This window comes from Helianthus annuus, chromosome 10 (genome assembly GCF_002127325.2).
Source record: "Helianthus annuus cultivar XRQ/B chromosome 10, HanXRQr2.0-SUNRISE, whole genome shotgun sequence".
NCBI classification, from domain to species: domain Eukaryota; kingdom Viridiplantae; phylum Streptophyta; class Magnoliopsida; order Asterales; family Asteraceae; genus Helianthus; species Helianthus annuus.
Window position 1 is genome coordinate 82,197,322 of NC_035442.2, and position 72,089 is coordinate 82,269,410.

The 72,089-nt window shown below is 43.1% G+C and overlaps 3 protein-coding genes and 1 non-coding gene across 4 annotated transcripts; 3 read left to right on the forward strand and 1 right to left on the reverse strand.

Moving 5' to 3' along the window:
• Positions 1-16,875: 16,875 nt before the first annotated feature.
• On the reverse strand, positions 16,876-17,472 carry LOC110881996. Its single transcript, XM_022130109.1, has one exon. The coding sequence runs from the start codon at positions 17,470-17,472 to the stop codon at positions 16,876-16,878; it is 597 nt and encodes a 198-aa protein (XP_021985801.1).
• An 8,067-nt stretch (positions 17,473-25,539) lies between these two features.
• Positions 25,540-26,232, forward strand: LOC110881993. Its single transcript, XM_022130108.1, has one exon. It carries the CDS (start codon positions 25,540-25,542, stop codon positions 26,230-26,232), a length of 693 nt encoding a protein of 230 aa, XP_021985800.1.
• A 4,664-nt stretch (positions 26,233-30,896) lies between these two features.
• LOC110881992 lies at positions 30,897-32,255 on the forward strand. Its single transcript, XM_035978218.1, has one exon. It carries the CDS (start codon positions 30,897-30,899, stop codon positions 32,253-32,255), a length of 1,359 nt encoding a protein of 452 aa, XP_035834111.1.
• Positions 32,256-41,199: 8,944 nt separating this feature from the next.
• On the forward strand, positions 41,200-41,274 carry TRNAF-GAA. Its single transcript has one exon. It is a non-coding gene; the product is annotated as a tRNA-Phe (tRNA).
• Positions 41,275-72,089: the final 30,815 nt, after the last annotated feature.

Sequence of the window (72,089 nt, forward strand, 5' to 3'; positions counted from 1 at the left end):
ATAAATTGCGGTTCGTGTATTGATTAGATGATGATTGCATGTTGAATGACTTCTGCATGATCGATGATGTAACGGCAGATTAGGGTTTCATGTGATTGCTGTGTAACTGTTGAAAGCGTAACTGATATGATTGACGTAACTGCTGTCTTGACGAATCAGACTTGACGAATGTGAATGTTTGACGAAATAGGATGTTGACGAATTAGAATGTTGATGCTTGACGAAAGAGAACTCTTGACGAAACAAGATTGTGTTTCGCCAAGAGTAATCGGCGAAATAGAAATTGTGTTCCGCCAATAGGGTAGTTGACGAAACATGTGTTCCGTCAAACCTGTGTTTCGCCAAAACATGTGTTTCGCCAATACCTGTGATTCGCCAATCTGTATACTTTACACAGTAACATGGTTTAACTCTGTCAAAGGATAACTGGATTATTTAACTGCTGTTAAATGATGTACATAACTTATGTGATAACGAATACATGCTGGTACTTGTATGATTGCTTATACGTGTACAACTTGGATATAAACTGATTGTGTATACGTGCATACCCTAGGACGTGATTGATTTACTTTGAGCACATACTTAGCATACCGAGCAAACCCAAGGTGAGTTCACACTCCTACTAAGGCATGGGATTCCCGGGTCGTGGGAATGGGATAAAGGTTACCATTGACTAAGAACGTACATATGCTTTTCCTAGACTATTACCTACCATGATCCTCGGATGTCAGGACGGTTCCGTAGGTTAGGATAACACCTATGTGGTCATATGCCAATTACTGCCTCGGATGTCAGGCACGCACGTAAAACCTACGTGTACGCATTACTTACTTCTATCCTCGGTACAAAGGATACGTACGTAAAACCTACGTACACCCCCGCGTCTCCTATCCTCGGTTGTGAAGGATACGTGCGTAAAACCCACGTACACCCCATACGCGCTACTGTTCTCGGAAGAAGAACAGGGATGATACGAGTAGTTGATACGAATAGTCTAGTGGTCACATAACATGGGAAGCCCCCACCTGTATAACTTACTATCGGCCCAGTAGAGCCACCCGTTACTTACTGTTACGCACTTACTTACTGTGAACTCGCTCAACTAGTTTGTTGATCATTGTGTTACATGCCTTGCAGGACCTTAGGTACTTATGGAGCTTGCACTGGAGAAGCGGGTCGTTGTGGGCAATGGATCATGAACACTATGTTTAACATTTCGAATATTTGAACTTATAGTTTACTTTGGGTTATTTACTTATGCTTCCGCTATTGATACTATGTTTGGTTTGGAACATCAATTGTATTGAATGAGGTTTTACGAACTATTTTATTTATATTATGCTATGTTCAATATGATTGATGGCTTGATCCTGGTCAGTCACGCTCCCAAGCGGTGATACTCCGCAGGTGGATTTTGGGGGTGTGACAAATTGGATGCAAACACTTACATTATATCATGTGCAATATATCCTAGGTCGTGTGTAACGGACTTAGACATTTGATAAACCCTAGAGCATAGCATACCGAGCAAACCAAGGTGAGTTCACACAGCCAAGGCATGGGGTTCCCAGGGTGGGAATGGGATTGGATTACTTTATTGTACATATTCAGTTGATAGAACCTAACGATAAGAATACGACTAGACTAGTAACACTTATTGAACTGATCTTTGCACACCTGCCAAGGGTTGGCCGCGATATTATGACTGACTTCGCACACCTGCCTTTGGAAGGCCGCGAACTGGAATTTACTAATCTTCGCACACCTGCCTTTGGAAGGCCGCGAACTGAAATTTACTAATCTTCGCACACCTGCCTGGTAGGCCGCGATACAGATAAACCTAGTCTAGAATACTCGGGATGAACATCCCCTAATATCTTCGCAAACCTGCCTGGGAGGCCGCGATGGAAACTAATATGATACATGACATAACGAACGAACATACTACTACTCACACTATACTATTACTGAACTGTTAACTGTGAACTCGCTCAACTAGTTGTTGATCCTCTATTACATGCCTTGCAGGTCGTTAGATACATGGAGCTTGCACAAGGAGGAGCAGGTCGTTGTGGAGCATGGATCGTGGATGCCATGTTAAAACATTTAAACATTTGAACTTATGTTACACATTGGGTTTTCATACTTATGCTTCCGCTATACTTTGAAACTATGATTATGTTTTGAACACCTATCGTATTGAATGATTGGTTTACATTTATTATACTTGATATTAATTACATGTTCAATATGATTGGTGGCTTGATCCTGGTCAGTCACGCTCCCAAGCGGTGATACTCCGCAGGTGGATTTTGGGGGTGTGACAGATTGGTATCAGAGCCATTGGTTATAGAGAACTTGGTTTTAATATGGGGAAAACGTTTTTATTAAAACCAGACTATAACCAGAACAGTGCTCTCAGCGATCCACAACGACGCTTCGCTCCACGTGCAAGACTCAACATCCTAGGTAATAAGGTTTATGATTATTGCCTACATGCTAGAATTGCATAGAACTTTGCTCGTAGTATGCTTACATCACTTTGCTCACTACTTGTTACTGCTTGAGAACACCTATATGCCTACACTTTTCTGTCATCGCACTACTCGCGAACCATTCATACTTACGCTACCTTTACTGTTCGATCATGTCTGGACGTGTTAACATGACTCAAGCCCAGTTGACGGCTCTCATTAACGAACAAGTTGCTGCGGCACTTGCAGCCGCACAAGCAGGAGGTATAACCTGCTATTCCGAACCTATCCTAGAATGTTAGATCCTATTCTCGTGACCCAACTCTCGCACTTAACCTTGAACTATTTTTCTCGCGCAACGGGTCAGAACGCACAGCAACCTGTCTGCACATTCAAGAACTTTATGGACTGTCATCCAAGCACATTCAGTGGCACAGAAAGAGCAGTGGGACTACTCCATTGGTTTGGGAAGCTCGAGTCAGTATCCAAGATGAGTGAATGCCCTGAGGCTCGCAGGGTCAAGTACGCCACTGGAAGGGATCGCGCTAACCTGGTGGGACGCGCTAATACAGATACTAGGGTTGGCAGCTGCTAACGCCACCCCCTGGAACGAATTCAAAGAACGCATTAAAAGGGAATACTGTACGCATGATGACATCCACAAGTGGGAAGTGGAGCTTTACCATTTGAAAATGACGGGGTCAGAAATTGAAGCTTATACGAAACGGTCAAACGAACTGGCCATCTTGTGTCCAACCATGGTGGACCCTCCAAGCAAGCGTATCGAATTGTACCTCAAGGGTCTAGCCTCAGAGATTCAGAGCCATGCTACATCAGCTAACCTCGACAATATCCAAGACATTCAGCGTCTTGCTCATCGCCTCACGGATCAGGCAGTGGAACAGAACAGGCTGCCTAGTTGTATCAGCACTATTACTACCGCTATCACTTCTGCTACTCCCGCTACTCCTAGTGACAACAAGCGGAAATGGGATGGGTATTCCAGCAAGGGTTCAGCTACCGTTCAGTCTCAAGCACAACAGCAGCGCAAGAATAGTGATCACCAGAGCCGAGTCAGCCAACTTCTGGTGGTCAGGGGCAGGGTGGATATCAGGGAATTCACCCAATGTGTAACTAATGCAACAGACACCACGGTGGTTAGTGCAACGAGAGACGTTGCCAGAGGTGTCTCAAGATGGGCCATGAAGCTAAGGATTCAGGAGCCCACGGCCTGCAAATCGGAATCGCCAGCAGCAACAGCAAGCAGAAATCCTATGCAAAGAAAAGATTGTTCGTATTCTCCGTTCTGGTCAGGAACCTCTCGAAGTTCAAGGCGACAAGAGTGGTGCTGTGATTGGCATCATCTCTTTCTTGAAGGCACAGAAATGTTTACGAAAGGGGCACACTGCTATTCTGGCATTAGTTACAGATGCATCGACGAAAGAGAAGAGAATAGGGGATATTCCAGTAGTACGCGAATTTCCTCAGGTGTTTCCTGAAGATTTACCCGGTGTACCGCCTCATCATCAAGTCGAATTTCAGATCGAGCTCGCTCCAGGAGCAGCACCTATAGCCCGCGCACCGTATCGTTTAGCTCCAACTGAATTGGAAGAACTTTCAAAGCAACTACAAGAGCTCTTGGATAAGGGCTTCATTCGTCCAAGCTCTTCGCCTTGGGGAGCTCCAGTACTATTTGTGAAAAAGAAGGATGGCACTTTCAGAATGTTCATAGATTACCGCGAACTGAACAAGGTCACAGTGAAGAACCGTTATCCTCTTCCTCGTATAGACGACTTATTCGACCAGTTGCATGGGTCGAGTTACTGTTCCAAGATTGATCTAAGGTCAGGGTACCATCAGCTGAGAGTCCGGGATGAGGACGTCTCCAAGACAACATTCAGAACTCGCTGCGACCACTACGAGTTTCTAGTCATGCCATTCGGGCTTACGAACGCGCCTACAGTTTTCATGGATCTTATGAACAGGGTGTGCAAACCTTATCTAGACAGGTTCGTCGTTGTCTTCATCGACGACATCCTGATCTACTCTGGGAGTCAGGAGGAACACGAGCAGCACTTGCGTCTTATCTTGGAACTTCTTCGAAAGGAACAATTGTACGCCAAGTTCTCAAAATGCGACTTCTGGCTTCGTGAAGTCCACATCTTAGGCCATGTGGTGAACAGGGATGGGATTCATGTCGATCCATCCAAGGTAGATTCGATCAGGAACTGGCCTGCACCGCGTACACCAACAGAGATACGCCAACTCTTGGGTTTGGCGGGGTATTACAGACGATTCATCAAAGACTTTGTGACAACTCGAATTTCCAAGATTCTATTTCGCATTTATTGCACGTTCTTGTATTATTTTGTTGATTGATTTCACAGTTAGTTGTTATGGAATTGTATATGTTTGGATACAATGAAGTGTGTCGTGTGATTTTGCATGGTTGTTTGTTAATTGTGATAGACTTGTCAAAAATGTGAACTTGGTGGTGAAACTGTGAAATTAATTGGGATGGTGTACCTTTGTAAAATAGAATAATTGAGGGTGTGAAGAGTTATTAGTGAAAACTTAATTATACTTAACCCTAATCCCCTCCTCACTAATCATTCTCTCAAAATCAAAGCACGTACTTGTAACTCCCTAATCCTTTAGTAAGCATCACCACCATCATCATTGGCACAAGATAATCATCACACTTGATTCCTCTTTCTCTAGAACTCATCAAGGTAATTGCTTAATCATTGTTGGTTGTTAGTAATTGATTGTTTGATTGTTACAAATTCATGATTCTTGTAATTCTTGAAAAACCCTAGATTATCATATGAAGGTTCTGCGTTTTAAATTGATATTGAATATTGTGATGATGATGTTGATTAGTGAATGATCATTTACATGATGTTAAGATTCAAGGAATGTTAGAATGATTGCCTGATGATAATTTGCCGTTTTGCGAAGTGTATGAATTAGGGTTTTGATAATATAGAACGTAACTGATTTGATATTCTTGATCCTGTGAAACGTACTGTTAATGTCTGAGTTTGTAACCTTTATGTGTATAATAGTCTGAGTTTTAATAATGCATTAAGGATCCGAGTTTCATATGCTTCATATACCCGAGTTTTTAACCATTCTCACCTGGTCCGAGTATGTTAATGTATGTAGATGGACCGAGTTTGTTTAATGAAGAAGGTCCGAGTTTCTTGAACATCACACTTGTCCGAGTTTAATAACCATGTGTGATGCCCGAGTTTAAACCCCCCCCCTCACCCTAGTCCGACTTTGATAAAGGAGATCAAAGTCCGACCTTAATTTCATTATATTGTCCGAGTTTAATGGAATGTGTATTGTCCGAGTTTGAGCAATACAAAAGTCTGAGTTAGTGGACTATCTATTGGACCGAGTTTAATACTTAGTGTGGTCCGAGTTTAACAAGCATATGGTCTGAGTTTATTGAGTTGTTGGGCCGAGTTTATATGATGTTCATTGGTCCGAGTTTGTTGTTATCAAGTCTGATCCGAGTTTAAGTAATAAGTGTGGCCCGAGTTTAAGCAATCAAGTCAGGTCCAAGTTTATATTATGTTCATTGGTCCGAGTTTATTGTATGCAATTGAGGTCCGAGTTTAATGATGACACATTGGACCGAGTTTAATGATGATACACTGGACCGAGTTTAATGATGATACATTGGACCGAGTTTAACATGATCATACATGTCCGAGTTTCAAACAGGGGAAACCCCCCCCCCCCCCACACTTGTCTGATGTGTAATTGTCTGATGTTGTGTGATTGTTTTTATGATCGAATACTGAATGATATATATACATATATATATACGGTTTCATGATATGCATGCAGTAAACGATTATAATAAACCGCTAATAATAAATAACGAATTTGATGATGATGAACACACGATTTGAATAATGTTGTTTGAACTCTATAAGTGACGTGTAACCTGAGTTTAGGACAAACAGTTAAAGCTTACTGCATGTACTATATGTGACTATATGCTATTGAATGGTACTACATGATCTTATATGTGCGAACAATTCTCATCATCTCATCCTGTACACAACCCTCACACAGATCACAACTGTTTAGACATAAGTAACATGTAAACCCTACTTGAATGTAACACTTACATTGAATCACGTGCAATGCATCCTAGGTCGTGTGTAGCGGACCTATACATTTAACTAACTCTAGAAGCAATAACATACCGAGCAAACCAAGGTGAGTTCACACAGCCAAGGCATGGGGTTCCCAGGGTGGGAATGGGATTTGATTATTTACTGGTACTTATCTATACGGGAACGTAGTGATGTGATCTGATGAACTATTGTACATACTCCACTGTTAGAACTACTACTAGACTAGTAACACTTATTGAACTGATCTTCGCACACCTGCCAAGGGTTGGCCGCGATATTATGACTGACTTCGCACACCTGCCTATGGAAGGCCGCGAACTGTAATTTACTGATCTTCGCACACCTGCCTGGTAGGCCGCGATACAAGTAAACCTAGTCTAGAATATACGGGATGAACATCCCCCTAATATCTTTGCATACCTGCCTGGGAGGCCGCGATGGAAACTATTACGATACACGACATAACGAACGAACATACTACTACTCACACTATAGTATTACTGAACTGTTAACTGTGAACTCGCTCAACTAGTTTGTTGATCCTCTGTTACATGCCTTGCAGGTCGTTAGATACATGGAGCTTGCACAGGGAGGAGCAGGTCGTTGTGGAGATTGGATCGTGGATGTTATGTTATACTTACAACACTTGAACTATTTACATACATTGGATATCATTATTACGCTTCCGCTACTTAAATTATGTTTTGTTGGAACATCAATCGTATTGAATAATTGGTTTACATTTATTATACTTGACATTAACTACATGTTCGATATGATTGGTGGCTTGATCCTGGTCAGTCACGCTCCCAAGCGGTGATACTCCGCAGGTGGATTTTGGGGGTGTGACAGATTGGTATCAGAGCCATTGGTTATAGAGAACTTGGTTTTAATATGGGAAAACGTTTTATTTAAAACCAGACTATAACCAGAACAGTGCTCTCAACGATCCACAACGACGCTTCGCCTCACGTGCAAGACTCGACATCCTAGGTAATAAGGTTTATGTTTATTACCTGCTTGCTAGAACTGCGTAGAACTTTGCTCGTAGTATGCTTACATTACTTTGCTCACTACTTGTTATTGCTTGAGAACACCTACGTGCTTACACTTTTCTGTCATCGCCCTACTCGCGAACCACTCTCACTTACATTACTTTTACTATGAAGATCATGTCTGGAAGAATTAGCATGACACAAGCCCAGCTAGAGGCTTTCGTTCAAGCTCAAGTTGCTGCGGCAGTTGCAGCAGCTCAAGCAGGTCAACACGCGCAGCAGCCTGTCTGCACTTTCAAGAACTTCATGGACTGTCGTCCAAATTCTTTCAGTGGCACCGAGGGGGCAGTGGGACTCCTCCATTGGTTTGAAAAGCTAGAGTCAGTATTCGAAATGTGCGAGTGCCCTGAGGCTCGCAAGGTCAAGTACGCCACTGGCACTTTGGAAGGAATCGCGTTGACTTGGTGGAACGCGCAAGTACAGATCTTAGGGTTGGCAGCTGCTAACGCCACACCCTGGAACGATTTTAAGGAACTTATCAAAAGGGAATATTGCACGCGTGAAGATATTCACAAGTTGGAAGACGAGCTGTACAATTTGAAAATGGTTGGATCTGAGATCGAAGCGTATACTAAACGGTCAAACGAGCTGGCCGTGCTGTGTCCAACTATGGTAGACCCTCCGTACAAGCGCATTGAGATGTATCTCAAGGGATTGGCGCCAGAGATCCAGAGCCATGTGACATCGGCCAATCTTGACAACATTCAGGCTATTCAGCGCCTCGCTCACCGTATCACAGATCAGGCAGTGGATCAGAACAGACTGCCAAAGCGTGTCAAGGCTACCACTACTGCTGTCACCACTTCTGCTACTCCCAGTGACAACAAGAGGAAATGGGAGGGGGATTCCAGCAAGGGATCAGTTTCTGTTCAGTCCCAGCAGCGCAAGACAAATGACTACCAGAATTCGAGTCAGCAATCATCTGGCAGTCAGGGGCAGGGTGGATATCGGGGAATTCACCCACTGTGTAATAAGTGCAACAGACACCACAGCGGAAGATGTCGCAGGGAGCAATGTCAAAGATGTCTCAAGATGGGTCATGAGGCTAAGGATTGTAGAAGCTCTCGGCCAGCAAATCAGAACCAGCAACTCCCACCACTAGCTCCACAGAACCAGCAGCAGCAACCACAGCGTGGAAACCGGGGATGTTTCTAGTGTGGGGCAGAAGGTCATTACAAACGCGATTGCCCTCAGTTGAACCAGAATCAGAACCACAACAATAACCAGGGCAACGGGAACAACAACAACAACGGGGGAAACAACAACAACAATGGCAACGAGGCAAGAGGTCGAGTTTTCGTGTTAGGAGGAGGAGACGCAATGAACGCTAATTGAACTTATAACTTATCTTGGGTTTTCATTATTATGTTTACGCTACTCAAACAAAGTTTGGTTTGAACATTAATCGTGTTGGGTTTTATGAATTATTTTATCTTCTATATTTTATGTTTGATGTGATGGATGGTTTAATATTATTGAGCGCACCTGCCGTATTTATGGACCTTATGAACAGGGTGTGCAAACCCTATTTTGACAAGTTCGTCATTGTCTCCATCGACGACATTCTGATCTACTCCAAGAGTCAGGAGGAACACGAGCAGCACTTACGTCTTACCTTGGAACTTCTTCGAAAGGAGCAACTGTACGCAAAGTTTTCTAAATGCGACTTCTGGCTTCGTGAAGTCCACTTCTTAGGCCATGTGGTGAGCAGGGAAGGGATTCATGTTGATCCATCCAAGGTAGACTCGATCAGGAACTGGCCTGCACTGCGTACACCAACGGGAATACGCCAATTCTTGAGTTTGGCGGGGTATTAGAGACGATTCATTAAAGACTTATCGAAGATCGCGCAGCCGCTTACTATGCTGACACGGGAAGGTGTCACCTACCGTTGGGGAGATTCCCAAGAGACCGCTTTTCAGTACCTAAAGGATAGGCTTTGCGGTACACCTATTCTCTCACTGCCGGAGGGCACAGACGACTTCGTGGTTTATTGTGACGCATCGATACAGGGTCTTGGTTGCGTATTGATGCAACGGGATAAGGTTATTGCTTACGCTTCGCGGCAACTCAAGATTCATGAACGGAACTACACGACGCACGATTTAGAGCTGGGAGCTGTTGTTTTCGCGCTTAAGATATGGCGACACTACCTGTACGGTACCAGGTGCACGATTTACACCGATCACAGGAGTCTCGAGCATATTCTTAAGCAAAAGAATTTGAACATGCGTCAACGGAGACGGGTTGAACTTCTGAACAACTACGAATGCGCCATCACGTATCATCCAGGCAAGGCCAATGTTGTGGCCAACGCCCCCAGTCGAAAGGACACCCTACCTAAGCGCGTGCGAGCGCTACAGCTTACTATTCAGTCCAGTCTTCCTGCACAGATACGAGCTGCTCAGATAGAAGCATTGAAACCCGAAAACGTCATGGCTGAAGCCTTACGCGGTTCAAGGCAACGAATGGAAGAAAAGGAAGACGGCGCCTACTATATAACGGGGAGTATTTGGGTCCCACTTTATAGCGGTTTACGAGAGCTTGTGTTGGACAAAGCACCCAAGTCTCGCTACTCGGTACATCCGGGGTCGGACAAAATGTACCACGACATCAGAACTACTTATTGGTGGCCTAGCATGAAGGCCCACATTGCAAATGTTTGACTTGTGCGAGGGTCAAGACAGAGTACCAGAAACCCTCAGACTTACTTCAGCAACCCAGGATACCGCAATGGAAATGGGAAGAAATTTCCATGGATTTCGTTACAGGCCTACCCAGATCCCAGCGTGGGAAAGATACTATATGGGTGATCGTGGATCGACTCACCAAGTCTGCACACTTCCTGGTTATAAAGGAAACAGATAAGTTCTCAACTCTCGCAGACATCTATCTTAAAGAAGTTGTTACGAGGCACGGGGTGCCCACCTCCATTATGTCGGATCGGAATGCACGATTCACGTCAGAGCTATGGCAGGCGATGCACAAATCTTCCGACTCACGATTAGACATGAGCACAGCATATCATCCTCAGACGGATGGACAGTCTGAGCGAACGATCCGAACTCTTAAAGACATGCTTCGGGCATGCGTTATAGATTTCGGCAACGGCTGGGAAAAGCATCTCCCGTTAGTGGAGTTTTCGTATAATAGCAGTTATCACACCAGCATACAAGCCGCTCCATTCGAGGCATTGTACGGACGTAAATGCCGGTCACCTCTCGGTTGGGCAGAGGTGGGGGATAGTTAGATTACAGGCCCAGAAATGGTAGTTGACGCTACTGAACGAATTGCACAGATACGACAACGCATGGCGGCAGCACGCGACCGTCAGAAAGCCTACGCGGATAAGCGTAAGAAGCCACTGGAATTTCAGGTCGGGGACCGGGTAATACTTAAAGTCTCACCCTGGAAGGGTGTGGTTCGTTTTGGCGAACGAGGCAAACTTAATCCGCGATATGTCGGACCATTTGAGATTATAGAAAGAATAGGCCCAGTAGCCTACCGATTGAACCTACCAGCTGAACTCGGGGCAGTTCACAATGTATTTCACGTGTCGAATCTGAAGAAGTGCCTGTCAGATGAGACCCTCACAGTTCCTTTAAGGAACTCACTATCGACGAGCGGTTGCAGTTCGTCGAGGAGCCAGTTGAAATCACGGACCGGGATGTAAGGTCCTCAAACACAAGAGAATCCCTCTTGTTCGAGTTCGTTGGAACTCCCGACGTGGCCCAGAGTACACCTGGGAACGCGAAGACCAGATGACAGAAAAGTACCCCAGTTATTCGAAACCAATGCAACCACTACTGAGGCTGAAGCTACTACTACTGAATTTCGGGACGAAATTCCAAATCAACGGGGGGATGATGTGACACCCTAGGAAAACCAGTGAACGATACAACTTACCTAGCTTCCTCAGTGAGTGCGTACCAAATTTCGGGACGAAATTTCTTTTAAGTTGGGGATAATGTGACAACTCGAATTTCCAAGATTCTATTTCGCATTTATTGCACGTTCTTGTATTATTTAGTTGATTGATTTCACAGTTAGTTGTTATGGAATTGTATATGTTTGGATACAATGAAGTGTGTCGTGTGATTTTGCATGGTTGTTTGTTAATTGTGATAGACTTGTCAAAAATGTGAACTTGGTGGTGAAACTGTGAAATTAATTGGGATGGTGTACCTTTGTAAAATAGAATAATTGAGGGTGTGAAGAGTTATTAGTGAAAACTTAATTATACTTAACCCTAATCCCCTCCTCACTAATCATTCTCTCAAAATCAAAGCACGTACTTGTAACTCCCTAATCCTTTAGTAAGCATCACCACCATCATCATTGGCACAAGATAATCATCACACTTGATTCCTCTTTCTCTAGAACTCATCAAGGTAATTGCTTAATCATTGTTGGTTGTTAGTAATTGATTGTTTGATTGTTACAAATTCATGATTCTTGTAATTCTTGAAAAACCCTAGATTATCATATGAAGGTTCTGCGTTTTAAATTGATATTGAATATTGTGATGATGATGTTGATTAGTGAATGATCATTTACATGATGTTAAGATTCAAGGAATGTTAGAATGATTGCCTGATGATAAATTGCCGTTTTGCGAAGTGTATGAATTAGGGTTTTGATAATATAGAACGTAACTGATTTGATATTCTTGATCCTGTGAAACGTACTGTTAATGTCTGAGTTTGTAACCTTTATGTGTATAATAGTCTGAGTTTTAATAATGCATTAAGGATCCGAGTTTCATATGCTTCATATACCCGAGTTTTTAACCATTCTCACCTGGTCCGAGTATGTTAATGTATGTAGATGGACCGAGTTTGTTTAATGAAGAAGGTCCGAGTTTCTTGAACATCACACTTGTCCGAGTTTAATAACCATGTGTGATGCCCGAGTTTAAACCCCCCCCCCCCCTCACCCTAGTCCGACTTTGATAAAGAAGATCAAAGTCCGACCTTAATTTCATTATATTGTCCGAGTTTAATGGAATGTGTATTGTCCGAGTTTGAGCAATACAAAAGTCTGAGTTAGTGGACTATCTATTGGACCGAGTTTAATACTTAGTGTGGTCCGAGTTTAACAAGCATATGGTCTGAGTTTATTGAGTTGTTGGGCCGAGTTTATATGATGTTCATTGGTCCGAGTTTGTTTATCAAGTCTGATCCGAGTTTAAGTAATAAGTGTGGCCCGAGTTTAAGCAATCAAGTCAGGTCCGAGTTTATATTATGTTCATTGGTCCGAGTTTATTGTATGCAATTGAGGTCCGAGTTTAATGATGACACATTGGACCGAGTTTAATGATGATACACTGGACCGAGTTTAATGATGATACATTGGACCGAGTTTAACATGATCATACATGTCCGAGTTTCAAACAGGGGAAACCCCCCCCCCCCCCCACACTTGTCTGATGTGTAATTGTCTGATGTTGTGTGATTGTTCTGATGATCGAATACTGAATGATATATATACATATATATATACGGTTTCATGATATGCATGCAGTAAACGATTATAATAAACCGCTAATAATAAATAACGAATTTGATGATGATGAACACACGATTTGAATAATGTTGTTTGAACTCTATAAGTGACGTGTAACCTGAGTTTAGGACAAACAGTTAAAGCTTACTGCATGTACTATATGTGACTATATGCTATTGAATGGTACTACATGATCTTATATGTGCGAACAATTCTCATCATCTCATCCTGTACACAACCCTCACACAGATCACAACTGTTTAGACATAAGTAACATGTAAACCCTACTTGAATGTAACACTTACATTGAATCACGTGCAATGCATCCTAGGTCGTGTGTAGCGGACCTATACATTTAACTAACTCTAGAAGCAATAACATACCGAGCAAACCAAGGTGAGTTCACACAGCCAAGGCATGGGGTTCCCAGGGTGGGAATGGGATTTGATTATTTACTGGTACTTATCTATACGGGAACGTAGTGATGTGATCTGATGAACTATTGTACATACTCCACTGTTAGAACTACTACTAGACTAGTAACACTTATTGAACTGATCTTCGCACACCTGCCAAGGGTTGGCCGCGATATTATGACTGACTTCACACACCTGCCTATGGAAGGCCGCGAACTGTAATTTACTGATCTTCGCACACCTGCCTGGTAGGTCGCGATACAAGTAAACCTAGTCTAGAATATACGGGATGAACATCCCCCTAATATCTTCGTATACCTGCCTGGGAGGCCGCGATGGAAACTATTACGATACACGACATAACGAACGAACATATTTGTTTATGCTTCATACCTGAGAGTAAATCGGATCATAGCTTGTCCATAACATATTTGTTTCCATCCAATTCAGGAATAGCCATGGTTAGAGTCCCTTTCAAATCCTGATCCGCCGATATTTCAATGAGAGCCCTAGCATAGCTGCTCCGTCCCCAAGCCTCATTACACATATCATTAGTATACGAATCCAACCGCACAGGAGAACCAATTTTTGAAGCCAGCATGCTTAACCCATCATCAGAATACGCCACTAGAGGAACGTCATGCAATTTCACCCAAACTGCAACCTTTTTCAACTCTTCCTTTTTAAGGGTGTTTATAGGGGACCAAATGTTGAGAAACAGAGGTTTGTTACGAATCATCCAAGGTCCCCCTTCAAGAACAGCGTCCATTCCCTTTCTGTCTTCAAACTTGAAGAAAAAGAACCCATTTGAATTCATCATCGTTTTCTGAAGACCATGTTTCTTCCAATGTGTTCTCACAAAATATTCAACTACTGGATATGCAATTCTATCCCCCAAGAAATAACCATAAAGCGTGTTAGCTAACCTGTTGTTAACCTGGCGAACAGAATCAATCGGTAGCACTACATCCACACCATCCAATGAGGCATCTGAGTTTAGTGTTCGAAAATTGACTTTCGGAACTTGATTCGCCGCATCATTGGCCTTCCTAGCGTTTTCATCATCATTTTAATTCTGAATTGTATTACCAGCCCACTTAGTACCTCCCTGCTCTACCTGTTTGTTTAGGACCACATCAGCATACAATTGTTGTTGGACTTGAGCATTATCACCCTGTTCCTGCTTTCGAACACGAGCAGGACTGACATCATTTAGCGGTAGCACAAATGATACCTTTCGCTTGTCAAAAACCACTGCATAATCCTCATATGGGGAATCAGAACAGCCAAGAACGTAGTCAGAATCATTCAACGGTAACATGAATCTTACCTTCTTATTACCCACTTCTGGAACCGTAGACATCTGTGAAGTTTTTCTTGGCTCAAACGGTTTTCCATCAATGTTCTTAATTCTGGTAGCAAACACCTTAGAGTTGTCTGTTGAATCATCCATGGTGAACGAAACCCAACAGCTGTCGAAACCCTAATTCAGAACAGATTGGAGTTGGATCAGAAGCTGCCGAAAACCTAACTGGTCGGACTCGCCGATCGTATTAAGGTTCGGCCGCTCAAATCCTCGTGAAACTGATCTTCTCAGATTCAGCCTACTCGAAGCCGTATATCAAAACAGACTGAAGATGTATCACAACTTCACCAGCCGATCAATCGGACCAATAATCAGGCTGGACCAAAAGCAAAACGAAAAAACAACACAAACTGCCGGATCCCTAATGTGACTGAAATCCTACTTACGAGGGGATCCGATTAGATCTTAAGGCAAAGGAAGGATTCAATTACCCAAGAAAACTAACCAGATTGAACGTAGAGGAGGAATGAAGATCGAATTAGGGTTTCAAGTTATTCTCCAAGAGTCGCCCAAGTCGCCCATTCTCAGAACCACATTCCAGTTTATACTGTTTTCGGAATACTTTCCTCTTGTATCCTTAGCTGATGGTAGCCTGATCGTAAATCGATCTTCGAATAAAAGCTTGAACCTTGCAGTTTGTCAAATAGATCATCAATCCTTGGTAGAGGATATCTATTCTTGACAGTCAGCTTATTCAACTCCCGGTAGTCGATACACATACGAAAACTACCGTCCTTCTTCTTGACAAACAGGACCGGAGCTCCCCAAGGTGAGAAGCTTGGTCTGATGAATCCTTTGTCTAGCAACTCTTGAAGTTGTGTCGACAATTCCTGCATCTCTGACGGTGCAAGTCTATAAGGTGCCCTAGCTACAGGCGCGGCGCCTGGAACTAAGTCAATACGGAACTCCACTTGCCTCTGGGGCGGCAATCCTGGCAAGTCCTCTGGGAAGACTTCCGGATATTCCCTTACGACAGGGATGTCTTTGATCTTTGGTTCAGCAACTTTCTTATCTACAATGTGTGCCAGGAAGGCAGCACATCCCTTCTGTAAACACTTGCGGGCTTTCAGGCAGCTGATGATTCTTAAAGGCGTATCACGCTTTTCTCCATGAACTACTATCGTTTCTCCATCTTCGGTTGGGATGCGAACGACCTTTTCGTGACAAACAATCCCTGCCTTGTTGTTCGATAACCCATCCATCCCTACTACCACGTCGAAGCTTCCCAACTTGACTGGTAGTAGATCCAAAGCAAAATCACGCTCTCCCAACTCGATCACACAACCTTTGGCCACTTCATTGGCTTCTACTAACTTTCCATTAGCCAATTCAATTGAGTAGGGAATATCTAATTCACTAGCGGCTAACCCAAGCATATTCTTAAACTCTAATGACACGAAGCTATAATCGACACCAGTATCAAATAAAACGGATGCGAAGCATTGGTTTATAGGGAACGTACCAGTAACAACATTGGGATCCTGGCGCGCTTCCCTCGCTTCAATATTAAAAACCCTTCCCCGTGCTTGGTTCAATTCTGGGCAGTTCCTCTTATAGTGCCCAGTGTCACCACAGTTAAAATAGCCCGGTCTTTGCCCGTTTCCTGCTCCATTCCCAGCTTGGGCATTGTTGTTTTGGTTCACATTACCAACTTGATTCGCGTTGTTGCCTCGATTTCCATTCCCTCCGTTATTTTTTTTTTTTTTTGGGTAAAGGGTTACCCCGGTGATTCTATATATTCACAACCAAAAAAGCACAAGTAGTGTAGAGAGTCTACACTAGTTCAATCATGAGACACACCCCATGAAAGTCAAACCAAAACCAAACCAAAACAAAACAACCAAAAAAGGAAACGACCACTAGACTACAATCTAGATACAAATAACCAAACACAACTAATCAGCCTCCATCGTCGCCTTTGTCATCCGCATAGATCTCCCATTCTTCAAGAATCTTTCGCACCCTCACGGTATCCTTCAACTTAGCTCCCATCAATTTGTATCGCACTGTTTTGATAATAACATCACTAACCGTCTCAGGAGGTCTCAGTTGATTTTTAAACAACCGAGCATTCCTCTCTTGCCAAATGTTATAAGCAGTAGCCGCAACGAGGAGCTTAGCCACATAAATATCCGCCCGCTTCTGATGACTACGAGCACTAAGCCAGTGAACAACTTCTGACCATTTCGGGCTGACCGAGTTCATACCCCCCCTATCCCGGATTAGCGTCCACACCTGTGAAGAATACTTGCATTCAAAGAACAAGTGTGGGTGGGAATCAAAGTTCTCAAAACACATTAAGCAACACATCATATTCATGTTTTTCCTTCTAGACAAATCCCATTGCAGAATTTTATCCTGTGTAAGGAGCTTACGTTTCATAATCAGCCACATCATGAATGCGTGCCTCGGAATACACTCCTTGTGCACGATTTCCATTTCCACCGCGATTATTGTTCCGATTACCAAAACCTCCTTGGCCACCCCAGCCCGCATTAGCCCAGCAGTTATCCTTCAAGTGTCCAGTTTTTCCACAAGCTTCGCATACTTTTGAACCACAGCGGCCAGAATGGTGACGCTGGCAGGTGTTACACTTGGGATGTGTACCCATATATCCCTTTCCTTTCTTTCCAGGACCAGTTGTAGCTTGGACTGGTGCGCTTGGTTCTCCTTTCCTGCCATCACTGCTTGTGCCTTGTTTGAAGTTTGAGAATTTTCTTTTGTTACCCCCAGACGACTCTACGTGATCTCCTTCTTCTTTTGCTCAACATCAGAAAACTTGTTTAGGCGGACGGCTTCCTCAGTAAGAGCCACGCTCAGATCGATTGCCTCAGTGATTGTTGCCGGCTTTGAAGAGGTCACCATACTTATGATTTGAGGAGCTAAACCCCAAATGAAGCGCTCGATTCACTTGAACTCTGGTGTAACCATATAAGGTACCACATGAGATAAGTCGTGAAACCTCTGAACATATTCCGCAATTTTCGGACCTTCCATCTTCAGATGCCAAAATTCAGTTTCCAACCTTTGAATTTCTTCGCATGAGCTCTTTCAGCTCGTTCCACGTCATTGCGTAAGCTGCGGCTTCACCAAGAGTCTGAACTTGTAAGTTCCACCAAGACAGGGCTCCGTCCAAGAATAGCCCAGACATGTAGGTAACTTGCTGGTCTGGAGCGCACTTGCTCATGCAGAGAACTGATTCTGTCTTCTCGTCCCATCGAACAAAAGCAACAGCACCTCCGGTGCCGTCAAAGTTTACAGGTTTGCAGTCTAGGAACTGCTTGTATGTGCACCCTGCACATGCGTTAGAATATACAAATGGCATTAGCAAACTTGCTAAAGATATCCAAATGTATCGTGGTATGTGTTAATGACTTAATATTACCATGAGGTGGATTGTTATTGCCGTTGTTGTTTGAATTACTCCCGCTAGTTCCTCCTAGTGAGGCTGCGTACTACGCAATGGCGGCAGCAATGACCTGCTGAAGTTCTGCCTCGTTGGTAGGCATGCGTGTCTGGCGTCTTGGAGGCATCTTCTAAAAGATGGTTCACGTAGGCCAGGTCATAGTAAGTAAAGTGTACGTATATAGCAAAAATATCATCACATAACATCTCATGTTATAAATAAATCAAACACATAACATCTCATGTTATAGATCATAAACAATCAATCAAACATCACATATGATGAGAATACTGCGATTGCATTGCCATAAATCGAGACCACAATGTAAAGTTTACAAGTACATAACTGTATCATACAACATCAACGACTAAGGGCTACATCACCCCAGTCCAAAATATCAAATCAGTGTCAACAATATCCAATATACATAACAACAAAAGTCAAGATCAATATGCAGTCTCCCAAAAGCTGTGCAAACTGTGCAATCACCGTCTTCTCAACAAAAGTCTACCCGTGTCATACAAAATGGCCCTAAGCTGATGGCGGTGGAGGAGGGGAAAATGGGAAAAGAACAAACGTCACAAGTGAAGCCATTCCTCCTCTATAGCTCGATGAGAACGCAACAGATACGCTAGCTGCTGCTCCTGAGTCCAAAAACAAGCAGCAGAATCGGGAGATAACGGACGAGGAGGGTGTGATATCGCAGGGTGAGTCTGGCCCTGGCATTGGCATGGTGGTCGCTGTGCTCTCTCAAGCTCCTGCACGCGACGAGTCAGCGCCTCCTGCTGTATCATGAACGACCTGAGAATATCCTCTACATAATAACCCATGTGATAAGGATGATAAGGATCAGATGGCGGCATAATGGGTGGTGAAGTCCTGAGAAAAGGCTCACTAGATGGAGCAAAGGATGGCACAGCAAACGGTGCAACAGGGGGAGCAGCAGTATGATGAGAGATCTGTGGTACAAACTGATCCCCTCCAGTCATGAAAGGTGCATGGCCAAAAGGCTGACGAGATGACCCCTCCCCAGGACGTGGTGGGGGTATGTCCTGGAGAAATGTGACAGGCAAGTCAGTGCGGTGAGCATCAGCGGTGAGTGTGGGAAACAAAGGTACATCCATAGGAACTGAAGTAGATGCTGAAGCAGGTGTAACAGGTACCACAAAAGGCGGGTAGTCATCATCATCGTCTATCCACCCATTTCGAGTGTGCGCATATCGGGGGTCAACATGGGTCGCGAAAAGTGCATGATCGGGCTCCACAGGCACTGGGTCAGGAAGAGGGGCAATAACAAGATCAGCAGGAATATCAGCAATGTGAGGGGCACCAATATGAGCATCAACAGCATGATCATCCTCTAACAGTGGGGCAACAAAATGATGATCATCGACAGGTACGTCATCAATCAAGGGAGCAACAGCTGGTGCATCGGCATGGTCAGGGTCATGCTCGAATGCAGGGTCTGGAGCAACTACTGGCTCGGGGGCCACTGCAGGCTCTGGATCATCAAACTTCATCTTGAAATCAGCGGGATCAGCAAACATGGGATCAACGTGGGCTACGGGATCCTCCATGGGCTGATCTAAATGAATAAACTCAATATCATGGTCTGGATTGAAGTCAGTTGGGAAAACAGGGTCTGAATCATCATCGATATCGTGATCGAACGGAAAACTAGGGGCAGGTGCAGGTGCAGCGGATGACGCTCTATCAGGGTCTGTATCATGGGAATAGTGCCGCACTCCCTGTGCATGTGACGGTGCGGATGCCACAGACTCAAAGGAGTCTGGGACGGGTGAACTAACGAGTGACTCCTCAGCATGGGCATCAGCGAGAAGTAGGAGATCACCAGCAGCAATGTGGGCCTCGCCCTAAAAATCATCCTCGAGTGGATCCTCGTCAAACAAGTCGACATCGTCTTCAGCGACTACGTCAAGGAGCATATCAAGAATAGGGTAAGAGGCAAGGGGTACAGGGACAGGGATCACCGCAAGCGGCAAATCCCCAGCGACAGGGCCATCAGCGGGCTCAACAACGACATCGGGCAGCGCAAATGGATGGAAATCATCGTCGTCCGTGCTGGTAGTATCTGAAGTATACACCTCATGCTCTGATGACACCATGTCGTCCGATACTATAGGCATGGGGTCTGTGGTGTCCGACCCTCTGGTGCCGGATGAAGGCATGTCGTCTGTAACACAAACACACATATGCACAAATAATCAGTCATACAGTCAGATAAACATATTAGTCACAAATAGGCAATCAAGTAGTCCTCCTAGTCCCACTAGCCTAACCTCCCAGCCTCCCACACTGTCTCCCTAGTCCCACTAGACAATTCTCCCAGCCTCCCAGACTGACTCCCTAGTCCCACTAAACAATTCTCCCAGCCTCCCAGACTGACTCCCTAGTCCCACTAGACAATTATTCCCAGCCTCCCAGACTGACTCCCTAGTCCCACTAGACAATTCTTCCCAGCCTCCCAGACTGACTCCCTAGTCCCACTAGACCATTCTTCCCAGCCTCCCAGACTGACTCCCTAGTCCCATTAGACCACCCCCTCAGCCTCCCAGACTGAGCCATAACTAACAAATAAAAATGTGCTCAACATTTGTTTGTAATAACGTTTTGTGACTTGGATCTGGACTTAAGTGGTATGCAATGTAAAAGTGTTTTCGTGAGAGCCCTAGTGATCATAGTCTAGACTCGAGAAGGAATCCTAGTTCGCTATGATCAGAGCTCTGATACCAAGCTGTCACACCCTGGCTTTGCGGAAGCGTGGGTTAATTTGGTGTGACTTCTTAATACCATAGCTTAATATGAAAGTAAAACCATGCAGATCATCCATTGATTTAAGTTTTAAAATAAAAGTAACACAACATTGTCTTAAAGCATTATCACATGCAACGGAAATTACAACCTAATAACATAAAAACTTTGTTTGGAAGACACAACCACAAACTTAAAATAGACTTAGTTTAAGAACTGTGACTCGTCCAGGTAAAAGCCACAACTCCTAAACTTGGATGATCCCATAACTCTAACGCAGCGTGAAAACGTAGCATACCGTGCCAGATCCTTAGTTCCCTGAAATACATGTAAGTTGGAAAAATCAACAAAAATTGTTGAGCGAGTTCATGTGTAGTGAGTATGTAAAACCCTTGTAAGTATAAAAACCCTGGTATGTAGCAAATAAGGAAATAAAGAGATCACCAATGGTTTGCAAGGCCATTGATATGTGTGATGTGCAGTAGGAAGACTCAAACCTAGTAGATTTTTGCGTCGGGCACCAAGTCACCCCGAGGTCGGTACTGTTGGGCCTGGGGCTGGGCTCGCTACACCCAGATAGATCTACCGCTATTGTCCCTCGGTCCTACACTGAGGATTAATGGCCTTCAGTTCCCGCCTACTCACTCACATGATCTAAGTAGTAACCCTCCTTACGCTAATCATACCATGTGTAAAAGTACTCATAATCATAGTAACATGTATTTCAACCCCGCAGTTTAAAAACTGAACACAGTTAAGAGAAAAGGGGGACATGAACTCACAGAAGTGCGTCTCTAACAAGTAATCTCCCAGTCAACCTGCTGTGCGACGACCTACACGTACTAACTTCTATTAGATGAACGGTCGTGCCTTAGCTTATGGTTTAAGTTTTTTTGGAAATAGTTAGACAACTATTTCGTGTTTACACTTCGTAATTATTTGGTAAATATATTTCTTCCCAAGGATGGGGGCTTTAATACATGTGCGTTCGTATAACTTCGAAATATATTATTAAGTCTCACTTAAAATATATTTTATTTCATTTGTCCAAAACATTCTATCTCCAAAACATAAATATTTTTCCCAAAAATATTATATTTTATTTCATAAAATTTTCCCAAAATAATACTTTTATCAAATAAACATGTAAGAGTATTTTTCTGAAAATACGTAAGTTACATTTGTAGTTCGGGTGGTAATAATAATACCGGTACAATTTAAATATTTATTGTGAAGGCGTTCGTATTATCTTGGAGTCGTTATTATTCAGTATTTTCCAGTAATATTATTTTTACTCTAAAAATAATATTTACGTAGTTCACAAAATTATCATGAAATTCACACAAGTGTTACTATGAATAATATATACTAAATATATATTTAACAAGTCTTATTTTTGAAAATCCCACCTCCGACACTTGGTTATTTTGTAATAAAAATCATGGCAAAATTTTATTTGGAAAAATAAGTTAAAAATATGTTCATAACACTTGTTGTAAGAATATTTTCCAAGTGTTATATTTCTGTAAAAATTTTGCCAGAGTTTCCCCTGTAACTGGAGGTGGCCACGCTTACTAGCGTATCATTTTCTTTTCAAAATCCAATCAACAATTTTCTCAACATCATCAAACGATATTCCAACATCAAACTAGTAAAAAATATACATAAATCTCAAACACATGAACTTGTGGATTATGTAAAAGTGTGTAGTAACCTTCCATTATTTTTAGTAGATCTTTCTATCTTTGTAAATAAAATCGGTTTCTTGAAAATCTTATTTTTAAAGAAAATACATTTATACAACTTCTAGTCAAAAATCTCAAAAACATTCCTTTGTTAAATCCTTTTGTTACACAAGTGTCTACACACTTGTTTGTTCACAAAAACACCTTTGTTTCAAGAAAGATCCGGCTTCTAAACATGATTTCATTTTACACTTGGTTCTTCGAAAATACCACTTGTAGATCTTTAGATCTACTAGTTTAGAACTTCATTTTATAAGAAAAATTACTTTTACACAAGTTCATGTTCATACCCTTTACCCAAAAAAAGTAGTAGAGTTCATCATCTAATCATTTTCATACTTTAACATACACTAGTTCATGTTCCATGAACATGACTTAGCCGGGTTAGATGACGATCCGAACTACTACTAGCATCAAACAACATAAAAGAATCATAACAAAACAAGATCCAAGAGTTTTACACTAATATTTACTCATTAACCACCATGTTCATCATTTTTACTAGACTTTAAACTTTGATCTTATATGTTCATGATTTTTATCCGACAAATCTCTTATTAACCACTTTAGACAAGATCAAGAAGGTGATTAGAAGCACTTACAACTAGCTCAAGGCTAGGGAAGAATCTAGGCGAAAAATGGGTGGTTAATAGCGTTGTGGTGAGGTCCTTGTGATTCCGTAAGCACCGGGCTTCCTTGTATGAGATCCTTCACCTTTGTATGTTAATAGAGTGCCTTGATCAAAACTTGAAAATGGTGGGGTGTTGTTAGGGGGGTTCGGCCGAGAGTGTTAAGAGGAGAGGGAGAGATGAATTTTTGTTGCGTGGTGATGTGAATGAATATGATTATCCCTTAAGCATATTTATAACCCATTTCATCTCATTTATCCATCATACAATATGTAGCCAAGATTTTAGACAATTAAATATAATATTCAAAAAATATGTGGTGTGTGTCCCACAAGGGGACCGATTTCGGTCACATGGGGGTAGGGTAATTGGGTTGGTTTCTAACTAGGTAGTTAGGTTAGTTAGTTTAAGTTAGGATTATGATTAGTTATTTGTGTGTAGTGAAATATAACGGATGTTAGGGTATTCGGGGAACCTAACTGGCTCAGAAAAGGAAAAACAGTGTCAATGACAATATTTTTATGTTCCGGGTAAAGTCCGGTTGTTCGGTTGGATACTGATCCGTTAAAGTGCTTAATAAGCATTTAAAGTGTCCTTAATATTATTTTTAGTGACACAAAGAATTCCCGACACTTTGTAAAGTGTCTAGCATTATTTTCCCATGTTTTTGCACTTTACTAGTTATCTTAAATGCTGAATTTTTTATTTAAATGCAGAATTTTGTGTTTAGAAAATGTTTTAGGCACATCCGGTCGCTATAACTATCACCTAGTGACGCAGTTCTACAACCCTCATTTCCCTACACTCTCTACTAGTGTAGTAAACTATTCCCGGCTCATACAGGCCTTAGAGGCAGTGTCTGCCTGATGCTGGCTATATCAGCATGTTTAATGGGTTATCCGTTCATTGTGCTACTGTGCTTTTGTGCATCAAGTTTGTCACTAAAGTTCTGTATGTAAATAGTGGAGTGACAGTTAATAATGTATGATGCAAGTATGGGCATGTATCAGTATTCAAGTAGCAGTTTATCCACAATTGTAAGCAAGCACAGTAATTAAGCAGTATTAATTAATTCGTACGGATACCTGATTTGGTGAGGGTTGTCACACTTTGACCAGACAAAATCTCTAATAATAGGACGAAGCTGTAAGAGTTTACGCCAGCTCCAACAACAATTAGAAACCGTATTGCATACCTAGAAATTTTTACCTCTTAGTCTGTCTGAGTAAATCCAAGCAACCCATAAGGACTCGCGTTTAACCAAGATACTCCAAATATGAGAGGTCATTAGAGCTTTGTTTACATGCCCTATTCTACGAATACCCAAACCACCTTCAAACTTAGGGACATAAACGGACTTCCATGAAGCCTTAGCCTTCCCCTTGTGAAACGAACCTTCAGATGACCATAAAAAGTTTTGCATTTTCGCTTCCAACTCTAGAATAACCCGAGACGGAAGGATGAAAACAGAAGACCAATAAACATGCATCGCAGAGAGAACCGAGTATATAAGCTGCACTCTACCAGCAAAAGAGAGAAGCTTATTTCTCCAGCTCATAATACGTTGATCTAACCTTTCCACTAAGGCACTGCAATCTTTATAAAGAAGTCTAGAAGAGATGAGTGGAACACCCAAGTAGCGAACTGGCAACCATCCCTCCTCAAACGGCATAATATCTAAGATGTGGTCCTTAACATGAGTAGGCACATTACAAAAGAACCCTGTGTTCTTCTGAATACTAGGCACCAATCCAGACATGTTAGTAAACTTTGTAAGAGAGGACATAAAACATTTAGCCGAATTAACATCACCTCTCGCAAATAAGAAAAGATCATCTGCAAAACAAAGATTTATAGTCCGTTGTTTCTCACACTTATTGTGAAACTTGAAAGAAGCACCTATCCGAGTAGCATGCTGAAGAATGCACGTTAGAACCTCCATAACTAGCGTGAATAAATAAGGGGATAACGGGTCTCCTTAACGTAAACCATGCTTACCCATAAAATACCCATGCACATTTCCATTAACCTGGTGGTTCCTACTTTATGTGACAATTCTCGAGATCGGTTGGTTTGGAAAGACTTGGAAGGGAATAATCGTCCATTTTCTTCTTGGGAGGTTTGGAATAATATTCGGCATCATGCAAGTAAAGTACAATGGGGGAATATGGTTTGGTTTAAACAATGCATTCCTAAGCATGCGTTCCATATATGGCTAGTTATTCAAAACAAATTGAAGACACAGGATCGGCTATCTGTTTGGGAAGCGGGAAGTGATACAAATTTGAATCTAATGTGCTGCCGGTTATGCTATTACAACAGGGATTCGAGAGACCATCTCTTCTTTGAATACTCTTTTGCTACGCAGGTTTGGAACAATGTTAGGAGTCTCACCAATATGGAAGATATTAATGGAGGCTGGACCGATATTATGGCTTGGATGAACCACAACTCGTCCTTACAGAAGCCCGACATTGTTGTTAGTCGGTTGGTAGTTGCGGCTGCAACCTACTTTATATGGCAAGAGTGCAACAGCAGGTTGTTTTCTCGGAACCATCGGACGGCTATGGTAGTGTCTCAGGAGATTATTAATACTGTTCGATTGCGGCTTATTTCCCTCAAGTTAAAACAGAGATTTGATAATGGTAGCTTGGTGGAAAAATGGAAGATTCCTGGAAACAATTTAGAGATTGATCCCGGCTAGTTAGTTGTCTTTGTTTGTGGTTTGTTTTTGTTTTTGGCCGTGTTTGGTTTGTTAGCTGGTTTGTGGCCTTGTTGCCTAGTTGTGTTTTGTTGGGATGTTTGTTCCTAGTGTTGGTATGCCAATGCTAGTTTGGGTGTGGTAACTCAGCCACACTTCTGGTTTTTATTTGATTAATAAAATTCACCGGGGTAACCCTTTACCCAAAAAAAAATTAATGCAAATGGAATAGGAAGCTGTTGAAACACACACCATAATCCACTCCAATATTCTGGCATGAAACCCAAACCCAATAAGAACATTTTTCAGGAAACTCCAATCAACCGTATCGTAAGCCTTCTGTATATCCACCTTAAACGTACAACGAGGAGGACCTGAGTTCCTATGATAGTTGTGCATGAGCTCTTGGGTCAACAAAATATTATCTGAGATCTTTCTACCTGGGATAAAGGCAGATTGATTGATACTAATAACCTGATGGGGCATACCTTTTATTCTATCAGCTATGATTTTCGTAATACACTTGAATAAAACATTACAGCATGCAATTGGATGGTAATCAGTAACCATAACCGAAGACGACTTCTTCGGCACAAGAGCAATCAGAGTGTGATTTAATTCACGAAGTAACTTACCCGTGGAGAAAAAATCCATGACTGCTTTAGATATATCATGCCCTACAATCTGCCAAGCAGCTTTGAAAAAAGCAGCAGTAAATCCATCTGGGCCCGGGCCTTGTCGCTAACTATAGAAAATATGGCGGTTTTAATCTCTTCCATGGTAACCTGACGAACCATATGCGAAGCATCCATCGGGTTGACCCATTTAGAAAAGAGATCCGGAGTCGGCTGCATGGAAACATCATCTTGACAACCCAAAAACTTCTCATAATGCTGCACAAAAATAGAATGAACATTATCGGCCTCATACATCACCCCGTTAGCATCCGAAATAACTTGAATCCTGCTCCGATGATTCCTACTCTTTACGGCTGCATGAAAATAAGCGGTATTCGCATCACCCGCCCTTAACCAATCCATTTTTGTTTTTTGTTTCAAAAATCTTTCCTCATCAAGGCATGCCTCCTGAAACGAAGCCGTTAGATTAGTTTCTCGAGCTCTTAGGTCCGTATTCATGGGATCCTGATCAATATTGTGACAACTCGAGTTTCCAAGATTCTATTTTCACATTTATTGCACGTTCATTGTTTGTTTAGTTGTTTACTTGTACAATTAGTTTGCTGTGAAACTGTAACGTTTTGATTCAGTTAAGTATATTGTATTTGAACATGGTTATGTGGTAACTATGAAAGATTTGTCAAATGTATGAACTTGGTGGTGAAACTGTGAACTATTTTGAGTGGTGTACTTATGTAAAAGTTAATACTTGAGGGTGTATAGAGTAATTAGTGAAATCCTAATCATTCTTAACCCTAATCACTCACTAATCACCACACACAAAAACAAAACACGTACTTCCACTTCTCTGATCTTCTCTGGCAATCATCACCATCATCATTGGCACAAGATATTCATCACTTTTGATTTCCTCTCTTTATCTAGAATCAATTCAAGGTAATTGTTACTGATTGTTTGTTGTTTTGATTCTTGATTGTGTGTTTCATGAAAACCCTAGTTCTTCATATGATATTCTGTGATTATTGATTGGATTCTGATTATTGTGATAATGATGTTGATTAGTCATATAATCAATTGCCTGATGATTTAGATGCATGATATGTAGAAATATTGATTGTTGTTTTGATCAGTGCAATGCAAATGTATGAAGTTAGGGTTTCTTGATCGTATGAAGGCATGAATTGTAACTGTTCGATTGTTATTGATTCTGTGACATAATCTTGGGAATTCACGCATGATTGTATGAAGTCAGAGTTTTATGATAATGATATTCCGAACTTTTAAAGTGCATACTTGTTTGTCCGAATGTTAAGAAGGAATAAACGTGTCCGACCTTTAAAACATGTAAACATGTCTGACTTTTAAAGATGATAGCCTATGGTCCGACTTTTATATCATGATTGCTAGTCCGACTTTTCTGAATGACAAGGAATATGTCCGAGTTTTTATAAACTTGCATGTCCGAACTTTAAATAGTGGAGATATGGTCCGAACTTTAGTGCCTTCGTATGTGGTCCGAGTTTTAGGGTGAGCCACCCCTAGTCCGACTTTTGTTTAAGAATATGGGGGTCCGAGTTTTTCATGTAGCGGAGGGGCTGTCCGAGTTTTAACCCCATCCCCTTGTCCGACTTTGTGATCCCTCACCCCCTAGTCCGAGTTTTGTAAGGAATGGCCATGGGTCCGACTTTTTGATGGCTATGGGTCCGACTTTTTGGACAAGGAACAAGATTGTCCGAGTTTTGTGGGAGTAACCCCTGTCCGAGTTTTAGTAACTCATGGGTTGTCCGATTTTCTTTGATGAGCCTTGCCTGAATGTGTTAACTTGTAATATGAGTCCGACCTTCTTGAAAGACATGCACTAGTCCGAATTTCGTTGCAATGATGCTTAGTATGACTTGTGTTAATGCTATTATTATCTGAGTTTACTATCTGTATACTGTATGATACAATAACTGCATGCTACTGTGTGATATGATTCTGTAAGTTACTGTTTGAACATCAAGAACCTGTAAACCCTAATTGAACGTCAACACTTATCTTGGATTTATGTGCAATATACCTTAGGTCGTGAGTAACGGACTTAAACACTAATTAACCCTTGAAGCAATAACATACCGAGCAAACCAAGGTGAGATCGCGGTCTAAACAGGAGTAATGGCTCTGGGCGATTTTGGCGAAATCTGAGAAACCCTAGCTTCTTGCTCATCTGATCTTATTCTTGATTAATCTGGGTTAGCAATTGTGGTGTTGTCGATCCTTCTGAGTAAGGTTTCTAGACTTCTACCGTGGTTTCTAATCTTTTGAAATCAGGTTTAGGGTTTGTTCGTTTCGTTTTTTTCTTGCTAGGGTTTGCTGCCAATTTGCTTGGGTTGAATCTTGATTTACGTGCGTTGGTTTCGTTGCATGTTTTGGAGTTGGTGGTGGATTAGGGTTCTGATTTACTACTAGTCTTTCATCAAGGTATTGGTTCGTTGGTAGATTAGGGTTTGATTTACTTCGCTGGGGTTTTTGTTCCTTGTCGGCCAACTAGGGTTTACGTCTGCATGTGATTGTTTCTTATGAAAATGAGTGCTGAACCGCCTGACATTAATGAGATTTTTTGGAAACCATCTTTGAATGCTGATATTCGTAATCCTCAGCTTGATGATTTGAAGGCAGGCAGTGAGTTTTCTCCTGGGAGCTCCCCTGGGACGGCTCCTGTGCGAGGCATTAGCTTGAAGGTTACGAACATAGAAGGGAATACTATGTTACCGAGAAGGGGGCTATACTCGACTAATAATATCTCCATCCTTGATGGTTTGGCTGCAATATCTAAACCGGTAACACTTGATGAGTCAAGACCATCGTATGCGGATAGGGTTAAGAACGCCAGTCTGATGAAACGTGAAGTCAACTTCAGAAGGCTAGATTCTCACGAGGTGATACAAGACGCTGATGTTGTGATACCTAGAGAGGTAATCCGCAAGGTACAGGAGAAATTCGAAAATGTTCTTTATGGATATTTTCTAGGTAATCGTTTGCCTTATCCTGTAGTTGAATATTATGCTAAGAATATGTGGGCAAAATTTGGTTTTGCAAAAATTATGATGAACTCGGATGGTTTTTTCTTCTTCAAGTTTGATACCAAAGAGGGGATGACAAAAGTGTTGGAGGGTGGACCTTGGCTTATTAGAAAAGTACCGTTGTTTTTGAATGTTTGGTCTCCGTCTGTGAGTCTAAAAAAAGAGGGGATTAAGTCGATTCCGGTTTGGGTAAAGCTGCATAATGTGCCTATATCAGTCTACACGGATGATGGGCTGAGTTTATTAGCATCTAAAATAGGGATTCCGAAAAGACTTGATAGTTATACGGCGGACATGTGTGCTGAAAATTGGGGGAGGAGTAGCTTTGCTCGTGCTCTAATTGAGGTGAATGCTGATAATGAATTAAAGGACCATATAATAGTGGCAATACCGAAGTTAGATGAAGACGGGTATATCACGGAAAGAATCAATGTGGAGTATGAATGGAAACCACATCGGTGTTCGACATGTTGTGTTTTTGGTCATAGTGATCTTACTTGCGGCAAGAATGTGAACGATAAAAAGAAACAAGTGGTAGTGGATGAGGAAGGGTTTGTTACGGATAAGAGGAAGACGGCTCGGGGTGGAACTATTCAAAAGAAGCAAAAAGCTAAATTCATATATAAGCCGAAAGTTAACAAAGCTGGTCCAAATACTTCAGGCACAAAGGATAGTAAAATAGACAAAGCTGGTCCAAGTACTTCAGGCACAAAGGGGTCGAGTACGGTCAATGTCAAAACGTCGAATGCATTTGATGTTCTTGATTCTGGAGAGGGGGATGGGAATGAGAGTTTACCTGGTAACGTAGATGGTACAAATGAGAAGGATGGTTACTCGGATCATGGCATAGATGATATTTTAGATGATATGCCGACGGAAATGGCTAAGTTTATGTCCAATAAACAGCAAATTAATATCTCTGAGGGGGCAAGCACTCCCGGTTCTACGGGTTTAAATGGGTAGTTTAATGACTTGGAATATTAGGGGCTTGAACCGGCCCCTGAAACAAAGTGAGGTTCGAACCATTGTCGCAGAGAATAAGTTAGAGTTGTGTGCTATCCTTGAATCGCATGTGAATATTGGTAATCTGGCTAAAGTTTGTAAGTTTGTGTTTCGTAATTGGAATTGGACTTCCAATGGTGGTGTTTGCAGCCGTGGTACAAGAATTATTTTGGGATGGAATGCGGATAATCTAGACGTTATGGTCCTTGCTCAATCGGATCAAATTATGCATACTCAGGTAATTTTTAAGGCTAGCAAAAGAGTTTTATTTTGTTCGTTTGTCTACGCGGAGAACAAGTATATAGATCGGAGAGCGCTTTGGGCTGATTTATGTAAGCATAAGATGTTTTGTCATGATAAGCCGTGGGTGGTAATGGGGGACTTTAATTCTGCCCTCAACATTGAAGATTCGTTATGCGGGGTTTCTAAACAGTCTATTGGCATGCGAGAATTTCAGGAGTGTATTCAACAAACTGAATTGATGGATATAAATGCGCATGGGCTGCAGTATACTTGGAATCAAAAGCCTAAGAGTGGAGTCGGCTTATTAAAAAAGATAGATCGTATAATGGGTAATGTGACGTTTTTAGACATGTTTCCCTCTGCTTATGCGTTGTTTCATCCGTTTCGGGTTTCCGATCACACTCCGTGTATCCTTAAAATTCTCGGCTCCAATGGGTCTCGGCCAAAGCCATTTAAGTTTCCGAACTTTATCGCTACCAAGCCGGAATTTAAGGACATTGTTAAACTGGAGTGGACGAAGAGTGTGGAGGGGATTGCCATGCTTTCGGTTGTGAAGAAGTTAAGGAACTTAAAACCTAAGTTGAGAAAGCTATTTTTCGATCAGGGAAACTTACATGTGAAAGTTGATAATTTGCGAAAGGAGTTAGATGATATTCAGGCCCGGATGGATCGTAATCCGTGGAGTGTGCATCTGCGTCAAAAGGAAGCACAATGCCTTAAAGATTTTCAAGCGGCTGCCTATGATGAGGAGTGCTTTCTGAAACAGAAATCTAAGGTAGATTGGCTCTGTGCTGGAGATTCGAACACAAAATATTTTCATAACATAGTGAAAACGAGGAATGCTAGAGCTAGGATTTATAGTGTTATGGATACTATGGGGGTGAGACATGAGGGTGAAGATGTTGCTGATGCTATGGTTTTGCATTATTCAAGTTTTTTGGGTATGGAGCATCCGGTTGAGACAACCAATCTGGAAAACCTGTTTACTAATGTTCTTAGTGACGAAGATGCGGTGTACATGATTCGCCCGATTACTCGTGAAGAGGTTAAGAATGCCATGTTTAGTATTGGTGAGGATTAGGCCCCCGGGCCTGATGGGTACACATCGACGTTTTTCAAGAAAGCTTGGGAGATAGTGGGGAATGAAGTTACTGATGCGGTTTTACAGTTTTTTGAAAACGGTAAACTTCTTAAACAAATTAATCACACTCTTCTTGCTTTACTTCCGAAAAAAGACATACCGGATTCGGTGTTGGACTATCGGCCGATATCATGTTGCAATGTTGTGTACAAATGTTTATTAGCAAGATTATTACTGATCGGTTGAAAGGTAGTCTGGGTTCGCTGGTGAGCATTAACCAATCAGCTTTTGTGCCGGGAAGGAAGATTTCGGATAATATTCTCCTCACGCAGGAATTGATGCACAACTATCATTTGAATAGGGGTCCGGCCAGGTGTGCATTCAAAATTGACATTCAGAAAGCATATGACACGGTCAACTGGAGTTTTTTGGAGGATGTTCTATCTCGGTTTGGGTTTCATCGGACAATGGTGAACTGGATCATGACGTGTGTGTCCACGGTCTCGTACTCATTATGTATTAATGGGAGCTTGCATGGTTACTTCAGGGGTAAGCGTGGCTTAAGGCAAGGTGATCCAATGTCTCCCTACTTATTTACACTAATTATGGAGGTCCTATCACTTTTGCTTAGACGAGCAGCTAGTACGCCTTTTAAATTTCATGCCCATTGTGCTAAGGAGAAAATAATTAACGTGTCATTTGCGGATGATTTATTTATCTTTGTGCATGGTGATGTGGTTTCGGTTAAGAAGATTAAAGAAGCGCTGGAAATCTTTACTAAGACCTCAGGTCTTGTGCCCAGTCCAGCTAAGAGTACGGTTTTCTTTTGCAATGTTCCACACTCGATTCGACAGGAAATTCTGGATATTATGCCTTTTCAGGAGGGTGTTCTGCCGGTCCGCTATCTTGGGGTCCCGCTAATCTCATCAAGACTCCTGTATAAAGATTGTACGATCCTCATTGAGCGTATGGAGAAAAAGATTGTTAATTGGGCAACTAAAGCTTTGTCTTTTGCTGGTCGGTTACAACTTATTAACTCGGTTCTCTCTTCGATGCATATCTATTGGGCCTCTGTGTTCATTATTCCGGCCAGAGTTGTTAAGGAGCTTGAGAAGCGTATTCGTAGATTTTTATGGAATGCAGGTTTGGATGGTAAAGTTCGTGCTAAGGTGGCTTGGGAAGCAGTGTGTTTGCCGAAAAATGAAGGGGGCTTGGGCATTAGAAGTATTTCGGATGTCAACAAATCGCTTATGGCAAACCATATTTGGAGCATCATAACTAACCGGGATTCTATTTGGGTTCGGTGGATTCATGAGTATAAGCTTAAAGGTCGGAACTTTTGGGAGATTCCATGTCGTGGGAGTATGAGTTGGGGATGGCGAAAGATTTTATCTATTCGTCATACTATTCGGCCACACATATGGTCATCCATTCAGAGTGGTGTCCAAACCAATGTTTGGAGTGATATGTGGTGTTCGCTAAGTCCGCTTAGTGCGTTTATTTCTCCTCGGGCCATTGCCAATGACGGGTTCTCGTTACAATCTTCTGTTGCGGATGTTATTGACCAGAATGGTCACTGGAAGTGGCCGCAAGCTTGGTTGGATCTTTTTCCGGTTTTATTCACGCTTTCAGTTCCAAATCTTGTTCCTGGTACCATGGATCGTTTGGAGTGGAAGGATTTGAATGGCAAAATGTGCGAGTTCCAATCGGCTCAGGTTTGGAATACTATTCGGAGTAGGGAGAACCAGGTCATGTGGACTAATATGGTGTGGTTCTCTCAATGCATTCCGAGGCATTCGTTTCATTTATGGCTGGCGTTTCGTAATAAATTGAAAACTCAGGACCGGTTGACAGTTTGGGAAGCAGGCAGTCTCACAAATTTAAATTTGATGGCCTGTCCGTTATGTTACGCGGATCGTGAGAGTCGAGATCACTTGTTTTTCCGTTGTTCTTTTGCGGATCAAGTGTGGAATAATGTTAAGACTTTCGTTCAGTTGGGGAGTGTGGATAACTCGTGGGATTCGTTACTACTTTGGGTGGATCAGCATTCCAGCTCTAAGAAAGCGGATCATGTGATTTGTAAGTTGCTGATTGCTGCGTCATCTTACTACATTTGGCAAGAGAGGAATAACAGAATCTTTAAAAATCAGAAGAGAACGGTAGATCAAGTGGTCGAGGTAATTAAAAATTCGGTTCGGTTGCGTTTGATGGGATTCAGATTTCGGCTGGTTTCAACGAAGAAAAGGATTTTAAAGCTGTGGAAGATTGAAGAGAATGAAGATAATGTAGCGCTTCCAGGCTAATTGTGTCTAGTTGTTAGGGTTTGGTTTTGGTTGTTTGTTTGGTTGTCATTGAGTGGTTGTTTCTGGTTGTGTTGCTTGTTGTCCTAGGCTTGGTTGTCAAGTCTAGTTGGTGTGTCGCATTGATACTGTAACACCCCCCAAAATTTCACCTGCGGAAACCCCGCGAGGCGTGTTATGCATCAGAGTACGAGCCACCAATCACATTGAACCAATGATAAATATTTAAATAAGTCATGACATTAATTTACCAAAATAAGTTGTCAACATAATATTAATTCTCAAAAATTGTGTAGCGGAAGCATGTAATAAGTTGTTTAGCAATTGTTTCATAATAACGCTTAAACCAATGTATCAAATGTAATTTAATCCAAGAGCCTCGATCCATGACCACTCCAGCACTCCCAGATAGCAAGCTTCCCAATTCCAAGATACCTAATGACCTGCGAGCATGTAACACGTGTATCAGACAAAGCTGGCGAGTTCACAGTTTTAGAAAACGTTTGTTACCCGTTGTATGTAAAACAGTCCAATAACCAATGCAAGTAATATTGTTAATATCTCAATTCCGAACAATGACGGCTCCTGAAATACACGACTGCCCTTCCCACGTACTCCTATCTAGTACTGGGCCAGACTGGGTCATTAGTTCACCTCCGTCTTCTACAGTCACCGTAGTGAGTGGACATGGCCTAGCTCGTGGCTTCAGCTATATCCGGGTTTGATGAGTCTTGTGCCGCCTATTCTGAATCAAAATGTTCCGGATAAGTTGATATGGAAGGATAGAGATGCTAAGCATAGGGAGTTCAGTACTTATGAAGCCTGGGATAACGTTCGTTCGCGGGGGGAAGAGGTTCTTTGGGCTGAGCTGGTGTGGTTTTCTCAGTGTATCCCGAGGCATTCGTTTCACATGTGGCTTGTTATAAAAAACAAGCTCAAAACTCAAGATCGGATGGGGATATGGGACGCAGGTAGTGCAACTAATTTAAACCTTATGTGTTGTCCGCTTTGCTGGAACGGTAAAGACTCTCGTGATCACTTATTTTTCCAATGCTCGTTTGGGTTGCAAGTGTGGAATATGGTTAAAGATTTGGCGTACATGGAAACAGTCGATGCCAATTGGGATTCTATTATGAATTGGTTTTATCATAATCCTTCGGGTAAGTCGTCAGAATTTTTAGTTGGTAAAATGGTTGTTGCGGCTTCAACTTATTTTATATGGCAAGAGAGGAACAATAGATTATTTTCTACAAAGCAGCGGGAGGCTACCTTGATTGCTAATATTATTCTCCATACGGTCCGCATGAAGTTGATGACGTTCAAGCCAGGGAGAGGATCCAAGAGTCCGTTATTGCTAGAGCGGTGGAAGTTCCAAGTCAAGGCTATGAGCATTGATCCAGGCTAGAGTGGATAGGTAGTCTTTGTGTGTCTTGTTGTTGCCATTGTTTTGGCTTCTGGTCGTGTTTTGATGTGGTTGTTTTTGTTTTGTTTGGTCGTGAATGCTTGTTGGTGTTTTTGGTTTTGCTAGTCTTGGTATGCCAAGGCTAGCCCTAGTGTGCCTCTCTGGCCCACTCGTGTTATTCTTTATTCTTTATATAAAATTCACCGGGGTAACCCTTTACCCAAAAAAAAAAGAGGGTGCCAAACCTAAGTAGCGCTACTAACTAATACCCGATGAGGGACTTACAAAAGATGATAGGTGAGAATATTAACCAATATACTCGTTTTAACCCAAAGACACATTCCCCCCATGGGATACCCACTGACTGTCCCCAACCACTGGGACGCATGCTCGAATGTAGTGAACTCACCTTGGTTTGCTCGGTAGAATTAGTTACTTGTTTCACAACAGTGATTTACCAAGCCCTATGATAGTTACACATAACAATCAGTTTGTATACAAGCACAACACGTATCATTTCACATTCAGTCATCAGCTAGTGTACACGAATACAAGTGTTAACATTCATCACTAAGCATGGTATACCAATTAATTATGCACAAATTCCATCATTCAAAGTATGTTCATAACCCCTCAATATCTTTCGATTCACACATATCCTTCGATTCACACATATCCTTCGATACACATATCCTTCGATTCACACATATCCTTCGATTCACACATATCTTTCGGTCATACATATCTTTCGATCATAGTTATCTTTCGAACAACTATTATCCTTCGGTCAAACAGTTACGTTGTTTCCCTAATTTAAGCAGAATTTGTTACAATCAACCATTAATTCGATTGGCCAATATAACCGTTTCCTTAGTTACAGTTTCGATTAACACAATATCAACAAATCAATTTGTAACATATAGATCAAACAAGGCAAATTTAAGCTATCTCATAAGAACCCTAATCCAAACCAACATGAACAACATTCTCAAAACCTTGAATAAACATATAGACTTAACAACATGAAGCTGATTACATGCATACCCGATTCCCTAGCACAGGATTATCCATCCATATCACAGCCGACTACATTTGACAACATTCTAATCATGATGCCCTAATCCAAAACATAACATGTTAGTCGATTGCCATTTAATCAGTTTTAAATTATTTTCATGGAACCTAACCCGCAAGAACATCAACACGCAATTCATATCGTTCACCACATTGACAGCCCTAATCATACTAATCCAAACATGAAATCATATAATCGTTTAATAAAGAAAACAACATAAGACACTAACCGAGGAACTGGAAGATATGATAATGATGATCACGACAAGAGGGGGGGGGTCCTTGACTACTGCCGCCGCACAAGAGAGGTTTCTAGGGTTTGGAATATGATTGAATGTTTTGTGCTAGGCATCTACGTAACGTCATATAATGTTAATGGGGGTTTTGGGCTGGTAACAAGTTGGGCCGAAAGTTAAGGTCTTTAGTCGAAAGATCTTGGCTCGAAAGACTTGAATTCCAGCCGAAGGATCCTAGCTCGAAGGATTTTATCTTAAGTCGAAAGATAGAGTCTTGGATCGAAGGATCTCATTACTTTCGGTCGAAGGATCACCTTATGTCTTAGGGTCGAAGGATTAGTATCAAGTGTTTAACGCGTTAATCAGTAACAAGTTTGTAACATAATCCCACTAGCACAATGATCTTTCAAGATGCCAAGAATATGTGAATTCAACAAAAGAGTCGTGGAATAGAATAATACTAACCTCGAGAATTCGGGTTGTCACATCATCCCCAACTTGAAAGAAATTTCGTCCCGAAATTTGACAAGTAAGTACGAGAAAGTGAAGTGGCAATTCAAGATTGCTGTGGATTTTCCTCAGGTGTTACATCATCCCCAACTTGAAGAGGAATTTCGTCCCGAAATTCACCAGTGATAACCATGGTTGGTTCAACCTCTTGAACCATTGAGGATATTAAAGTTTCGACAAATCCTTACATTCCTATGTAGACTCCAGTCCACGTATTGAGGTTTAACAAATCCACACGATTGTCTTACAACTTATGCTAGCGAGCCTTGACTCCTTAGTCCGTGTTTTCGATAGGTTCCCTGATAAATACAACTGTTCCGATGACTTCATATTCCGACCAGGGTATCATAAGGGTTTTCATCGGACAACACAGTCCTACATCCATGGCATACATACCATTACGACAGTTATCCCACTCCTTCAATTAGCCCGAGTTTGTGAGCCATGTCACCGTTTTATTCCAGAAATTCGAATGTTCCCACGCGTCGAAAACTACGATTACCATGTTTACTATAGCGTATCGCACCCTTCTAGGGTGATACTTTCGATTATGACACTCTCGTCCACAACAAACTTCCGGAGTTTCTTAAGCTTATCAGTTTTTCCTAGAAGTTACGCGTTGCCATCAAACAATTTCCGATCTAACAATCTTCAAGGGTTTTGAGCTCAAATCCTGGTTCTGCGATTAGTTATCACCCACCTTAATTCAACAAGGAGATTAGTGTTACTGTCCAAGCGTTGCCCCAAACAAGGTTATATGCATACTAATACGGTAACAGCTGCTGTAGACTCACCCAAAGATAAGCGTCCTTCCAGTTCTACTACAGTTAACCATACACATGCTCACAGCATGTCCTCGTGTGCAAGGATGGTTCGTTTACTCTGATCGTTTGCCCCCACGGTGATACTATATGTCCATGCCCAGACGTAAACCGAGGGTACCGTGTATTGCCTGTCATACATCAGGTATGGTTCCAAAATCGGAAGTAACAGGAGTTGGCACCTCGTGCTTGAGACCGCCTCTCTCAGAAGAACATCCACAGCTTGTGAAGACCCGCTAGTTTTCTAGAATGTAAGGGAGTGCGCTGGTTTCGTGAGGCAATTCACGATCACCAGGTGATATCGGTTCCGTTCTGAGTTTAGGTAGATCAAAGACAAATTCATGGTGTTTGTTCTCGTTTCCATACGGGTGTTTCTGGTTACTGCCCAAACAAGTAGGTTTCCGGGGTTCCACCTTGACTTTCGCGCATGTCCAACATCGTTCACATGTAGTGCTATGGGGCCTTTCTGCCCGGTCATTCATACGAGGCTTAAAATCCTAATATCTCCTATCAAGTCCAGACTACTGAAACGTCGGAGTCGGTGTGCCTTGCCCAGTATGAGTTCCATACAGCTGCTGTATAGTGGGATCCACATCTGTTTTATGAGCTAACGAATATCGTCCGCCTTGCCAAAAGTTGCTTCTCCATGGCTTGCATGAACCCAGCTTGTGAATTCTCCTCCATCAGGTTTTCACTTCGAACAAGGTGAGTCTGGTCAGGTGGGTCAGAGTGGATAGCGAACTGCAAGGTCGTGCACGTTCAGGTCTCACGGTCGTAATCATCCAAAAGTTCCATCCAGCGTTCTCATCAACTGATAAAGCTTCTTTCGTGGTCAGGGTACACGGGAGGCCCTTGTGATCGGTCTAAGTAACGCGTTCGGTACCGCCCAAGTAATGCCTCCAAGTGAGTCCAAAGGCCACGATTTCTACCACCGGTTGTGTGTCGTGCTGTTCTTCTTCGTAACTCCATTACGTAAGTCGTCACTTTCTTGTGTTGCGTCGGCGTGTAACTGGGACTCCGATTCAAACATGATGATATACCACTGTATTACCCACACCCTCGGGTGAAACGATGCTCAGCGTCTTGCAGAGTTAAGATTCGAAAGTTGGAAAGGCGTCCTCCTGTTCTGTCCTTCGTAATCACATCACTCGGCTGTACTAGAGAGGTCTAAGTTTTGGTGGTTTCCGGAATCCTTACGATTAATCTGCGGTAACATCAAGCGGAACCAGGTAATCGTTGTAGCCTCGGGGAATTCTTCAGTGTCGATCAGTTTCCAACCAAAACGGGTCTTAGCGAGATCCACGTGCATCCCTGCTTCATTGATTATATGGCCCACCCAAGACGCCTCTCGAACCCAGAAGTTACATTCATCGAGACTTCGTGCGGTATGGCTCCTCCCTCAGGGGCTCTCCTAATAAAATGCAAGAATGCCTGTGATGTTCTTTTTCTCTTGGGGAAAGATTCGGAACGTCATCGAATAACATGGTTGGTTCACATGATACGTAAAGCTGCGGGTGTGATGACCACCCCAAAGGTCATGGGGTACAAAGTCGCATGGCTGAATTGCGTCGGATGTGTCGCTTTAATAATCTTTTCCCCCTGGACTTTCATCTGATAAAGCTCGTTCCTTGCAACTAGTCGATGGGTCGTCAATACACGGTCATAGAAAACGGTTCCTTGACTGTCACCTTGATGAGTTCCCGATAATCAGTACACACACCAAAAGGCAAATCTTCCCGGATATATCTGGGGCTTTCCAACGCGAAGACTAGGTCTGACGACCTTCTTGCCGAACAGTTCTCATAGTGGCTTATACTGCTCTTGCACCCATCCTGATGCAAGACAGTAAGAGTACGAGTATTCGGAGCTTCCTCTGATCGTGAGATCAACGAGTTTCTGACTAATAATTGTGGTGATATGTCTAAAAGTTCTTCGAGTTGTACATTGAGATTAGTCACGACAATTGATAGATCCTCGTTCTTATCGCCCTTTGTCTGATTATTAGAGTTAGTTGCTACTACAGTGAGGTCATCCCTTCATAGACGCTTTCTGGGCTGTCATTACCGACACGATGCAAATCTTCTCACCACTCTGGTACTTCAATGCATAAAGTGACGCTAAATTTCTTCACACAGGGTGCGTCTAGTTAATGAACCATTACTGACCACCATCTCGTAACTACCCAGGATAGTAGGAGTGAGACCGGTGTCGCATGCCTGTCTCCCGTAGGGTCGAGTTTGTGTCCCAACTAACATGTGAAGTCGCAGTGACTTGCCATCAGCCGGTTCCATAACATGTTTGGTTTTGCGAATCATCAGGGTTAAACAGAATTAGAGCGAAACGATTTTCTACCCATCCAAACCACCATGTTGTTATTGTCCTATCGTTGCTCACATCAATCCTAACTTCCTTTCCGTGAGCACCACTGCCGGTGCAATTGTTACAGTCACGCGGATTCCTCCCGTATTGACATCGCTCTCGTGGTTGTGGTCGTTTTTGAATTATCGACGTCCAATACATGCCGAAAGCACCTTCATTTTCATACAGTAGGCCACTATTACAAGTACCTGGTTGTCGCGAATACTGTTGCTCTAATTGTACACAGTAGGATAGCTCAGTTGGGAGAGCGTCAGACTGAAGATCTGAAGGTCACGTGTTCGATCCACGTTCACCGCATCACAATTTTCCTCTCTTCACACTTCGTGCCGAGTTCCAAGGAGCTACTCGTGGTGCTGGAAGTTACACATTCCACACTAGAATCTGTTATCACTGCTAAAGTTCAGATTGGTTTGTAACAGTTGACTCCCACGAGTTACTGACCAGAGTTAAAACTTAGATTGGAGTCAGTTCGCTGGTGTTCGTTGCTGGTAATCGGGGTCGTCCAAATGCTGAAGTCGGTAGGATACTACACTCACCCTTTTGTTCATCATTCCAGCAAGTGATTCGAATTATCCCCAGTGTGTTTCAAGAGTGTTGCAAGAGTGATCGCACTTCGAGATTTAGGGCGTTAGTGTGTTAGGTTCAAATGAAGATAAGTGAGGAAGGTAATAACCATTCATTCGACGCTACTACATCCAACTCAGGGACGTTCTGTGACAACTCGAACCTTCGACTTACTTCGTGTAACGATACGTGTTAACGAGAACGCTATTAATTGAATGAATACATGATATGTTATGTGTTACACGGTTGTGTGATTTCGTGATTATATTGAGTGATTGAATGTTACATGTTACGTGATTTAATGTGATTGCATATGTTACTACTTGAACCGATTAGTGAAACATTTACAAGAACCCACTCGGTCCATATGGTTGGACTCGAGACCATGAGGTAGCCCAAGTGGGGAGTTTCGGCCCACTTCCCTTCACACGCATATATACACACATTACCTCTAGGGTTTTAGTTTTACAAACTTAGCAATCAAGAACACACACACACCAAACGCTCTCTCTCTCTCGATCGGAACCCAAGGCAGCCGACCCTCTCAAGTCTTGAAGTTTCTTGTAATCGGATCATCCCTCGTGCACACTCTAGAATCGGTTAGTGTTTATGGTTGGTTGTTTATACATGATGTTATATGAATTCATGTTTGATGATGTTTCTTGCATGATATTTGTGTGGTATGAATAAGAAGATTAAACATGATTGTTGTTAGTGATTTTGTGAACAGAATATTATATCGCATAGTGGTTCTTGCTAGCATATAAATTATTGTTACTGAATGAGTTCATGATGATGTCGGCATGATTACTATATGATCACTAGGGTGCTACGGTTGTAACTGTTAATTATTTTTGATGATGGTTCTTGATAGTCATAATGGTATGAACATGTTGATGATAATACGAAACTGATGATAATGGCTGAATTGATTTGCTATTGGAATTGCCTAATTGTTTGCTGATATTACGGAGGGTTGTTACTAAGAATTATGGAAACTGTTACATGGGATTGCGACTCGAAACCATAGTCTCGACTCGAGACCACAACAGCATTAGCCGGAACCATGGTTGCGAGTCCCGTTGCGACTCGTAACCGGACCATGATGAGCCGAGACCAGCCATTGCGACTCGCAACCTACTGTTGCGACTCGTAATCTCCTGAGGTGACTCGAGATCCCGGTTGCGACTCGTAATCTCTGTTGCGAGTCGAGACCATGCACGTGCACATGATTGGACTTACACACTGACACGAGCCCAGCTAATTGGGCCGGATAATTGGACTGTTTTCATATCTGCTATTGGACTGCGTAGAATGACTGGGCCGAGACCTTTATGTTGGACTCTTATAGTTTGGGCCGGGTATAGTTTGGGCTTAGACATTGGATCACACACGAATGTTAATGCTATGTTCTTATCTGCTTACGTGCATACGTGTTTGCCATGACTATACGTGCTATATACGAACCTGACTTGCATAATAAACCATGATAGGACGTGGTTGATCAGTTACTTGCTACCTGTACTCTTTGTGTATCTGCCGAGCAACCCAAGGTGAGTTCACACAGCCAAGGCATGGGGTTCCCAGGGTGGGAATGGGATTGAATAAACTATACGTACATACTTAGTTAACAGAACATAATGATATGAGTCCTCAGGGTGAGGGTGGTGAATGATAAGATACGGCTAGACTAGTATACCAATTGAACTGATCTTCGCATACACGCCAGGGGTTGGCCGCGATATTATGACTGATCTTCGCACACATGCCTTGGAAAGGCCGCGAACTATAGATACTAAAACTTCGCACACATGCCAGGGTGGCCGCGATACAAATATACATAGTCTAGAATACTTGAGAACTTTCCCCAATCTTCGCATACATGCCGAAATGGCCCGCGATACGAACCAATACTATACATGAACAATGAACGAACTAGTACGATGCATGATTAGATAAACGAACGCAATGCTTGCTATACTACTCCATTACTGAACTTACTTTCTGTGAACTCGCTCAACTAGTTTGTTGATTATTTGCTGCATGCCTTGCAGGACCTTAGGTACATTATGGAGCTTGCACAGGGAGGAGCAGGTCGTTGTGGGCAAAGGGTCGTGAATGATATTTCAACACTTATGATAAATCATGCATGCTATTGTTTGGGTTACTTAAAATGCTTCCGCTATACTTAACTATATTACATGTTCAATATGATTGGTGGTTAGGATCCTGGTCATGTCACGCCTCCAAGCGGTGATACTCCGCAGGTGGATTTTGGGGGTGTGACAGATTGGTATCAGAGCCATTGGTTATAGAGAACTAGGTTTTAATATGGGAAAACGTTTTTATTAAAACCAGACTATAACCAGAACAGTGCTCTCAACGATCCACAACGACGCTTCGCTCCACGTGCAAGACTCGACATCCTAGGTAATAAGGTTTATGCTATTGCCTGTTTGCTAGAACTGCTTAGAACTTTGCTCGCATTACGTTTAGATACACATGACTTTGTTACATGAGAACACCTACGTGCTTACACTTCTCTGTCATCGCCCTACTCGCGACCCACTCTCATTTACGTTACTCTTACTATGAAGATCATGTCTGGAAGGATTAACATGACTCAAGCCCAGCTAGAGGCTCTCGTTCAAGCTCAAGTTGCTGCGGCACTTGCAGCTGCTCAAGCAGGTAGTATACCCTGTAGTCATAACTTACACTAGGATCTTTAGATCCTACGTTCCTAAGCTAGCCCTTGTATTTAAACTTTGCCCTATTCATACACAATAGGTCAACCAGCGCAGCAAGTTTGCACCTTTAAGAACTTCATGGACTGTCGTCCAAACTCTTTCAGCGGCACAGAAGGAGCGGTTGGACTCCTCCACTGGTTCGAGAAGCTAGAATCAGTATTCGAGATGTGCGAGTGCCCTGAGGCTCGCAAGGTCAAGTTTGCCACCGGCACCTTGGAGGGAATAGCACTAACTTGGTGGAACGCCCAAGTTCAAATCTTAGGGTTGGCAACTGCTAACGCCACCCCATGGAACGATTTTAAGGAACTCATCAAGCGTGAGTATTGCACGCGTGAAGACATTCACAAGCTGGAAGACGAGCTGTATAATCTGAAAATGATTGGGTCAGAGATCGAAGCGTATACCAAACGGTCAAACGAGCTGGCCGTGCTATGTCCAACTATGGTGGACCCTCCCTACAAGCGCATTGAGTTGTATCTCAAGGGATTGGCGCCAGAGATTCAGAGCCACGTGACGTCGGCTAACCTCGAAAACATTCAGGAAATTCAGCGCCTCGCTCATCGCATTACCGACCAGGCAGTGGATCAGAATAAACTGCCTAAGCGTGTCAACGCTACTGCTACAGTCACTCCAGCTGCTACTTCTGCTACACTCGGCGACAACAAACGGAAATGGGATGGGGATTCCGATCAGTCTCAAGCACAGCAGCGCAGAACGAATGACTACCAGAATCCGAGTCAGCAATCATCTGGCAGTCAGGAGCAGGGTGGATACAGGGGAGTACACCCACTATGTAACAAGTGTAACAAGCACCACAGTGGAAGGTGTCGCAAGGAACGTTGCCAGAGATGTTTCAAGATAGGGCACGAAGCCAAAGATTGCAGGAGCTCACGACCTGCAAACCAGAATCAGCAACTTCCACCACCAGTTCCTCAGAACCCACAGCAGCAGCAGCCACAGCGTGGAAATCGGGGATGTTTCCAGTGTGGGGCAGAAGGTCATTACAAGCGCGATTGTCCACAGTTGAACCAGAATCTGAACAACAATAATAACCAGGGCAATGGGAGCAACAACAACAACAATGGCAACGAGGCAAGGGGTCGAGCTTTCATGCTAGGACAAGGAGACGCTGTTTGAACTTATAACTCGTTTTGGGATTTCCTTTATTATGTTTCTGTTACTCGAACAAAGTTTGGTTTGAACATGAATCGTACTGGGTTTTATGGATTATTTTAATTACTATACCTTATGTTTGCTTTGAAGGATGGTTTGATATTATTTGAACGCTCCTGCCGTATTTAAGGACCTTATGAATAGGGTGTGCAGACCCTACCTAGACAAGTTCGTCATAGTATTCGTGAAGTCCACTTCTTAGGCCACGTAGTGAACAAGGATGGGATCCGTGTCGATCCATCCAAGGTAGACTCAACCAGAAATCGGCCTACACCACGTACTACAGACGGTTTACGCAGGGATTTCTCGGAGATTGCTCAGCCACTTACGCTACTGACACAGAAGGGTGTCACCTATTGCTGGGAGAGCCCCAGGAGACTGCTTTTCAGCGCGACAAGGTTATCGCTTTCGCTTCACGTCAACTTAAGATTCATGAACGCAACTACACGACGCACGATTTAGAGCTGGGAGCTGTTGTTTTTCGCGCTTAAGATATGGCGACACTACCTGTACGGTACCAGGTGCACGATTTACACCGATCACCGGAGTCTCGAGCATATCCTTAGGCAGAAGGATTTGAACATGCGTCAATGACGATGGGTTGAACTACTTCGCGACTATGAATGCGCCATCAAGTACCATCCAGGCAAGGCCAAAGTGGTGGCGGACGCCCTCAGTCGGAAGGACACTCTACCACAGCGCGTGCGAGCACTACAGCTTACGAGTCAGTCTAGCCTTCCAGCACAGATACGAACTGCTCAGATAGAAGCACAGAAGCCCGAAAACGTCAAGGCTGAATGCCTTACGCGGCTCACGACAACGATTAGGACAGAAGGCAGACGGCGCCTACTGTGTAACGGGGCGTATTTGGGTCCCACTTTATGGCGGTCTACGCGAACTTGTGATGGATGAAGCTCACAAGTCTCACTACTCAGTACATCCAGGGTCGGATAAAACGTATTACGACATCAGCACTATCTATTGGTGGCCTAGTATGAAGGCCCACATCGCTACGCACGTTGGAAAACGCTTGACCTGTGCAAGAGTCAAGGTTGAATACCAGAAACCAACGGGCCCACTTCAGCAGCTTAAGATACCTCAGTGGAAATGGGAAGAAATTTCCATGGATTTCGTTACAGGCCTACCTCGATCCCAGCATGGGAACGATACCATATGGGTGATCGTGGATCGACTCACCAAGTCTGCACACTTCCTACCGATTAAGGAAACGGACAAGTTCTCCACTCTCGCAGACATCTATCTTAAAGAAGATTGTTCGAGGCACGGGGTGCCCACGTCCATCATTTCGGATCGCGATGCACGATTCACGTCAGAACTTTGGCAAGCAATGCACAAACCATTCGACTCACGATTAAACATGAGCACAGTAGCATACAAGCCGCTCCATTCGAGGCATTGTACGGGCGTAAATGCCGGTCACCTCTTTGTTGGGCAGAAGTGGGGGATAGTCAGATTACGGGTCCAGAGATTGTAATGGACGCCACGGAAAAAGATTGCACAGATACGACAACGCATGGCGGCAGCACGCGACCGTCAGAAAGCCTACGCGGACAAGCGTAGAAAGCCATTGGAATATCAGGTCGGGGACCATTCGGGATCATAGAACGTACAGGCAGGATAGCCTATAGATTGAACCTACCAGCTGAACTCGGGGCAGTTCACAATGTCTTTCAGGTATCGAACTATCGACGAGCGGTTGCAGTTCGTCGGGAAACCAGTTGAAATCACGGACCAGGATGTGAAGGTCCTCAAACACAAGAGAATCCCTCTTGTTCGAGTTCGTTGGAACTCCAACGTGGCCCAGAGTACACCTGGGAACGCGAAGACAGGATGACAGAAAAGTACCCCAGTTATTCGAAACAAATACAACCACTACTGAGGCTGAAGCTACTACTTCGGAATTTCGGGACGAAATTCCAGATCAACGGGGGGAGGATGTGACACCCCAGGAAAAACCAGTGAACGATTGAACTTACCTAGCTTCCTCAGTGAGTGCATACCAAATTTCGGGACGAAATTTCCAATTAGTTGGGGATAATGTGACAACTCGAACCTTCGACTTACTTCGTGTAACGATACGTGTTAACGAGAACGCTATTAATTGAATGAATACATGATATGTTATGTGTTACACGGTTGTGTGATTTCGTGATTATATTGAGTGATTGAATGTTACATGTTACGTGATTTAATGTGATTGCATATGTTACTACTTGAACCGATTAGTGAAACATTTACAAGAACCCACTCGGTCCATATGGTTGGACTCGAGACCATGAGGTAGCCCAAGTGGGGAGTTTCGGCCCACTTCCCTTCACACGCATATATACACACATTACCTCTAGGGTTTTAGTTTTACAAACTTAGCAATCAAGAACACACACACACCAAACGCTCTCTCTCTCTCGATCGGAACCCAAGGCAGCCGACCCTCTCAAGTCTTGAAGTTTCTTGTAATCGGATCATCCCTCGTGCACACTCTAGAATCGGTTAGTGTTTATGGTTGGTTGTTTATACATGATGTTATATGAATTCATGTTTGATGATGTTTCTTGCATGATATTTGTGTGGTATGAATAAGAAGATTAAACATGATTGTTGTTAGTGATTTTGTGAACAGAATATTATATCGCATAGTGGTTCTTGCTAGCATATAAATTATTGTTACTGAATGAGTTCATGATGATGTCGGCATGATTACTATATGATCACTAGGGTGCTACGGTTGTAACTGTTAATTATTTTTGATGATGGTTCTTGATAGTCATAATGGTATGAACATGTTGATGATAATACGAAACTGATGATAATGGCTGAATTGATTTGCTATTGGAATTGCCTAATTGTTTGCTGATATTACGGAGGGTTGTTACTAAGAATTATGGAAACTGTTACATGGGATTGCGACTCGAAACCATAGTCTCGACTCGAGACCACAACAGCATTAGCCGGAACCATGGTTGCGAGTCCCGTTGCGACTCGTAACCGGACCATGATGAGCCGAGACCAGCCATTGCGACTCGCAACCTACTGTTGCGACTCGTAATCTCCTGAGGTGACTCGAGATCCCGGTTGCGACTCGTAATCTCTGTTGCGAGTCGAGACCATGCACGTGCACATGATTGGACTTACACACTGACACGAGCCCAGCTAATTGGGCCGGATAATTGGACTGTTTTCATATCTGCTATTGGACTGCGTAGAATGACTGGGCCGAGACCTTTATGTTGGACTCTTATAGTTTGGGCCGGGTATAGTTTGGGCTTAGACATTGGATCACACACGAATGTTAATGCTATGTTCTTATCTGCTTACGTGCATACGTGTTTGCCATGACTATACGTGCTATATACGAACCTGACTTGCATAATAAACCATGATAGGACGTGGTTGATCAGTTACTTGCTACCTGTACTCTTTGTGTATCTGCCGAGCAACCCAAGGTGAGTTCACACAGCCAAGGCATGGGGTTCCCAGGGTGGGAATGGGATTGAATAAACTATACGTACATACTTAGTTAACAGAACATAATGATATGAGTCCTCAGGGTGAGGGTGGTGAATGATAAGATACGGCTAGACTAGTATACCAATTGAACTGATCTTCGCATACACGCCAGGGGTTGGCCGCGATATTATGACTGATCTTCGCACACATGCCTTGGAAAGGCCGCGAACTATAGATACTAAAACTTCGCACACATGCCAGGGTGGCCGCGATACAAATATACATAGTCTAGAATACTTGAGAACTTTCCCCAATCTTCGCATACATGCCGAAATGGCCCGCGATACGAACCAATACTATACATGAACAATGAACGAACTAGTACGATGCATGATTAGATAAACGAACGCAATGCTTGCTATACTACTCCATTACTGAACTTACTTTCTGTGAACTCGCTCAACTAGTTTGTTGATTATTTGCTGCATGCCTTGCAGGACCTTAGGTACATTATGGAGCTTGCACAGGGAGGAGCAGGTCGTTGTGGGCAAAGGGTCGTGAATGATATTTCAACACTTATGATAAATCATGCATGCTATTGTTTGGGTTACTTAAAATGCTTCCGCTATACTTAACTATATTACATGTTCAATATGATTGGTGGTTAGGATCCTGGTCATGTCACGCCTCCAAGCGGTGATACTCCGCAGGTGGATTTTGGGGGTGTGACACGTTCGCACAAGCACCTAACATTCTACGCAGTTTGCTAGGTGTTCTGATGAGTGTTCAGGCAATGTTTGTTAACGTCGAGGTTCGTAAAAGTTTGATGAGAAGTGAAAAGTTTGTGTACACAATATGAGGGTAAGAATACTTGGTACATTCCGTACCAGCTTGATAGGCTGCTAAAGCCTCAGTCACGCGGGTGTTGATTAGGTCAGTCAATTCAGCCTGAGTCATGGTGATGTTACCACATCCGTGTCCTCGTTCACTCATGTTTCTATAGTTGGGAATAAACCGATTTAGAAGTCGAAACGAGATGAGAGTCAAGTATCATGCTGATATTTACGTACTACCAGGTTCACACATAGTAGGGCAGAACCCTCCTCACGCTCGATAAGTCTCACTGGGACTTGCATGCACCCCGCGTTATTATTAAGTGTGCACCCATAATAATAAGGCAATTTGCATGCTTATCTCAGTGCTTCTTAGCTCGCGCTCAAGGTTTCCCCCGTTCAAACAACACAACAGATGATATCCCAGGTCTATGGCTCGCATGAGTCGATGTGTGGGGTCACGCTATCAAGTCACTATGGTGCTAATTGTTTCAGTTCATATGCGTTGTGAGTGTGTGACTGTTAAACAAGTAATGTATAAATGAGAGGGAAACGAACCTTGCAATCTGGAGCTGAGTGTCATGATCGATTTTCGAAGTTGTTCGGTTATAGTCTGGTTTTATAAAACGTTTTAAAACCTAGTTCACTATAACCAGTGGCTCTGATACCAACTGTAACACCCCCCAAAATTTCACCTGCGGAAACCCCGCGAGGCGTGTTATGCATCAGAGTACGAGCCACCAATCACATTGAACCAATGATAAATATTTAAATAAGTCATGACATTAATTTACCAAAATAAGTTGTCAACATAATATTAATTCTCAAAAATTGTGTAGCGGAAGCATGTAATAAGTTGTTTAGCAATTGTTTCATAATAACGCTTAAACCAATGTATCAAATGTAATTTAATCCAAGAGCCTCGATCCATGACCACTCCAGCACTCCCAGATAGCAAGCTTCCCAATTCCAAGATACCTAACGACCTGCGAGCATGTAACACGTGTATCAGACAAAGCTGGCGAGTTCACAGTTTTAGAAAACGTTTGTTACCCGTTGTATGTAAAACAGTCCAATAACCAATGCAAGTAATATTGTTAATATCTCAATTCCGAACAATGACGGCTCCTGAAATACACGACTGCCCTTCCCACGTACTCCTATCTAGTACTGGGCCAGACTGGGTCATTAGTTCACCTCCGTCCTCTACAGGCACGGGGTGAGGGTGCCAAACCTAAGTAGCGCTACTAACTAATACCCGATGAGGGACTTACAAAAGATGATAGGTGAGAATATTAACCAATATACTCGTTTTTACCCAAAGACACATTCCCCCCATGGGATACCCACTGACTGTCCCCAACCACTGGGACGCATGCTCGAATGTAGTGAACTCACCTTGGTTTGCTCGGTAGAATTAGTTACTTGTTTCACAACAGTGATTTACCAAGCCCTATGATAGTTACACATAACAATCAGTTTGTATACAAGCACAACACGTATCATTTCACATTCAGTCATCAGCTAGTGTACACGAATACAAGTGTTAACATTCATCACTAAGCATGGTATACCAATTAATCATGCACAAATTCCATCATTCAAAGTATGTTCATAACCCCTCAATATCTTTCGATTCACACATATCCTTCGATTCACACATATCCTTCGATACACATATCCTTCGATTCACACATATCTTTCGGTCATACATATCTTTCGATCATAGTTATCTTTCGAACAACTATTATCCTTCGGTCAAACAGTTACGTTGTTTCCCTAATTTAAGCAGAATTTGTTACAATCAACCATTAATTCGATTGGCCAATATAACCGTTTCCTTAGTTACAGTTTCGATTAACACAATATCAACAAATCAATTTGTAACATATAGATCAAACAAGGCAAATTTAAGCTATCTCATAAGAACCCTAATCCAAACCAACATGAACAACATTCTCAAAACCTTGAATAAACATATAGACTTAACAACATGAAGCTGATTACATGCATACCCGATTCCCTAGCACAGGATTATCCATCCATATCACAGCCGACTACATTTGACAACATTCTAATCATGATGCCCTAATCCAAAACATAACATGTTAGTCGATTGCCATTTAATCAGTTTTAAATTATTTTCATGGAACCTAACCCGCAAGAACATCAACACGCAATTCATATCGTTCATCACATTGACAGCCCTAATCATACTAATCCAAACATGAAATCATATAATCGTTTAATAAAGAAAACAACATAAGACACTAACCGAGGAACTGGAAGATATGATAATGATGATCACGACAAGAGGGGGGGGGTCCTTGACTACTGCCGCCGCACAAGAGAGGTTTCTAGGGTTTGGAATATGATTGAATGTTTTGTGCTAGGCATCTACGTAACGTCATATAATGTTAATGGGGGTTTTGGGCTGGTAACAAGTTGGGCCGAAAGTTAAGGTCTTTAGTCGAAAGATCTTGGCTCGAAAGACTTGAATTCCAGCCGAAGGATCCTAGCTCGAAGGATTTTATCTTAAGTCGAAAGATAGAGTCTTGGATCGAAGGATCTCATTACTTTCGGTCGAAGGATCACCTTATGTCTTAGGGTCGAAGGATTAGTATCAAGTGTTTAACGCGTTAATCAGTAACAAGTTTGTAACATAATCCCACTAGCACAATGATCTTTCAAGATGCCAAGAATATGTGAATTCAACAAAAGAGTCGTGGAATAGAATAATACTAACCTCGGGAATTCGGGTTGTCACAGATACACCCTTGTACTTAATTGGTTCATTTATAAAATTCATCGGGGTAACCCTTTACCCAAAAAAAAAAAACCAAGGTGAGATCACACAGCCAAGGCATGGGGTTCCCAGGGTGGGAATGGGATTTGATTATTTACTTGTACTTACCTGGATAATGGAAATTAGTGATATGATCCTCGGGTGAGGAAGGTTATTGATAAGATACTACTAGACTAGTGATACTAATAGAACTGATCTTCGCATACACGCCGGGGTTGGCTGCGATAATATGACTAATCTTCGCACACATGCCTAGGAAGGCTGCGAACTATACACAAAACTTCGCACAGGTGCCGGGTGGCCGCGATACAAATATACCTAGTCTAGAATACATGGAAACTTTCCCTAATCTTCGCATACATGCCTAGAGGGCCGCGATACGAACTAATACGATACATGACTTAATGAACGAACACAAGGCTTACTATACTATTACAATTACTGAACTATAAACCGTGAACTCGCTCAACTAGTTGTTGACTCTCTGCTGCATGCCTTGCAGGACCTTAGGTATATATGGAGCTTGCACAGGGAGGAGCAGGTCGTTGTGGAGCATGGATCGTGGATGCCATGTTAAAACATTTAAACATTTGAACTTATGTTATACATTGGGTTTTCATACTTATGCTTCCGCTACACTTTGAAACTATAATTATGTTTTGAACACCTATCGTATTGAATGATTGGTTAGCATTTATTTTACTTGATATTAATTACATGTTCAATATGATTGGTGGCTTGATCCTAGTCAGTCACGCTCCCAAGCGGTGATACTCCGCAGGTGGATTTTGGGGGTGTGACAGATTGGTATCAGAGCCATTGGTTATAGAGAACTTGGTTTTAATATGGGAAAACGTTTTTATTAAAACCAGACCATAACCAGAACAGTGCTCTCAACGATCCACAACGATGCTTCGCTCCACGTGCAAGACTCAACATCCTAGGTAATAAGGTTTATGTTTATTGCCTACATGCTAGAATTGCATAGAACTTTGCTCGTAGTATGCTTAGATTACATTGCTCACTACTTGTTATTGCTTGAGAACACTTGTGTGCTTACACTCTTCTGTCATCGAACTATTCGCGAACCTTTCTCACTTATGTTGCCTTTGATGTGAAGATCAATGGCCGGACGCATTAACATGACTCAAGCCCAGTTGACGGCTCTTATCAATGAACAAGTTGCTGCGACACTTAGCTACAAACGCAGGAGGTATACCCTGCAGTCGTAACTCATCCTAGGATCTTTAGATCCTACGTTCCTAAACCAACTCTTATGTTTAACCTCATTCTGTTCTTACACATTAGGTCAACACGTTCAGCAGCCTGTCTGCACTTTCAAGAACTTCATGGACTGTCGTCCAAGCACCTTCAGTGGCACCGAGGGGGCAGTGGGACTCCTCCACTGGTTTGAGAAGCTAGAGTCAGTATTTGAAATGTGTGAATGCCCTGAGGCTCGCTGGGTCAAGTACGCCACTGGTACTTTGGAAGGAATTGCGTTAACTTGGTGGAACGCACAGGTACAGATCCTAGGGCTGGCAGCTGCTAACGCCACCCCTTGGAATGATTTCAAGGAACTGATTAAACGTGAATACTGCAACCGGGAAGACATCCCATTTGAAAATGACTGGGTCAGAAATCGAAGCTTATACTAAACGGTCGAACGAGCTGGCCGTGCTGTGTCCAACTATGGTGGACCCTCCAATAAAGCGTATTGAGTTGTACCTCAAGGGGTTAGCGCCAGAGATTCAGAGCCATGTGACATCGGCTAATCTTGATAATATCCAGGCTATTCAGCGCCTTGCTCATCGTATTACGGATCAGGCAGTGGAACAGAACAAGCTGCCAAAGCGCATCAGTGCTACCACTACTACTGTTACTACTTCTGCTACTCCCAGTGACAACAAAAGAAAATGGGATGGGGATTCCAGTAAAGGTTCAGCTTCAGTCAGTCACAGGTTCAGCAGCGAAAGACTGACAGTTATCAGAGTCCCAGTCAGCACTCCTCAGGCAATCAGGGTGGATATCGGGGAATTCACCCATTGTGTAATAGGTGCAACAGGCACCACAGTGGACGGTGTCGTAAGGAGCGTTGTCAGAGATGTCTCAAGATAGGGCATGAAGCTAAAGACTGCAGGAGTTCGCGACCTGCAAATCAGAATCAGCAACACCCACCACCAGCTCCACAGAACCAGCATCAGCAGCAGCAACAGCGGGGCAACAGGGGATGTTTTCAGTGTGGGGCTGAAGGTCATTTCAAGAGTGATTGCCCCCAGTTAAACCAGAACCAGAATCGCAACAATAACAACAATCAGGGCAATGGCAACAACAACAACGGTGGGAACAACAACGGCAACGAAGCAAGGGGTCGTGCATTTGTGTTGGGGCAGGGTGATGCCAAAAATGATCCCAACGTAGTCATGGGTAAGTTTCCTCTTGATGACTTTTATGTTACTGTATTGTTTGATCGGGTGCGGATACAAGTTACGTGTCATTGAAAGTTAGCCAAATGTTAAAACGTGCACCAACTCCCCTAAACACCAAACATGTCGTAGAGTTAGCTAATGGTAAAAGTCTAGAAGCAACACACATAGTTCAGGGTTGTAATCTTATCCTTGCTGGGCAAGCTTTCTCCATCGACCTCATTCCTATAGTTCTGGGTAGTTTCGACATCGTCATCGGCATGGATTGGTTATCCAAGCAGCAAGCAGAGATCTTATGTAAGGAGAAGATCATTCGTATTCCTCGTTCTGGTAAAGAACCTCTCGAAGTTCAAGGCGACAAGAGTGGTGCTGTGGTTGGCATCATCTCTTTCTTGAAGGCTCAGAAATGTTTACGAAAGGGGCACACTGCCATTTTGGCATTAGCTACTGATGCATCGACGAAAGAGAAAAGGATAGAGGATATTCCAGTTGTACGTGATTTTCCTCAAGTGTTTCCTGAAGAATTATCTGGTCTACCGCCTCATCGCCAGGTCGAGTTTCAAGTCGAGCTAGCTCCAGGAGAAGCACCTATAGCACGCGCACCGTATCGATTAGCTCCAACCGAACTGGAAGAACTGTCAAAGCAACTACAAGAGCTCTTGGATAAGGGCTTCATTCGTCCTAGCTCTTCGCCTTGGGGAGCTCCAGTATTATTCGTGAAAAAGAAGGATGGCACTTTCAGGATGTGTATAGACTACCGCAAACTGAACAAGGTCACAGTGAAGAACCGTTATCCTCTTCCTCGTATTGATGACTTATTCGACCAGTTGCAAGGGTCGAGCTATTACTCCAAGATTGATTTAAGGTCAGGTAACCATCAGTTGAGAGTCCGGGATGAGGACCTCTCCAAGACAGCATTCAGAACTCGCTATGGCCATTACGAGTTTCTAGTCATGCCATTCGGGCTGACGAACGCGCCTGCAGTCTTCATGGATCTAATGAACAGGGTGTGCAAACCCTATCTAGACAAGTTCGTCATTGTTTTCATCGACGACATTCTGATCTACTCCAAGAGTCAGGAGGAACACGAGCAGCACCTACGTCTTATCTTGGAACTTCTTCGAAAAGAACAACTGTACGCCAAGTTTTCAAAATGCGAATTCTGGCTTCGTGAGTCCACTTCTTAGGCCATGTGGTGAACAGGGATGGGATTCATGTCGATCCATCCAAGGTAGATTCGATCAGGAACTGGCCTGCACCGCGTACACCAACGGAAATACGCCAATTCTTGGGTTTGGCGGGGTACTACAGACGGTTCATTAAAGACTTCTCCAAGATCGCACAGCCGCTTACAATGTTGACACAGAAAGGTGTTGTTACCTATCGTTGGGGTAATACACAAGAAACGGCTTTCCAGTACCTGAAGGATAGGCTATGCAGCGCACCTATTCTCTCATTGCCAGAGGGCACGGATGATTTTGTGGTCTATTGTGACGCATCGATACAGGGGCTTGGTTGTGTACTGATGCAGCGGGATAAAGTTATTGCCTACGCTTCGCGGCAACTCAAAGTTCATGAACGGAATTACACGACGCACGATTTAGAGCTGGGAGCTGTTGTTTTCGCGCTCAAGATATGGCGACACTAACTGTACGGTACCAAGTGCACTATTTACACCGATCACAGGAGTCTCGAGCATATCTTCAAGCATAAGGAATTGAACATGCGTCAACGACGATGGGTCGAGTTACTTAATGATTACGAATGCGCCATCAAGTACCATCCAGGCAAAGCCAATGTTGTGGCTGACGCTCTCAGTCGAAAAGACACTTTACCTAGGCGTGTACGAGCTTTGCAGCTCACTATTCAGTCTGATCTTCCTGCACAGATACGAGATGCTCAGGTAGAAGCATTGAAAACAGAAAACGTAAAGGCTGAAGCCTTACGCGGCTCAAGGCAGCGATTAGAACAGAAGGAAGATGGCGCCTACTATGTAACAGGACGTATTTGGGTCCCACTATATGGCGGTTTACGAGAACTTGTGATGGATGAAGCTCATAAGTCTCGCTACATCCAGGTTCGGATAAAATGTATCACGACATCAGAACTACATATTGGTAGCCTAGCATGAAGGCCCACATAGCAACTTACGTCGGCAAGTGTTTGACTTGTGCGAGAGTCAAGACAGAGTACCAGAAATCCTCAGGCCTACTTCAGCAACCAAAGATACCGCAGTGGAAATGGGAAGAAATTTCCATGGATTTTGTTACTGGCCTGCCTAGATCCCAGCGTGGGAATGATACTATTTGGGTGATCGTAGATCGACTCACAAAGTCTGCTCATTTCTTGGCTATCAAAGAGACGGATAAGTTCTCTACGTTAGCAGACGTCTACTTGAAAGAAGTTGTTTCAAGGCACGGGGTGCCAACCTCTATTATTTCGGATCGGGATGCACGATTCACTTCAGAACTATGGCAAGCAATGCACAAGGCTTTTGGCTCTCGGTTAGACATGAGCACGGCTTATCACCCTCAGACGGATGGGCAGTCTGAGCGCACGACTCAAACACTAGAAGACATGCTTCGGGCATGTGTTATTGATTTCGGCAACAGCTGGGAAAAACACCTCCCTTTAGTGGAGTTTTCGTACAATAACAGTTACCACACCAGCATTCAAGCCGCTCCATTCGAGGCATTGTATGGACGTAAATGCCGGTCACCTCTCTGTTGGGCAGAGGTGGGGGATAGTCAGATCACACGTCCAGAACTTGTAGTTGATGCTACTGAACGGATTGCACAGATACGGCAACGCATGGCGGCGGCTCGTGACCGTCAGAAAAGTTACGCTGATAAGCGCAGGAAACCACTCGAGTTCCAAGTTGGGGATCGAGTGCTACTCAAAGTCTCACCCTGGAAGGGTGTGGTTCGATTTGGTAAACGGGGCAAGCTCAATCCATGGTACGTTGGACCGTTCGAAATCACTGAAAGAATAGGCAAAGTGGCCTACAGACTGAACCTACCAGCTGAACTCGGTGCAGTTCACAACGTATTCCACGTGTCGAATCAGAAGAAGTGCCTGTCAGATGAGACCCTCATAGTCCCTTTTAAGGAACTCACTATCGACGAGCGGTTGCAGTTCGTCGAGGAACCAGTTGAAATCACGGACCGGGATGTCAAGGTCCTCAAGAACACTAGAATACCTCTTGTACGAGTTCGTTGGAACTCCCGTCGTGGCCCAGAGTATACCTGGGAACGAGAAGATCAAATGGAACTCAAGTATCCCCAGTTATTCGGAAACAGTGCAACCACTACTGAGGCTGAAGCTACTACTACAGAATTTCGGGACGAAATTCCAAATCAACTGGGGGATGATGTGGCACCCCAGGAAAACCAGTAAACGATACAATTTACCTAGCTTCCTCAGTAACCGCATGCTAAATTTCGGGACGAAATTTCTTTCAAGTTGGGGATAATGTGACAACTCGAGTTTCCAAGATTCTATTTTCACATTTATTGCATGTTCATTGTTTGTTTAGTTGTTTACTTGTACAATTGGTTTGCTGTGAAACTGTAACGTTTTGATTCAGTTAAGTATATTGTATTTGAACATGGTTATGTGGTAACTATGAAAGATTTGTCAAATGTATGAACTTGATGGTGAAACTGTGAACTATTTTGAGATGGTGTACTTATGTAAAAGTTAATACTTGAGGGTGTATAGAGTAATTAGTGAAATCCTAATCATTCTTAACCCTAATCACTCACTAATCACCACACACAAAAACAAAACACGTACTTCCACTTCTCTGATCTTCTCTGGCAATCATCACCATCATCATTGGCACAAGATATTCATAACTTTTGATTTCCTCTCTTTATCTAGAATCAATTCAAGGTAATTGTTAATGATTGTTTGTTGTTTTGATTCTTGATTGTGTGTTTCATGAAAACCCTAGTTCTTCATATGATATTCTGTGATTATTGATTGGATTCTGATTATTGTGATAATGATGTTGATTAGTCATATAATCAATTGCCTGATGATTTAGATGCATGATATGTAGAAATATTGATTGTTGTTTTGATCAGTGCAATGCAAATGTATGAAGTTAGGGTTTCTTGATCGTATGAAGGCATGAATTGTAACTGTTCGATTGTTATTGATTCTGTGACATAATCTTGGGAATTCACGCATGATTGTATGAAGTCAGAGTTTTATGATAATGATATTCCGAACTTTTAAAGTGCATACTTGTTTGTCCGAATGTTAAGAAGGAATAAACGTGTCCGACCTTTAAAACATGTAAACATGTCTGACTTTTAAAGATGATAGCCTATGGTCCGACTTTTATATCATGATTGCTAGTCCGACTTTTCTGAATGACAAGGAATATGTCCGAGTTTTTATAAACTTGCATGTCCGAACTTTAAATAGTGGAGATATGGTCCGAACTTTAGTGCCTTCGTATGTGGTCCGAGTTTTAGGGGGAGCCACCCCTAGTCCGACTTTTGTTTAAGAATATGGGGGTCCGAGTTTTTCATGTAGGGGAGGGGCTGTCCGAGTTTTAACCCCCACCCCCTTGTCCGACTTTGTGATCCCTCACCCCCTAGTCCGAGTTTTGTAAGGAATGGCCATGGGTCCGACTTTTTGATGGCTATGGGTCCGACTTTTTGGACAAGGAACAAGATTGTCTGAGTTTTGTGGGAGTAACCCCTGTCCGAGTTTTAGTAACTGATGGGTTGTCCGATTTTCTTTGATGAGCCTTGCCTGAATGTGTTAACTTGTAATATGAGTCCGACCTTCTTGAAAGACATGCACTAGTCCGAATTTCGTTGCAATGATGCTTAGTATGAGTTGTGTTAATGCTATTATTATCTGAGTTTACTATCTGTATACTGTATGATACAATAACTGCGTGCTACTGTGTGATATGATTCTGTAAGTTACTGTTTGAACATCAAGAACCTGTAAACCCTAATTGAACGTCAACACTTATCTTGGATTTATGTTCAATATACCTTAGGTCGTGAGTAACGGACTTAAACACTAATTAACCCTTGAAGCAATAACATACCGAGCAAACCAAGGTGAGATCACACAGCCAAGGCATGGGGTTCCCAGGGTGGGAATGGGATTTGATTATTTACTTGTACTTACCTGGATAATGGAAATTAGTGATATGATCCTCGGGTGAGGAAGGTTATTGATAAGATACTACTAGACTAGTGATACTAATAGAACTGATCTTCGCATACACGCCGGGGTTGGCTGCGATAATATGACAAATCTTCGCACACATGCCTAGGAAGGCTGCGAACTATACACAAAACTTCGCACAGGTGCCGGGTGGTCGCGATACAAATATACCTAGTCTAGAATACATGGAAACTTTCCCTAATCTTCGCATACATGCCTAGAGGGCCGTGATACGAACTAATACGATACATGACTTAATGAACGAACACAAGGCTTACTATACTATTACAATTACTGAACTATAAACTGTGAACTCGCTCAACTAGTTGTTGACTCTCTGCTGCATGCCTTGCAGGACCTTAGGTACATATGGAGCTTGCACAGGGAGGAGCAGGTCGTTGTGGAGCATGGATCGTGGATGCCATGTTAAAACATTTAAACATTTGAACTTATGTTATACATTGGGTTTTCATACTTATGCATCCGCTACACTTTGAAACTATAATTATGTTTTGTACACCTATCGTATTGAATGATTGGTTAGCATTTATTTTAGTTGATATTAATTACATGTTCAATATGATTGGTGGCTTGATCCTGGTCAGTCACGCTCCCAAGCGGTGATACTCCGCAGGTGGATTTTGGGGGTGTGACAGATTGGTATCAGAGCCATTGGTTATAGAGAACTTGGTTTTAATATGGGAAAACGTTTTTATTAAAACCAGACTATAACCAGAACAGTGCTCTCAACGATCCACAACGACACTTCGCTCCACGTGCAAGACTCAACATCCTAGGTAATAAGGTTTATGTTTATTGCCTACATGCTAGAATTGCATAGAACTTTGCTCGTGGTATGCTTAGATTACATTGCTCACTACTTGTTATTGCTTGAGAACACTTGTGTGCTTACACTCTTCTGTCATCGCACTATTCGCGAACCTTTCTCACTTATGTTGCCTTTGATGTGAAGATCAATGGCCGGACGCATTAACATGACTCAAGCCCAGTTGACGGCTCTTATCAATGAACAAGTTGTTGCGGCACTTGCAGCTGCAAACGCAGGAGGTATACCCTGCAGTCGTAACTCATCCTAGGATCTTTAGATCCTACGTTCCTAAACCAACTCTTATGTTTAACCTCATTCTGTTCTTACACATTAGGTCAACACGTTCAGCAGCCTGTCTGCACTTTCAAGAACTTCATGGACTGTCGTCCAAGCACCTTCAGTGGCACCGAGGGGGCAGTGGGACTCCTCCATTGGTTTGAGAAGCTAGAGTCAGTATTTGAAATGTGTGAATGCCCTGAGGCTCGCAGGGTCAAGTACGCCACTGGTACTTTGGAAGGAATCGCGTTAACTTGGTGGAACGCGCAGGTACAGATCCTAGGGCTGGCAGCTGCTAACGCCACCCCTTGGAATGATTTCAAGGAACTGATTAAATGTGAATACTGCACACGGGAAGACATCCCATTTGAAAATGACTGAGTCAGAAATCGAAGCTTATACTAAACGGTCGAACGAGCTGGCCGTGCTGTGTCCAACTATGGTGGACCCTCCAATTAAGCGTATTGAGTTGTACCTCAAGGGGTTAGCGCCAGAGATTCAGAGCCATGTGACATCGGCTAATCTTGATAATATCCAGGCTATTCAGCGCCTTGCTCATCGTATTACGGATCAGGCAGTGGAACAGAACAAGCTGCCAGAACGCATCAGTGCTACCACTACTACTGTTACTACTTCTGCTACTCCCAGTGACAACAAAAGAAAATGGGATGGGGATTCCAGTAAAGGTTCAGCTTCAGTTCAGTAACAGGTTCAGCAGCGAAAGACTGACAGTTATCAGAGTCCCAGTCAGCACTCCTCAGGCAATCAGGGGCAGGGTGGATATCGGGGAATTCACCCATTGTGTAATAGGTGCAACAGGCACCATAGTGGATGGTGTCGTAAGGAGCGTTGTCAGAGATGTCTCAAGATAGGCCATGAAGCTAAAGACTGCAGGAGTTCGTGACCTGCAAATCAGAATCAGGAACACCCACCACAGCTCCACAGAACCAGCATCAGCAGCAGCAACAGCGGGGCAACAGGGGATGTTTTCAGTGTGGGGCTGAAGGTCATTTCAAGCGTGATTGCCCCCAGTTAAACTAGAACCAGAATCGCAACAATAACAACAATCAGGGCAATGGCAACAACAACAACGGTGGGAACAACAACGGCAACGAAGCAAGGGGTCGTGCATTTGTGTTGGGGCAGGGTGATGCCAGAAATGATCCCAACTTAGTCATGGGTAAGTTTCCTCTTGATGACTTTTATGTTACTGTATTGTTTGATTCGGGTGCGGATACAAGTTACGTGTCATTGAAAGTTAGCCAAATGTTAAAACGTGCACCAACTCCCCTAAACACCAAACATGTCATAGAGTTAGCTAATGGTAAAAGTCTAGAAGCAACACACATAGTTCAGGGTTGTAATCTTATCCTTGCTGGGCAAGCTTTCTCCATCGACCTCATTCCTATAGTTCTGGGTAGTTTCGACATCGTCATCGCCATGGATTGGTTATCCAAGCAGCAAGCAGAGATCTTATGTAAGGAGAAGATCATTCGTATTCCTCGTTCTGGTAAAGAACCTCTCGAAGTTCAAGGCGACAAGAGTGGTGATGTGGTTGGCATCATCTCTTTCTTGAAGGCTCAGAAATGTTTACGAAAGGGGCACACTGCCATTTTGGCATTAGTTACTGATGCATCGATGAAAGAGAAAAGGATAGAGGATATTCTAGTTGTACGTGATTTTCCTCAAGTGTTTCCTGAACAATTATCTGGTCTACCGCCTCATCGCCAGGTCGAGTTTCAAGTCGAGCTAGCTCCAGGAGCAGCACCTATAGCACGCGCACCGTATCGATTAGCTCCAACTGAACTGTGTGACACTCGAGGTTTTTCCGAACGATCACCTTGTAATATTTTGTGTGTATATAAATATTATTAAATGGAAACGTGATTTTTTTTACTTGATATGTGTTGTGTATGTGCATTAAATATAAATATACGTGAGTCGAGACCATGACTCGCAACCGGGCGGTTGCGAGTGGGCCTTTGGGCCGTAACCGGTTTGAGCCGTAACCGGCTTGGGCCGAAACCCATGGCTTATGTTGGACCCCTTGTATATATATATCCCACCTTTCCCCCACTTCTTTCATTTTACACACCAACACACCCCTTAAACTCTCTCACTAGAAACCCTCTCCAAACACCACTTCTCTCCTTCTCTTTTCGGTTCAAGCTTGGATCCCGGACAAGAAACTCGGACAAGTTCATCACCACTAAACTCGGACACTTCATCTCCTCGGCTTCTTCCTTTATTTCGGCTCATTCTTCTCCTTTTCAACCGGTTAGTGATTATTATGTGCATAGGGTTTATAATGTTGTATGAACTAGATTTTTATGCATGTTTGGTTAGAAATATTATGCTTGGTTAAGAAATACTATGCATGATTTTTAGGAAGATTGTGAAGTTTTAACTATATGTGTTAAACCTTATGTATGATACTTGCTAACATGCTTAAATGGTTATGGAATAATGGTTTAAGGATGTTTAGGGCCAACCGAGTTATGTTAATGCCACTAAGTGTATGTTTTACTTGTTCTTGCATATTAATCTTGTTAGAAATAGGTGATTTTCGGTCCAAAAATGTGTGATTATGTTGGCATGAAAACCCTAGAAATTATGAACATAGGATGAACTTGTTGAATGTGGGTTGAAGATTTCAAATAAGGCAAAGTTTGATCTATTTTTACTACTAGTCAAATGAGGAAAAGTGTTTGTAGAAACCTTATTGGTAGTTTCCGGATTTGGGTCTGAATTCTCGGTACAATTTGGACTGTCTTTTCTGCATCATCACGTGTACATGAAAATGACAGTTTCCGACTCGCAACAACGGCATTACGACTCGCAACCACAGTATTCCGACTCGAAACCACGCAGTTGCGACTCGCAACCAAAGCATGACAAGTCGAAACCTCGAGATTGCGACTCGAGACCACGCCGTTGCGACTCGCAACCAAAACGTGATGACTCGAGACCACGGTTGCGACTCGCAACCACAGCGTGACAAGCCGAAACCACCTGGTTGCGACTCGAGACCAGCTGGTTGCGAGTGGGCTGTTCATTTTAGTTATTGGGCCATTCTGTGTTGGACTATCTGTTAAATGGACTTTGTGATGCTGTGTTCTGTTTGACTGTGTTACTGTTAGGGCTGGCCCAATAACCCCATGACTGTTTACCTGTATGTATGTTACGTGCCAGTATGTGTTTTACGTGAATGTTTGTACACCGAACCTGACCTATACCGGTAACCATGTTAGGACGTGGTGACCAACGTGATTGACAAGTGACCTAAACCTACCGAGCAACCCAAGGTGAGTTCACAACTTAAAAGCATGCGTCCCGGTGGTTTGGGACACGAGACTAACAACCCTATCCCCTGGTAAAAGGGGATACCATTTACATACTTTCCCTAGTTATTGGGAACAAAACTTATTTTCTTCCCCGGTATTGGGAAACCTTTTGGTTAATTACTGTTTATACGGATTGCAACTAACGGCACTAAACGAAACTCTATCACTCAAGTCCCTACTACAAATACCGATTAGTCGCCGGGTTAGGCGAGCGGGTTATTAGTTGATAGCGCTATTTAGGTGTTTACCAGCCTCACACCGTGCCCTGGTTTGGGACGGTCGTGAACTAATGTACTCAGAAATCCGTCAATGATGATAGAACATTGACATCGGGGCATCCTGCGGATACGCAACGGTTACCTAGTGTTCGGTATTGGAAAAACAGTTTAGTCGCTAACTTTTGGGGTAGCTCCCCAGGGCATGTATAAACGGATAAATTAACCGGTGAAACAAAGTTTTTGGTAATTAAAAACTGGACAACTAGTGAACTCACTCAGCATTATTGTTGACCCCTTACTGCATGCTTTGCAGGTAACCAGTGACGATGGAGCTTGCAGCTTGGGAACGTGTAGTGTCTATTCACCCTTGTGTTGGGTGTTACCTTATTTTGAAACATGAACTTTGTTTTAACCTACCGTACTTATGCTTCCGCTACTTAATACTGTTTTGGAACTTAAAACTTTAAAACTCTGAACTTAATATTTGCTAAGCTTATGAATAGTAAGTATTACTTTTGTTATCAACTTAAGTATTCGGTATAATTGGTGGCTGGATCCTGGTCAGTCACGCCCTCGAAGCGGGTGTTATCCGCAGGTGGATTTTGGGGGTGTGACAAACTGGAAGAACTGTCAAAGCAACTACAAGAGCTCTTGGATAAGGGCTTCATTCGTCCTAGCTCTTCGCCTTGGGGAGCTCCAGTATTATTCGTGAAAAAGAAGGATGGCACTTTCAGGATGTGTATAGACTACCGCGAACTGAACAAGGTCACAGTGAAGAACCGTTATCCTCTTCCTCGTATTGATGACTTATTCGACCAGTTGCAAGGGTCGAGCTATTGCTCCAAGATTGATTTAAGGTCAGGTTACCATCAGTTGAGAGTCCGGGATGAGGACGTCTCCAAGACAGCATTCAGAACTCGCTGTCACACCCCCAAAATCCACCCGCGGAATACCACCGCTTGGGAGCGTGACTGACCAGGATCAAGCCATCAATCATATCAAACATAGCATTTAATATAAAAGTAATTAACGTAAGTCTCCATGACATGATTGATGTTTCAAAACCAAATACTGTTTTAAGCAACGGAAGCAATGTAAAGTAAACCCAAATAAAGTTATAAGTTCAATAATGTTCATGATCCATCTGCCCACAACGACCTGCTCCTTCCTTGTGCAAGCTCCATAAAGTACCTAAGGTCCTGCAAGGCATGCAGCAAATAATCAACAAACTAGTTGAGCGAGTTCACAGAAAGTAAGTTCATAGTGTAATGCATAAGTATAGCTAGTGGGGGCTTCCCATACTAGTGTGTAATAAAGGTGGGGGCTTCCCATGTTCATCCTGGTTAATGAGGGCTTCTCATTAACGGTACTTACTAGACTAACATCCGACCATGTGTTCTTCTTTACCGAGAACAGGAATACGTACAGGGTCACGTAGGCTTTACGTGACGTGCCCTTCCCCGAGGACAGTGGTACGCGTGGGGGCTACGTAGGCTTTACGCAGCGTGGCCTTCCGACCTGGAAGCCAGTGAATGGTATTGGGTTACGTAGGCTTTACGTAACGTGTCCTTCCCGACCCGGGAGACATATGGAAAATATACTGGGTTACGTAGGCTTTACGTAACGTGTCCTGACTAACTTGAGGACGATGGTCTATAGTCTGGTATATGTGTAAGTACGAGTAATCATTCCATATCCATCATATCCAACCCAATTCCCAACCCGGGAATCCCATGCCTTGGCTGTGTGAACTCACCTTGGTTTGCTCGGCAGATACACAAAGAGTATAGATAAGCTAGTAATTTGTCAATCACGTCCTAGCATGGTTGTTATACGAGTCAGGTTCGTATATAACACGTATGTAGTAATCACGTATAGTCATGGCAAACATGTACGCACGTAAGCAGATAAGACATAGCATGTGAGGATCCAATTGTCTAAGTCCAACAATGCCCGGTCCAATAACATAAGCAGTCCAATAATATAACAATCCAGATTCCCAATCGGCCCAAGTAGCAAAACAGTCCACAATTCAAATCGTTGGGCTCAATAGATTGGGCCCGTGACAGTGAAGGCCCAACAGTGTGCGTGTAAAGGGTGGTCTCGAGTCGCAACGGAGATCTCGAGTCGCAACCGGAGATCTCGAGTCGCAACCGGAGATTACGAGTCGCAACAGCTGGTTGCGAGTCGCAATGGAGATCTCGGTTCATCATGGTCTGGTTACGACTGATCATGTGCTGGTTACGAGTCGCAACGGGACTCGCAACCGTAGTCTCGACTTGTGCTGGCTTGGTTACGAGTGGGATTCTGACTCGCAACTATGGTCCCGACTCGCAACCAGGTGTCGAAACCGCGTATGTAACTGATTTCCATAATTCCTGCATTGACTTATCCGTGATTCTAGCAAACATCTAAGGCAGTTTCGAAATCAGATCAATCACAGAAATTCATCAACAGTTAATTCAGATTTCATGCATATCCATAACAATTCAAGAACATCAAACCGGCAATTTAATTAGTAATCATGCATATGAACAATAGTAACATTCATAACAATACATACATTCTAACATGGATCCCGATTACCAACTCTACCCGATCAAACAATGTCTAACAGCCGATTACTAACTACTCGGTGCTTATATCCAAAACGTCAATTATTGTGATCATGTTTAGCATACATGAGTCGATTAACAAAACTAAATCAATTATCATCCCAATCAATACATCAACAAGAATTCTCGGTTAAGCAACACCAACATACAAAACCATACGATAACCATTTAACAAGCAATCTAATTATCAAGCACTAACCGGTTGGATTGAAGGTAGAGGATCGATTCGTTTCACAAGCTTCAAAGTGTGTGTGTGTGTGCCGTCGGGTTCCAAGCAAGCCGAGAGAGAGCAAAGCTTCTAGGGTTTGTGTGTGTGTGTTTGTGATTTGCAAAAGTGGTAAAACAAAACCCCTAACTCGGTTTTGTGTGTTGCGAGTGGGGAGTGGGCCGAGCCCATACGGTTTTCTTCTAAGGATCCGTGAACAAAGATGTGGCCCAAAGGGCTCGTGTACTCGGTCCACAAACATACGACATACTTACACACATAATGCATAAAACATAACATATATCATGAAATCAATTAATCATTCGGGTTTATAAAATCACATATCGTGCACAAACGTTACATCAAAGCAAATCTAAAGTTCGAGTTGTCACATTATCCCCAACTAATTGGAAATTTCGTCCCGAAATTTGGTATGCACTCACTGAGGAAGCTATGTAAACTGTACTGTTCACTGATTTTCCTGGGGTGTCACATCCTCCCCCCGTTGATCTGGAATTTCGTCCCGAAATTCCGAAGTAGTAGCTTCAGCCTCAGTAGTGGTTGCCTTGTTCCCGAATAACTGGGGGTACTTTTCTGTCATCCTGTCTTCGCGTTCCCAGGTGTACTCTGGGCCACGTTTGGAGTTCCAACGAACTCGGACAAGAGGGATTCTCTTGTGTTTGAGGACCTTCACATCCCGGTCCGTGATTTCAACTGGTTCCTCGACGAACTGTAACCGCTCGTCGATAGTGAGTTCTTTAAAAGGAATGATAAGATTTTCATCTGATAGGCACTTCTTTAAGTTCGATACATGAAAGACATTGTGAACTGCCCCGAGTTCAGCTGGTAGGTTCAACTTGTAGGCTACCTTGCCAATCTTTTCTATAATTTCGAATGGTCCGACGTACCGCGGATTCAGTTTACCCCGTTTGCCAAAACGAACCACACCCTTCCAGGGTGAGACTTTCAATAAAACCCGGTCCCCGACCTCAAATTCCAATGGCTTTCTACGCTTATCCGCGTAGGCTTTCTGACGGTCGCGTGCTGCCGCCATGCGTTGTCGTATTTGTGCAATCTTTTCTGTGGCGTCCACAACAATCTCTGGACCCGTGATCTGACTATCTCCCACCTCTGCCCAACAGAGAGGTGACCGGCATTTACGCCCGTACAATGCCTCGAATGGAGCGGCTTGAATGCTGGTATGGTAACTGTTATTGTAAGAAAACTCCACCAAAGGGAGGTGCTTTTCCCAGCCGTTGCCGAAATCGATAACGCATGCCCGAAGCATGTCTTCGAGAGTTTGGATCGTACGCTCAGACTGCCCATCCGTCTGAGGGTGGTATGCTGTGCTCATGTCTAAACGTGAGCCGAAAGATTTATGCATTGCTTGCCAAAGTTCTGACGTGAATCGTGCATCGCGATCCGAAATGATAGATGTGGGCACCCCGTGCCTCGAGACAACTTCTTTAAGATATACGTCTGCGAGAGTGGAGAACTTATCCGTTTCCTTAATCGGCAGGAAGTGTGCAGACTTGGTGAGTCGATCAACTATGACCCATATCGTATCGTTCCCACGCTGGGATCTAGGTAGGCCTGTAACGAAATCCATGGAAATTTCTTCCCATTTCCACTGAGGTATCTTAGGCTCTGATACCAATCTGTCACACCCCCAAAATCCACCCGCGGAATACCACCGCTTGGGAGCGTGACTGACCAGGATCAAGCCATCAATCATATCAAACATAGCATTTAATATAAAAGTAATTAACGTAAGTCTCCATGACATGATTGATGTTTCAAAACCAAATACTGTTTTAAGCAACGGAAGCAATGTAAAGTAAACCCAAATAAAGTTATAAGTTCAATAATGTTCATGATCCATCTGCCCACAACGACCTGCTCCTTCCTTGTGCAAGCTCCATAAAGTACCTAAGGTCCTGCAAGGCATGCAGCAAATAATCAACAAACTAGTTGAGCGAGTTCACAGAAAGTAAGTTCATAGTGTAATGCATAAGTATAGCTAGTGGGGGCTTCCCATACTAGTGTGTAATAAAGGTGGGGGCTTCCCATGTTCATCCTGGTTAATGAGGGCTTCTCATTAACGGTACTTACTAGACTAACATCCGACCATGTGTTCTTCTTTACCGAGAACAGGAATACGTACAGGGTCACGTAGGCTTTACGTGACGTGCCCTTCCCCGAGGACAGTGGTACGCGTGGGGGCTACGTAGGCTTTACGCAGCGTGGCCTTCCGACCTGGAAGCCAGTGAATGGTATTGGGTTACGTAGGCTTTACGTAACGTGTCCTTCCCGACCCGGGAGACATATGGAAAATATACTGGGTTACGTAGGCTTTACGTAACGTGTCCTGACTAACTTGAGGACGATGGTCTATAGTCTGGTATATGTGTAAGTACGAGTAATCATTCCATATCCATCATATCCAACCCAATTCCCAACCCGGGAATCCCATGCCTTGGCTGTGTGAACTCACCTTGGTTTGCTCGGCAGATACACAAAGAGTATAGATAAGCTAGTAATTTGTCAATCACGTCCTAGCATGGTTGTTATACGAGTCAGGTTCGTATATAACACGTATGTAGTAATCACGTATAGTCATGGCAAACATGTACGCACGTAAGCAGATAAGACATAGCATGTGAGGATCCAATTGTCTAAGTCCAACAATGCCCGGTCCAATAACATAAGCAGTCCAATAATATAACAATCCAGATTCCCAATCGGCCCAAGTAGCAAAACAGTCCACAATTCAAATCGTTGGGCTCAATAGATTGGGCCCGTGACAGTGAAGGCCCAACAGTGTGCGTGTAAAGGGTGGTCTCGAGTCGCAACGGAGATCTCGAGTCGCAACCGGAGATCTCGAGTCGCAACCGGAGATTACGAGTCGCAACAGCTGGTTGCGAGTCGCAATGGAGATCTCGGTTCATCATGGTCTGGTTACGACTGATCATGTGCTGGTTACGAGTCGCAACGGGACTCGCAACCGTAGTCTCGACTTGTGCTGGCTTGGTTACGAGTGGGATTCTGACTCGCAACTATGGTCCCGACTCGCAACCAGGTGTCGAAACCGCGTATGTAACTGATTTCCATAATTCCTGCATTGACTTATCCGTGATTCTAGCAAACATCTAAGGCAGTTTCGAAATCAGATCAATCACAGAAATTCATCAACAGTTAATTCAGATTTCATGCATATCCATAACAATTCAAGAACATCAAACCGGCAATTTAATTAGTAATCATGCATATGAACAATAGTAACATTCATAACAATACATACATTCTAACATGGATCCCGATTACCAACTCTACCCGATCAAACAATGTCTAACAGCCGATTACTAACTACTCGGTGCTTATATCCAAAACGTCAATTATTGTGATCATGTTTAGCATACATGAGTCGATTAACAAAACTAAATCAATTATCATCCCAATCAATACATCAACAAGAATTCTCGGTTAAGCAACACCAACATACAAAACCATACGATAACCATTTAACAAGCAATCTAATTATCAAGCACTAACCGGTTGGATTGAAGGTAGAGGATCGATTCGTTTCACAAGCTTCAAAGTGTGTGTGTGTGTGCCGTCGGGTTCCAAGCAAGCCGAGAGAGAGCAAAGCTTCTAGGGTTTGTGTGTGTGTGTTTGTGATTTGCAAAAGTGGTAAAACAAAACCCCTAACTCGGTTTTGTGTGTTGCGAGTGGGGAGTGGGCCGAGCCCATACGGTTTTCTTCTAAGGATCCGTGAACAAAGATGTGGCCCAAAGGGCTCGTGTACTCGGTCCACAAACATACGACATACTTACACACATAATGCATAAAACATAACATATATCATGAAATCAATTAATCATTCGGGTTTATAAAATCACATATCGTGCACAAACGTTACATCAAAGCAAATCTAAAGTTCGAGTTGTCACACTCGCTATGGCCATTACGAGTTTCTAGTCATGTCATTCGGGCTGACGAACGCGCCTGCAGTCTTCATGGATCTAATGAACAGGGTGTGCAAACCCTATCTAGACAAGTTCGTCATTGTTTTCATCGACGACATTCTGATCTACTCCAAGAGTCAGGAGGAACACGAGCAGCACCTACGTCTTATCTTGGAACTTCTTCGAAAAGAACAACTGTACGCCAAGTTTTCAAAATGCGAATTCTGGCTTCGTGAAGTCCACTTCTTAGGCCATGTGGTGAACAGGGATGTGATTCATGTCGATCCATCCAAGGTAGATTCGATCAGGAACTGGCCTGCACCACGTACACCAACGGAAATACGCCAATTCTTGGGTTTTGCGGGGTACTACAGACGGTTCATTAAAGACTTCTCCAAGATCGCACAGCCGCTTACAATGTTGACACAGAAAGGTGTTACCTATCGTTGG

What these genes read in the sequence shown, in the direction of transcription:
- LOC110881996 (XM_022130109.1), bottom strand. Translation starts at nt 17,472, where the DNA reads ATGCGGGCTGGGGTGGCCAAGGAGGTTTTGGTAATCGGAACAATAATC.
- LOC110881992 (XM_035978218.1), top strand. Translation starts at nt 30,897, where the DNA reads ATGACTTGGAATATTAGGGGCTTGAACCGGCCCCTGAAACAAAGTGAG.
- LOC110881993 (XM_022130108.1), top strand. Translation starts at nt 25,540, where the DNA reads ATGCACATTTCCATTAACCTGGTGGTTCCTACTTTATGTGACAATTCT.